General features: G+C 43.9%; 4 protein-coding genes and 1 long non-coding RNA gene across 5 annotated transcripts in view; 3 read left to right on the forward strand and 2 right to left on the reverse strand.

Annotated features, from left to right (window-relative positions):
* Positions 1–5,527: 5,527 nt before the first annotated feature.
* ATP5PB (ATP synthase peripheral stalk-membrane subunit b) lies at positions 5,528–19,289 on the reverse strand. The gene is made up of 7 exons (XM_036103676.2): positions 19,140–19,289; positions 18,823–18,859; positions 14,908–15,053; positions 12,995–13,158; positions 12,466–12,591; positions 6,907–7,086; positions 5,528–5,868 (listed from the first exon to the last, which is right to left on the reverse strand). The coding sequence occupies exons 1-7, from the start codon at positions 19,177–19,179 to the stop codon at positions 5,791–5,793; spliced, it is 771 nt and encodes a 256-aa protein (XP_035959569.1). The 5' UTR covers positions 19,180–19,289; the 3' UTR covers positions 5,528–5,790.
* A 69-nt stretch (positions 19,290–19,358) lies between these two features.
* On the forward strand, positions 19,359–27,784 carry WDR77 (WD repeat domain 77). Its single transcript, XM_036103672.2, has 10 exons — positions 19,359–19,656; positions 19,909–20,094; positions 21,105–21,246; positions 21,791–21,840; positions 23,978–24,048; positions 24,181–24,235; positions 24,712–24,783; positions 25,338–25,446; positions 25,984–26,052; positions 26,658–27,784. The coding sequence occupies exons 1-10, from the start codon at positions 19,542–19,544 to the stop codon at positions 26,815–26,817; spliced, it is 1,029 nt and encodes a 342-aa protein (XP_035959565.1). The 5' UTR covers positions 19,359–19,541; the 3' UTR covers positions 26,818–27,784.
* A 5,021-nt stretch (positions 27,785–32,805) lies between these two features.
* Positions 32,806–45,433, forward strand: OVGP1 (oviductal glycoprotein 1). The gene is given in 12 exon segments (XM_078071709.1): positions 32,806–32,830; positions 33,428–33,457; positions 33,870–34,074; positions 35,069–35,125; positions 35,343–35,508; positions 36,018–36,142; positions 37,595–37,703; positions 37,799–37,984; positions 39,544–39,660; positions 43,609–43,744; positions 44,704–45,219; positions 45,222–45,433. Coding segments are annotated over 12 exon segments (1,872 nt in total). The 3' UTR covers positions 45,422–45,433.
* A 4,410-nt stretch (positions 45,434–49,843) lies between these two features.
* LOC118543001 (pepsin B-like) lies at positions 49,844–57,035 on the forward strand. The gene is made up of 9 exons (XM_036103671.2): positions 49,844–49,899; positions 50,428–50,584; positions 51,750–51,867; positions 52,367–52,485; positions 53,165–53,364; positions 54,746–54,868; positions 55,575–55,722; positions 56,558–56,656; positions 56,883–57,035. Exons 1-9 carry the CDS (start codon positions 49,844–49,846, stop codon positions 57,033–57,035), a joined length of 1,173 nt encoding a protein of 390 aa, XP_035959564.1.
* A 2,628-nt stretch (positions 57,036–59,663) lies between these two features.
* LOC144381887 (uncharacterized) overlaps positions 59,664–70,396 on the reverse strand; it is a 46,126-nt gene continuing 35,393 nt past the window's right edge. Inside the window, exon 2 of the long non-coding RNA XR_013447989.1 lies at positions 59,664–60,757. This is a non-coding gene — a long non-coding RNA (uncharacterized LOC144381887). The remainder of the gene's footprint in view (positions 60,758–70,396) is intronic.

A 70,396-nucleotide genomic window follows, 5' to 3' on the forward strand; every position in this document is an offset into this window, starting at 1 on the left:
CTCTGCCTCATTTTCTTTGGGAATTCCAACTACATATTAGACTTTATTGTATCTTCTGTCTCCTACTCTCCCTTTGGTATTTTTCATCTTTGTCTCTCTCTTCTTCCTTCTAGATATTCTAAGTTATTTCCAGTTCATAATTGCTCCATTCACCTTTGTCTAATCTGCTATTGACAAGTGGCCAACTGAGCTAATTTTTCTATATATTTTTTCAGTTCTAGAATTTGTATTTTTCAAATTTTCTTTTAAATGTTATTTCTGTTTTTTTGTCAACATTTTCAAACTTGACTTTTATCTGCTTTAATACAGTAAGCATAATTAGTTTATGGCTTATTTAGTTCTTGCTTACAGATCCTTATCTCCTAATCATCTGATTATCTTTTACTGTAAAACTGGGTTTGAAAATCGTTTGTAGAAGAAAAGACTAGGATCATGTTTTGTTCCTCTAAACCAGGTTTCTTGTATTGCTTTTGCCAGGGACCTGGGGGCACCAGCAATCTGGGATCACCTTAATCCAAGTTCAGGGCTGAGTGTTCATGGAGTCATCCGCTCACAGCAGGGCGCTGGCCATGGAAGGGCTGGTTTTTTTGGTCTTCACCAAAAGCTGAGTCTGTGTGTGTTGGTGGTAGGCAATGGTGATGTTTACTTGGGTCTCCCTCCTCAATGGGTCCTGAACTCCATCTTTCACTCCTCTAGTCCTGTGAAGTCACCAAAATAGCTTAGTCTCTTAGCTATCTCTTTCAGGCTGGCAAATGCTCCCAGGGCATAAGTGGGCCCAAGTCCTAAACTCACCTCTCTGAATTTCCACTGTCTCTCAGTTCTTGGCCTGATGATTTCTCATTACCTCTTCGTGCTTTAGTATTCTTAAGATATGTTTTATATCTCACCCAAATGTTAACAATTTCTTCAGTCGGACAGTTGGTCTGAATTACCTAGTCTATCATTACTGGAAGCAGATGTTACAAGATTTTGCATTTCAATTGCATTTTAACCCCAATAACAAAGTTCCAGGAATCTACATCTTAATTTTATTTCTTAACAACAAACAAAATTTAAGCAAGGTACATTTTGTAATACTAATAAAGAATAGAGAGTTTTAGAATAAATGTTATATAAAAGAGGTACCAGACCTTAACAGAGAACATAAAAAAATTTTAATGGAAAACACTTAACACCTAATACATGGAGAAACATAATCCTTAATTACTTCCTTTAGTGTCATTTATCTTGTTCCTCTATCTCCTGCAGTTCCTGGAAACTGGAATTTACATCTTAAGCCTTGATAGATTCAAATTAATTATTTTTGGCTAGATTACATCATAGGTTATACTGTCTACTTTATATTTAATCACATCAGGAAACATTTCTGGTTATCTCACCATGAAGGATGTTAAGAACAGCCACTGACTTAGGGTGACTGACTTGACTGGAATGGTCTTCAGATTATTAATTATCATCATTATAAATTTTTTTATGCTCACTATAAAACTTTTGTAACAAGACTCTAACATTTCCCTTTTTTCATTGACATTATAATGTTTCTTTTGCTAATACAAAAATACTTCAATTAGACTTTTTCATATCATGTACTTAAAAAATAATCATGATACTCTAATCTGCAGACTGCACAGCCAATCACCACACAGCCTGTTGGTAGGTCCCAAACCACATCTACCACATAGAAATACATTTCTGATAATTTAAAGGTAGAGATTTGGAGCTGGGGTCTGGAGTTTTGCCTCTAGGACCCCTGCTCGGCTTATCACCTCTTCTGGCTGTTGGCTGGCTTCACTTTGGGTTGACACCATACTCCTTGGGCACAGGTAAACAAATTCCTCCAGCACATCCATGGCCCCTTGCCCAACAGAAGCAGCATGTGCTCTACAACCAGCCACTATTGCTTATGTCCGGGTGGCAGAGCACTCTCTCTTGGCAATGTTTCAGTGTTGCTGAGTGCAGGACATCAGTCATCCGGTTCTCTGGTTCTGGGGACTGTGGGGCCTGTTCTCAGAATCTGCTCAGACCAAGTGGCCTGATGAGGAGCCCCAGATGAAGCTGTTCTCAGCCTGAAATCATTGGCCCGAGGATCAGCCTGGCTGCCCCACATATTAAGGAGTAGTATCTCCTGGCATATTTGCCATCTGTGGCAACCTGTCTGGGAAGCTCTGAATTTGTGCAAAGTCTGCAAACTGGAAAAGTTTAGACGTGTGAGGAACAGCAAAGAACAGGTGGCCAAAGCAGAATGAACAGGGAGAGTGGTAGATGAGGTCAGAGAAATTGCTAGGGACCAGATCATATAGTACACCTTGTGAATAATGGTAAGGATTAGTCTATTCTAAATGGGGCATTACAAAGTTTTATGCAGGGGAGTGATAGGATTCGACTTACATTTTATAATAAAAGGGGTGCAAGTGTGACAACAGAGAATGTAGTAGCCCAAGTGAAACATGGCAGCTTGGATTAGGCAGTAGTAGGAGGGGACAGATTTATAATCAGTTTTGAGAATAGAGGTAAACAAGACTTGCTGATGGATTAGACAGAAAAGTGAAAGGGTGGGGTGCCTGGGTGACTCCATCAAGTGTCTGCCTTCAGCTCAGGTCATGGTCCCAGGGTCCTGGGATCTAGGAGCCCCACATCATCATCAGGCCCCCTGCTCAGTGGGGAGTCAGCTTAGTCTGCCTCCCCACCCCCCTTGTGCTTGCTCTCTCTCATAAAGTCTTTAAAAAAAAAAAAAAAGTGAAAGGGACTAAGGCTGACTCCTAGTTTTTTGGGCTGACCAACTTGGGTGAATGGTGGTACCATTATCTGAGATGGAGAAGACTTAGTGAAGAGCAGGCTAGGGGTGGAAACTAAGAGATCTATTTTTAACTTACATTTGAAATGTCTTTAAGGTATCTAATATGTGTGTAGACAATACAAGTGAGGGTAAGTAGTGTTCTGGAAATTATTTTGTGTAGGTCTATTTCCTCACTGCCTTTCAATCCCTTACCACCACTGTAATCTATCTTTTGTCCCTGCTATTCAAACAAAACTACTCTAAGAAGGGCCAGAGACTTCCAAGCTATTAACTCTAATGGGCACTTTGAGTCCTCTTAATCTCTCTGAAAAAGTGGCTCTTCTGACATGGAACTCTCCAAAGTCTTGATTTTTGACACTGCTCTCTCCCAATTTTCCTCCAGTAACTGGCTATTCCTTCTTTTGCGGAATTCTCTATCATTTCTGAAACACTGATATTCTTTCATGGCTCCAAGACTCACTCTCTTTCTTGAAATCACAGTGAATAATAGTACCTCCCATTCTCTTCCCTTTCAAGCAAGAAAGCTGTGACTCACATTGATTGTTCCCTTCTTCTATATTCTGCACACTCAAGTCCCACTAATGTTGCCTTTAGTGTTTCTCAATTCCCTCCTTTCCAACCTCACTGACAAGGCCTTTGGTTAAGGTCTTCAACGTCTTTTGGCTAGAATGAACCTGAAGCTGAGCTAGCTTTGCCTCTCTCCAAACTGTCCTCTACTGTCGATAGTGCCTTTTCTGAAACAAAAATTAGTTGTCATTCCTCTGCTTAAAACCTTTCACTGGCTCCCCTGTCCTCAGAACAAAATCCAATTGCTAAGCACAGTATTTAAGGACCCTAATATAACTCCTATTTGTATTTCACTCGAGTAACTTCTTGAATTTTAAAAATGTTACTCTCCTACATTAGCTTCTCTACAATCACAAATGCTGCTCCTTCTTTCTGGACCCAACTCCTCATTCTTTTGGCTAACTTCCTCTTTCAAATGCCAGCTCAGCCTTTCTTTTCTGACCTGTCACCTTCCTGCTCTCTCCGTTTTACTGGATATTCATTGACTTCTTGGGACTAGATTTTTGCTTTAAGTATTATTCATTCAGGTTAACATTTATTAATAGGCTAGTTATTGTGGTAGTTCATAATGTGTCAAGTGGGTTAGGCTGAACTACTTTCCAGAATTCTCTTCCCTGAATGTTTTGGTTAAGAGTGAGCATTCAATTCTTGAGCAATTTTAGAGGGCAGATGTGAAGCAACAACTATTTAGTAGCTCATACATGTTGTTGCTCATCTGTGGCTCACCAGTTGGAAGGTGGGCCTGCAACTTCCCAACCTTTCCCTGGATCACCCTTCAAGCTTTTCTAACCTTTGGACAAGGTATGTGCGAAAAAGGACCCAGGCTTTTCCAGGAGTCATACTATCAAAGTCCAAGGTAATAAAAATGGCAAGGGTTTCAATCTGTGCTTGCGATTTCTACTTGTTCCTGTGTCTCCCACTTTACAGCCATCTTCCCTTCTTTATTGCCTGCTCTTGGACTTCAAGCTCCTACATCAGAAACAAATGTAACAGCCTCAGAAAGCCATGCTTAACCAGCTCCCACGACAGTGTCAAGTCAAATCCCGTATAAACCTCTACCCTAGTAGTTCTGCTTCTCTAACTGAATGCTGACTGATAGTTCTATATAAGAATGAGGCTAGTGACACTACTGGAAATGGTACTTGTCATTATACTCCCAAAGCACCCGTGCTAAAGTCTCTATTGTTCATATATTCTTACTGCCTTTCTAGATTTTTAACTTTCTGAGAGGGAATTTTATCTGTCTGACCAGTACAGGATGGTGCTTAGCACAAACTAGGTATTTATAAATCCTTTGTTAAACAAATAATTTGGAACACCTCTGCTGACCTAGCAAAATCTCTTCAAGTAACAATAAAGATGTCAATCTGATTTCCATAGCAGATGAATACATTAGCCACCAATAAATACTGACCTGACATCGGCTGTTACATAAATTAAAATCCTAGTAAGTCAGTGAAAACAGCAATTATTCAAATGGTACATATTTTCAAATATTTCCTATTATGTAAGTTGTCCTTTGTGTACAAGTACATCCTTATAGAAGTATGGGAGAATTAAATGCAGATAAACCTATGGAAAGGCAGAATTTTCTGACTTACCTGCTGGCCTCTTGAGGGTAATTTTATGACACACTGGGCCCATAATATTTTCTATAGACATGCTACTAAAATAATAAAGCCAATAATGTGATTTGATATACATTTCCTTTAGTTATTTTAAGAATAAAAAGCTTTAAATTTCCTATAACTTGTCAGTTAGCCAGAAATAGCTTACCACTAAATTATCAGCTCAATGACATGTTTAATTTTTACCCATATGATAAATGTTAAAATATTTCAGAATATTATGCAACCTGAAAATCCTAGCTTCAACTTATCACTTATAAAGTGCAAGAGGGTGGGAGGAGCAAGATGGTGGAGGAGTAGGAGACTTAAATTTTGTCTGGTCCCAGGAATTCAGCTAGACAGTTATCAAACCATTCTGAACACCTACGAACTCAACAGGAGATCAAAGACAAGACTAGCGCAATTCTACAAACAGAAAAGTGACCCCTTTCTGGAAGGATATATAGAACAATACTGAATAAAATCAATGAAATAAAAAAAATAAATAAAGTGTAAGATGGTAGAATTAATTACAAATCTATACTATAACTTGGTAATCATTAGTCAGCCAACAAATTTTATTAACAGCAAACTGCTCATTCAAAAGTGATCGTGGAACTCAAAATACAGAGCAAGAAGGATGAAAAACATCTCGTTGGCCAATAGATTGTTTTAATTCTCTGACTATATGAAACAAACTTTTCATTTTTAGGAAAGGTTAAGTGTAACTTCAGTAGACAGCAATACAGAAAGATTTTGTTACATGGACTAGTTTCTTTAGTCAATTGCTCCTAGCTGTCTCCACCGGGATAGATGCATTTACAGAACTGGCTGTGCTTGAGCCTTCTTTGCAAGCAGCTTTAGATCTGCAATGCACTTGGCAATTGTCTCCTTTTCCTGTGATAAGGAAAGAGAAATCTGGTTAGACCTCTCCAAATCACAGAAGCAGGTATAAATACTGTAATTTTAAAGGACAGCTCCTACAAGATCTTGAAGTTCCTACAGAATCTCAAGATGACAACAGACTACTAGGAATTTTTTATGTACCACTGGGGAGATGCAATTTATTCTAAGCAAATCCAGGGAATTAGTTAAAATCTCCCGGTTCACAGCTTTTATGAGTGAAATCTATATAGAATTTGAAGCCAGACACTCCTGTAACCATGTGCCACTAATGTTAGCTTGTACAGCTAACAGCTGCTTGAAAAAGAGCAACCTAACAAACATTAATAACATAGAAATGTTAAGAATAAAAATAATTTTCTTTTTTTAGTGTTTTCTCCATTTCTAAATTATGTAAAAGACAATTTAGTGGAAAAAAAAAATCATTAAATGTTGGTAGACCCTGTTCTTCTAGTCCTTGATGGTTATACAGAAAATGATCAGAAATGCCTACATATCCTAAATATTTGGGAAAGAAAAAATCAAGTCATAATTAAAAAAATATAAACTTTAAAAAGGAAAACAAATTTAGGTCAGTAATAAAACACATTTCTTTTCTGTTCAAGACCAATCATGTAAGCGGCCAGGACGAGGAAATGGGAGTAGAGATCATGGAATTAGGGAATGGAAGGGACTCAGAAAGAGCTTTATCCAGTCTGTCGTACAGAGAAATGAAATATGTTCGTTAGCGTTTCCCACATGATGGAACTTGAATACAAGTGTGCCACAATCAGTGTTCTCAACTATCTGCCGCTGTTTCACAGCGAGAGACCCTTTGGTGACCAAATTCTGAGGGGGAGAAAAGCCACCAAGGTAGCCGTGCAGCGTCTTCCAGGTTACCACTACCCAGAACAATGAACCAGGACGACCCCAGCGTCTCTAGGCTCCTTGCCAGCTATTCCTATCCTAACAGACTCCTTGCCAGCTATTCCTATCCTAACAGAGCACCAGCAGAGGCCCATACAACTCCAGAAGCTTCAGAACACCACGCACCTGCTGTGCAGAGATGCTCTGCACCACATGCTTCTCCACCCAGTTTATCATGTGCTCTTGTTCCTTTCGGCGCATCATGTTCTGCACAGAGATGTGATAGTCCAGGCGATTCTTCACCTCCTTGTATACTCTGTGCAGCCGTTCCCGGTAAGTAAGTTCCAGTGCCATAGCAATGTTATTCTGAAGCAAGATTAAGAATTGATGAAAAATTTGGCATCATTGAAGGATCACTTCCACTTTGCGGATTCTGTTGGTTAGAATACCCCAACACCACTTTCTTGTATTTTATGCAAAATTATTTAATACGAATAGGTAAGAGATGTATGTGGCAAATAAATTCTAATAGCATATGGTAAAAATATACTTAAAAGTACATATAGTGAGTTTCTTCCAGTCCGCCCACAGGCCACCATCTTCCTGAATTTCTTGTATTCCATCCCTCCCAGAAATATTCAATAAACAAAATACAGGTATAGGCAGGCATGCACATATATACACGCACACACATCACTTTTACTAATTATAACATCTAGACCCACAATTTTAAGTTACATTGAATTCTACTATACTGGGGTCCCATAATCCAGAGTTTAACTAAGCTCTATTAATACATTAGATCGCTTCCAATTTTACCAGAAATAATGCTGCATCTGTTGTATATGTCTTTGCACTTATGTGTAAATATTTGCTGTAAATGGGGCACCTGGGTGGCTCAGTCATCAGGCGTCTGCCTTCAGCTCAGGTCATGATCCCAGGGTCCTGGGATGGAGCCCCACATCTGGCTCCCTGCTCAGCGGGGAGTCTACTTCTCCCTCTGCCCCTCCCCCTGCTCGTGCTCACTTCCTCGCTTGCTCTCTCTCTCTAATAAAATCTTTAAATAAGTAAATAAAAAATAAAGTTAACAAAAAAAAAAAAACTTGCTGTAATAACATGTTGAGTACCTACTATATTCTAAAAACTGTGTGTCAATTCAGTTAAGTCTTGTAATCATACCATGGGATAGTTACTATTATTATATCCACTTTACAGCAAGGAAACTGAAGCAGAAGGAACTTGTCCAAGGGTACAGAGCTAATAAATTGTGAAGCCAAGATCCAAATACAAGGAGCCAAGCTATAAAGCCCATGCTGTTAAACTGTGATTAATACTGTCACATTCCACATAAAGTTGTACTATTTCATTCTCCTACCAGCAACACAAATGCCTATCACTTCAAACCCTGACCAATGATATTTATAAAACCTTTTACTCTCTATTCTCATAAGCAGAAAAAAACCCAGGAATTTCAACGTCATTATTAAACATTTACGTATGAACATTTACATATTTAGAAACCATTTACATTTATTTATGAATGGTCTGTGTCCTATGCCTAGTTTTCTACTGGGATGTTGGTCTTTCCTAAGGTAACTAACTATCCTTTTGTGTTACATGGAACGCACATCTTCTTCCCAGTTTGTCGTTTAACTTTATGCTCATTTTTACACGTAAAACTTTCATGAGATCAATTTAACAACTTTTCCTCTTATAGTTTCTGGATTTTTTAAATTTTTATTTTTTTTCTCTTCCAAGTTTTTATTTAAATTCCAGTTAGTTAACATACAGCGTAATATTAGTTTCAGGTGTAGAATATAGTGATTCAACGCTTCCATACAACATCCAGTGCTCATCATAGCAAGTGCATTCCTTAATTCCCATCACCTATTTCACCCATCCCCCACCCACCTCCCCTCTGGTAACCATCAGTTTGTCACCTACAGTTAAGAGTCTGTTTCCTGGTTTGCCTCTCTTTTTTCCCCCCATGTTCATTTTTTTGTTTCGTAAATTCCATGAGTGAAATCTTTCTCTGACTTATTTCACTTAGCATAATACTCTCTAGCTCCATCCATGTTATTGCAAATGGCAAGGTTTCATTCTTTCTGATGGCTCAGCAGTACTCTCTTGTGTGTGTGTGTGTGTGTGTGTGTGTGTGTGTGTGTGTGTGTGTGTATGAACACATCTTCTTGATCCATGGAATTTTTAAAAATTGAGGTGTAATTTAAAATTCTTATAAATTGAAGTATAATCTCAGGTGCTTAACACAGATTCGATATTTCATATACATTGTGAAACCACCAAAGTCTAGTTAACGTCTTGTCACCATACATAAGTTTCTAGATTTTGTTATCTTTATTAGAAAGGCCTTGTCAACTCCAAGGGTATTTTTTTGTGTTCTTTTTTTCTACTTTATGGCTTCTTTTCTTACGAAGATCTTTAATTTGTTTGAAATTTATTTTAGCAGAAAGTCAAAGGTAAGAAACCAACCCTATTTCTACACAAGTGCCCACTTACCTCCCTTTTACAATGGAACTGCCATGTCTACGCTGCCTTAGCGTTTAGCTGGATCTCTAGATCTGTGCTGTGCCACCCTGACTTTCTATTCATGCACTGCACCATACTATTTACAACTCCTTATATCTTATAATGGGTTTTCATATTTGGCAGGACTGTTCCTCATTACTTCTCTTTTTCAAAATATTCCTGGTTATTCTTCCTTCCTTTCTTCTTCCTTTTTTTAACTAATAATCAATTTGTCCAAGTCCCAACATCCCCTCCCTCCAAGCTATAAGTATTTCCTTCTAGGAATGTGTTAAATGTAGAGATTAAAGGAGGGAGAATTGATGTCTTTATAACACTGAGTCTTCCAATCTAAGAACAAGGTTCTTAGCACCTTACACCTCACAAGCATTGTATGTTTTCTGAAATAAAAACTTTGCACATTTCTAGTGAAATTTACTTGAGGCATCTTTTCCTAGACAGTTTATCTTCTTCTGGTGTATTTTCTAACTGACTGTTATTTGTATATGGAAGGGTACTGATTTCACTTATAGATATTAATGGTATACCCAGACACCTGACTGAAATTAAAATTATTTTAATAATTATATTGATACTCGTAGATTTTCTAGTTATATAATCAGGTAACCTATAACTGCCTTTTCTTTCCTAAATTATATACCTCTTATTCGTTTTTCTTCTCGAATCCAGCTACTATCTCAAGAATAATATCGAATTAATAACAGTGACAGGAATGTTATCTTCTAGTCTGTAATGAGAATCTTTATAGGTCTGCCTGTTAAATAGAGGTATTAATTTCAAGTAGACCTTTAATACCTCTAAGTACATTTCTTTAGTCCATTCACCCTCCTGGTCTTCTTTCTCCTAAATCTCTAGTATCTCCTTGACTACTTTCACTCTCAGCAATGACCTTCATCCTAGTTCACTGAGAAAAGGGGAACAGTAAGAGAACTTCCACACACTTCTACCACCACATAAACCAGTCTATCTGAATCCATACTCGTGTACTTTGCCTTCCCTTCTGTAACTGTGGCTGAGCTGTCGACGCCAGCCCCTCCACCTACACGTTATATTCCAAGCCCTCTGGCCTACTGAAGGGCATCACTCCAGCACCTCTCTCCCTTTTTTTTTTTGCATCAATTTTCCTCTCTCTCTCCTTTTATCAGACACTAACATGTGTAACTATACTTTCCATCCTTTAAAAAAATCTCGATTCCTATATCCTCCCCTCCTAGCAATTAATTCCTTTGCCTACCATTAGAGTAAAATGCCTTGACAATTTTGACAGTTGTCTATACTCTGACTCCAATTTCTTCCCTTCCACCTTTTCTTCAACGAACTCCCATTACTTCCCTAAAATAGCCCTTACCAAGGTTACCAATAACCTCCATGTTGCTAAATCCATGGCAAATTCTTAGGCCCTTTATTTCTTGACCATAACTAGGATGACTACACACTGGAACTGTCCTTGTTTTCACCGGTTTTTCTCCACCATGTTCTAGTCTTATAACTTTAAGTACCACCTGTCAGCTTATGACTCCCAAATCTCCAGCCTCGAATTCTGGAATTCTCCCCATAAATTCCAGACTCATATATCCAATAGTCTAAACCTAACAACTCTACTTGGCTAACTTGTAGGCATTTCAAACCAATGCTAAAAGACCAAAGGCTATTTGCAATCAGAGTGACCCTTCAAAAGGCAAGTGAGATCGTATTACTCCTCTGCTTAAAGCTTCAGTGATTTTCTTATTCAGAGGATGGATCAGAGTCCACAGAGAAGCCTACAAGACTTGACCCAATCTAGCCCCTGACCACTCTCTACTTGGATTTTTCTCCTCACCCATTCTGCTTCAACTGGTCTCCTTACTATTCCTTGACTATACCAAGTAAGCTTCCAGGTTTAGGGCCCTTAAGATTTTTCTTCCCTCTGCTAAAATACTATTTCCCCACAAGTCCACATACCTTGCACCAACACTTCAGGAGTCTGTTCAAGTAACACATTAGAGGCCTTTCAGACTGCCTAATAAAAGTTAACTCCCTTCTTCTAAAATCTCTTTTCCTTTCCTAGTTTGTTGTTCTACATAGCACTTATTACCACTGACATTCCTATCTGCTCAATTATTTTTTTTCTGTGCTTCTCTCAACCCCTGGCTAGAAGACAGACTTTCTTTTATTCCCAAACACCTGCCTTGACCAGAGTCTCCACACAGGAAAAGCTCAATCAATAGTCATTAAATATTTCATAAACAAGTAAAAACATAAAGACTACCATCTGATTCTTATTAAAGAGCTACATCTTCAAAAGTCAGATTTTGTGTGTACATATCATGTATGAGATAGGAAGCATTCTCTGGTTGAAATCTAAATATGTATGGAAAGAGGTTTTAAAGTTTCCTGAGGTTTTCAAACATTTATGTGCTTAAGAATCTTTAGGGATCAGTTTTTAAAAATATGGATTCTTAGATAGCTCCTAACAGAGGTTCTGACTGCACAAGTCTTGGACTGGGTCCATAAACCTGCACCAAAGAGGACTGATACACGTGGTACTAAGACCACACTAAGAAATACTGGCCTAGATCTTTACCATTTCAGATACTTTACCTCAGCATCTCATTTTTCATTTCATATGTGCTTCTGTAACATAAAATTTCAATATAAGGGCATCTCACTGTAAATACCAGGCATGAAGCAGGGGCTCAAAGTAAACAACAATGTGAATCTTAAAACAAAAAATACTTGAGCATATTCCTAAAAATGTTTCAGAAATGAAGTATTTTAGAATCTAATGATGCCCTGACCATGGTAAAAAGCTTTACAGCTATCTGAATTTGCTTTGTGAATAGCAATACAAGGTCTCAGATTTCCTCAGAGCAAGTATGTCAAGTTAAGATTTCCTCATAGCAAGCATACATGAACCACACAGCATGTATTTCACCTATGGCCTTAGATAGCGAGTACCATTTTTTAGTCAGCTGTAATTTAATGACTACTTTCCTTCTGTGTGGATCCAACATATGTTCTTTTATTAACTTTTACTCTAATTTTAGAATAACTATTTATCCACTTGATAGATATTAAATATATAAATAGCTGTAATTGCCAAGCCCCACCCGAATCTCTTTTCTAAATAAAATATGCTCAACATATTCAACCATTCCTCATAAAATTCTAAATGCACACAAATGAGTAACTTTATTTTCCTTAGAAGGTTCTGAAACCTACCCGCTGGACATCAAAAAGGTAATGACGCTTGTGAACCAGGGCCTGCTGTGACTTCTCCATATCAATTGCATCCTGGATTTGTTTGATGGAAGCCTGCTTCACCTCTTCTAGTTGGGCAATTTTTTGCTGCAATTTTGATTTTACAACAAAGATCAGCAAAAGCATAAAGGATAACAAAAACAGCTTCATTCTATGATTCCTCAGTTACAGTCCTCATTTGTGAAAACACCCCTCAAGCAGCATATACACATACAGGGAGAAATGCACAAATCCTTAAAAATAATTGCTCATAATAGCTATGCAATATCTTGTCCAATGAACATAACTATGGAAAAACTGGACAAAGTTTTGTAGATTTAAAAAAATTTATCTCTAATTAGTGACCAACATTAACACTTATAATTCTAATCATTGTAATTAGATTCATTTCTATATGCTTGTCCCCTAACATTAACATCAGAAACATCACTTGATGGTACTGATGCTTTTAACATAGTCTAAAATGACAAATCAGGTTTACAGTTCTTACCTCATTGAGTTTATCAGCAAATTCTCCAATAGAGGCACCATATTTTTTAACTACATAGATAAGCAACCCTATTGTTGATATGGCAGAGAAGGTCTCTGCAGTAATCACATATATTTCTTTGGACAGAAAATATAGGATAAGTCCGGTTCCAAGCACATAGGGTCCTAAAAGAAGGAAAAGTTATTTTATGATGGATACACTATATCTGAAAGGAAAGACAGAAAGTTCTACATTTGATTAGTTGAAGGTGTTATATAATGATTTAAAGTAGCTGGATTTATAAATAATCCCGCACTGAGCAGCAGTATGGTAGCGCTGAAAAAGAAACAAGCATCTGGACTCCAGGAAATCTGACTCTGCAACACAGAAGAAACTGAGCAATATAAATTATCTCTGAGTTTAGTTTCCTCGTTTGTAAAATGGGAACAGTACTTTCTTCACAGGGTAGAGGAAACTGAGAAATTATGTAGAGTGCCTAGCACAACTGCTTAAGTAATTTGTGCAGCAAAATATACTATTTATTGAATGGGAATACTGGTCAGGATAAAATTTATCCACTCCTGCCTATTTTTATTGAATAGGAACCTGACACTGGAAATAAGCAAGCAAGCAATCAAACAAAAAAACCCTAATAGAAAGTAATATGTATGTAAAAGGATTTCAGTATCAGGATTCTCAATTCCTATAGTACCTATAGTACTATAGTTATAATGCTTCAAATATAGCTATCTTTTTCTTTAATACCAGGCTGTGGGTTCTGAAAGGACACAAAACCATGATGTACATTTCTTTAGGATTTTCTGTTGTGCTTCAGAAGATATTGGCAAGGACAAAGCTGCCCCCTTAAAGGGCAGCATTTTACAGTGTTTCTGAGCAACACAAGTACCAAAGGATGTTACGGCGTTATTACAAGAATAAAAAGGTTAACAGTCTCAAATGTATTTTATCCAGTTTCCCATAAAAAGTTTCAGCAGCTCTTTTTAAAATTTGCCTCCAATATATAAACTTTAAATTTGAATGTAAATTAAAAATTTCAACTGTGAACTGGCAAAAAAGCCTATCGTAGGTACATTTTTATCTCCCATGGGGAATCTGTGGACCCTAATGTTTCTTGCAATTTCCATTACAGAAATGCTATTTTCGGCCACTCCCTGGAGGGTTAAAAAAACCCACAAAAATCTTGGTTTCCAGTGTTCCCTAGTCACAGCAGTAGCTGGAGCAAGAAAGGCCCCTGGATGCTGTCAAAGAATACTGAATTGGAGAACCTGGGTTTAAGTCCAACCCAGTCACTAAAGAGAGAATAAATCTCTGCAAATTCTTTATTTTCTAGTTATTCTTGGTAATAAAAATCTCTTACAGGACCGCTGTGAGGTTTAATATTATTTAATTAATATAAGTGAAAGCAGACTGCATTATAAAAATTTAAGATTTCAGAATAGTGTATGCCTTCTTAAAAGAAAAAACTGATAAACATGGCCCAATTTCTGTTTTTATGTATATATACAATAACCTCTATTGTCTTAGCTAGCTTTATTTTAATCCAAAGCTCTTTCCATTACCTGACAATGTATCCTACAATTACTCATTTCTTTACTGTCTATCCTATGACAGAATGTGTGTTCCGTGATGGCAGCCACCTCAGCTTGCCACTGTATGCCCAGAAGAGTACCTGGCACAGAGCTGGCATTCAGTGGATGTGGTGTATCAACAAATGGAGACAATACTATAAAGTTAAAATCCCAACCACGTTTACTTCAAAGACAAGTCACAACTGTTCCACTGAATTACTTCCACAATTTACTTTATTGACTTCATTTTGTGTATATGTGGAAGAGGTAAGAGACCACTAAAATCCTAGGTAAACGTAAACTATACCATCTAAACATACTATCAAACACTGGGCAAATGCTTACCTGTTACGCCAGTTTTGGGATAAAGGAACTGGAAGAATTCTTCGGGAATCAGCCCCAAACGAACTTTTCCTCCATGTTCAGGAAGAGGTGGTACAGGGGCAAGACTTGGCCGCCCTGTGTGGAAGATCCTTGTTGCCTGCAATACCCTACGGGCAGCAATGACACAAAATTAAAGGCTATTCTGCAGGTCTTAAAGGTCATCTATCTAGCACTTTGTATGTTTACTATTAGAATTACAACATATAAGAACGTAGACTTTAAAGCCAAATTATCTGGGTTTAAATCCTAGACCAACCACTTGACTTTGAGCAAGTAGATTAAGCTTTTGTAACTGCAAATTTCTCTAGGTAAAATGAGAATAAAGAATATGATTTTATAGGGCTGCTGTGAGGATTTTTGCTTCGAATGGTGCTAAGCATACAGTAAAGGTCCATGTAAGCAATTAGCTATTAAATCTCCACTGTGTTGTGAGCACCTTGATGGCCAGAACTTTGACTTTTTTGATTATTCTGTGATGGGGTGCTAACCAACCACTGTGTGAAACAGGCCTTTTCAGTGTTGGATAGCTCTAATTATGTTCATCTTTAAACTGAACTGCTGTGTACATACTTGAAACCGATCTATCCATTAGTTCTAATTTTATTTTTCTATGTAACATACATTATGCCCATGTATCTGGGTTAAACATCTCAGTTCCCTCACAATCCTGACTGTCCACAGGGAGCCCTCTGGTTCTGTTTACTACAGTGAGGTATACACGACCGAAGATAATACTCTAAATACAGCTTCACCAATTCATTCATCCTACAAATATTGAGAACTTGCTAATGCCATTACTGAGCTTGAATTATTGTACCATGGATTTGTAAACTATTCTCATATTCCAACAGCCCAAGACTGCATTTTTAGCAGTCACAGCATAGTATCTCATTAAAATTCTGATGAAACAAAATCCTCTAGTCTTTTTTATGTATGCTGTCAAGCTCAGTCTCCTTCAAATTCTCAGTATGTTTTTGTCCCACACATCCCCATTCTACCTCTATCCCTTTACAATGTAAAAGTTTATATTATTTCATTGATTTTGGTTTCACACTTTTATCTTTTGAAGATTATTTCTGCCTCCCAATGTATTACCTAGCCTACCGACTTTTTTGAGAATCATGCTCAAGATTCTTTCATTTAAATCAGGATTTCTCAACCTCATCAGTATAGACATTTTTTTGTTGCTATGGAAGGCTGTTCTGTGCACTGTAGAGTGATTAGCAGCATCCCCACGGCCTTTATGCCATTAAATGCCAGTCAGCATCCCCCCCTCCCACCCAGTGGTGAAAACCAAAAATGTCTTCAGACATTGCCACATGTCCCCTGGAGGGCAATACTGCTCCAGGATGAGAACCCCTGGTTTATTTATTCTTTTTATTTTTATAAAGATTTTTATTTATTGGACACAGAGAGAGAGAACACAAGCAGGGGGAGTGGCAGGCAGAGGGAGGGGGAGCAGGGGCAGGGAGCCTGATGCGGGGCTCGATCCCAGGACCCTGGGATCATGACCTGAGCCGAAGGCAAACGCTTAACCGACTGAGCCACCCAGGCGCCCCTTTGTTTTTATTTTTTAGGTAGGTTCCGTGCCCAGTGTGGAGCCCAACATGGGGCTTGAACTCAAGACCCTAAGATCAAGACCTGAGCTGAGATCAAGAGTTGGACGCTCAACCAACGGAGCCACCCAGGCACTCCAAGAACCACTGATTTAAATCACAGAACTAGAGAACTTGCTTTAGGCCAACTCAAATCCTCTCCTGAGCTGGCTGTCTTAGTTCAAGCCCTCTTCATCTCTGGCCTAAACTACTTAATCCAAAACCTGGTCTCTCTGCTTCTCAACAAATACCCCTTTAAACCTAGACCCTCTACACTTGTACCAATGTTTTTAAAATGCAAATTTGACTTTAAAGCTCTTCAACAGGCTCTCCTGCCTACCCAAAACTCCTTAACATAGTATACATGATTCGGAACCTATCAGATCTTCTATCCTCTTCCTCCATTCTCCCATCCTCTAGCCATATGGAACTACTTACAGCTCTCAAAAACAAACAAAAAAAACAAACAACATGCCTCATGCTGCTCCTTCTGCCTGGAATGGCTTTCACTAAATGGCTGCCAACCCCAACAGCCTTCAGAACATCTCGAGCATATCCTTTTTATTAAAGGCCTCCCCAATCTTACATTCATTCACCCTTATGTCAGGTGCTGGGAGCATAGCAACAGACAAGGTCCCAGCCTTCACATTCCAGTGGGGTTGTAGAAAGTGTGAGTGTGTATGTCCATACACAATTCCAGGCTGCTGAAAGTCTATGAAGAAAAATGGGGTAAGGTAAGGAGCTAGGGAGCAATGGAATGGGAAAAAGCTTTTTTGATAGGAGGTCAGACGACATTTGAGTCAGTGACCTGGGGAAAAGAGAGGAGAGCAAGTACAAAGATCCTGAGGCAACAATAAGCTTTTCATAGCAACAACAAGGAAGCCAGCATGGCTAGAGTGAGCTTAAAGAAAATATAAGGAGATAAATTAAGAGGTAGGAGGAGACCAATTCATGTTGGGCCTTCTGGGTTATGGTAACTTTGGATTTTATTTCAGTGGCATGAGGAGCTCTGGAGGGTTTTGCTGGGGTGGGGGATGGGGGGCCTCAAGTAATCCCTAAGTCTACTAGGAGAATGGGCTATAACGGGACAAGAATAGAGATGCAAGGAGACTAGTTAAGAGACTACTGAAATAGACCAGGTGAAAGTTGATGGTGGTTCACACTTCAGTAGCAGTGGTAGTGGAAGAATGGTTAGAAGTCCAGATATAATTTGGCGGAAGAGCCTTGCTCTTCTCCATATATTAGATATGGAAGGTGAAACAGAAATCAAGTATGTTCCTTACATCTTACATATGTAATTATTTATTTATGACTTCTATTAAAATGGTTTACCTGATTGTATGGAATCTTTTTTCTCTGGTAAGTTGGAAGCGATTGCAGCCTCACTTTATTGCACACAAAAATTAATTACAGGTGCATTAAAAGCCATTTTTTCAAGGCAAAAATAGTTGTCAAATTTTGGCAAGATTTAGGGCTAAATCTGGATGCAAAGAGAAATTCCAAAGAAAACTAACATGATTTATGAAACATTAAAAACAGATGTCAACACTTATCACATACTATGTATTATATATGGAATGCTGTTTTTAGAGTTTTACAGGAATTAAGTCTTAGTTCTCCTAACCATAATATACTACTACCTCCATTTTGTAGAGGAGGAAACTGAGGTCACACAGCTTGTAGTGGAGGACCCAGGTATAACCCTAGCTTTAGAGTCTTTGCTCTAAAGTACTATTCTATAGCTGCCTCCTCTCAGAGACTGAGCTCCACGAAAACAGGTTAGCCTTACTTATTTTTCTATCTTTTGTCATATAAGTGGCAAGATAAATATTTACTGAGTCAATGAATGATTTCTCTGACTCTTATGATCTGGCAGTAAAAGTCGGAATCTGGGAGACAGACTAAAAATAACATGCTTCATTATTTTATTTAATAAAACTTGCTTTTGGGTATGCAATCTAGAAACTCCCGATTCCCGCTGTGGCAGCTGGCAGCTAAGTCCAGATGAAGGTCACAAGGGAAAGGGGCGGGGCTTAGAAGACACCAAAACCAGCTTCTAGTTTAGTTAGAACACATCACTTACCCTCTTAGTCTTTGCCATGAGATGATAACACAATGTTCCAGACAGTTACAGGAGCACCAGTGTTTGAATGAAGCTTTAAGCCTTTCAAAATTACCTAAAGAAAGGTAATTTCGGGCCTAAAGCTAAGAGGGGGTTACAGAGAAGTGAAATGAGGTGATAAAACAAGGACGAAGGAAGTATTACACCCCTCTTACTTACCCTGGACCAAGGAGGGCTGCGTTCTTCAGACAGGGGGCTGCACACAAACAAGGCGCAGGTCAGCAAGGTCAAGGTGAAATCTGGACTGTCCTTTCCTCGGTCCCCGCGGCGCCCGCCCACTAAGGCCATGCACCCCTCTTTGCAGTCTCCCAAGACCCCCACGCGCGCCCCTAGTGAGCGGCGCAACTCATTCCGCACTCGGGGCCAAGTCTTGCTGCGCCTTCCTACACCCCGTTTCCTCCCACCTCCTCCAGTAACCCTAGACGCACTCCTTTGCAATCACCCTGATAGCCCGGACTAGGGTGTAGATAGGTTACCCGCTGCGGCGGCCGCAGAAAAAACCACCCGGGACAGCATGGTCAACCAGGGTCCGCACAGTAAGCTCTGCGTCCCAGTGACCCCGGCAAGAGGCTCTGTCAGGGGCGGGAGCAAGATGGTCGCTCACAACTCTCGCGAGAAGAGAACATTGCGCCCTCTGTCCACTGACTTTGCCTCGAATTCTTTTTCTCGCGATAAGAGGCACTGAACTCGGAGAACTTTTTGCCAGAGGGCCGCAGCCGACCCCGGAACGGAACCGTGGAAGCAATTCTCGCGAGATGTAGAGTGGCCGTAGCCTGTGGAGAGGGGCGGAGGCCCAGAGGGGCACCACGTGGGGCTGCCGGAGCTGAATCTCGGGCGGCCGTCCAGTTTGGGTCTAGGTTGGAGTTGGAACCGTGGAGATGCGGAAGGAAACCCCGCCCCCCCTAGTGCCCCCGGCGGTCCGCGAGTGGAACCTTCCCCCTAATGCGCCCGCTTGTATGGAACGTCAGTTGGAGGCTGCGCGGTATCGGTCCGGTGAGCCGAGATCCCGGGCCTGGGCGCTCCCTCACCCTGGCTCGGGATGCCCTTTCCCAGGACTGGCCTTTCCAGCCCGCGCCCGCCCCGCATGCCTTCCTGACCCCTGCCTCGCGTCGCTTAGTTCAGTCCCCACCTTTGCCCCGGGTTCCTGAGCTCAGATCCAGACTCGGCCCGCGTGCTGTTCAGTGCGGTCACCATGGAGACGAGCCCTTTCACTCCTCCCGCGCTGACGGCTTGTACTTCCTTTAGATGGGGCTCTCCTGCTCGGGGCCTCCAGCCTGAGTGGCCGCTGCTGGGCTGGCTCCCTCTGGCTGTTCAAGGACCCTTGTGCAGCCCCCAACGAAGGCTTCTGCTCCGCTGGAGTCCAGACGGAGGCCGGAGTGGCTGACCTCACCTGGGTTGGGGACAGAGGTATCCTAGTGGCTTCCGATTCAGGTGAGTCACTTTCTCCACAATCCCACAGGTGGAATGGAGCATGGGATACAGATCGGACCGTGTTCAATCTTTATTGTCCCATACTCAGTGCTTGGGGAGCTTGAGGGTGTTGGCCCGATGGAGAGCTCTTGTGTAGCGGGAAAATACCTTTCCGAGATTCTAAATTGCCTGGTGGGAATTTCTAACAAAATTAAGAAGTGGATTAGAACCATTTTTCTTCCCTATAACCCTCCCAGTATCCCCCCTCAACCCAGACCAAGGATAATCTTGATCTTAAAGATGATGCCTAAGTCATTCTGTGCTTCTTTCCATTTCCTCCCGTTTTCTTCTTTTTAAATGTCTTCATTCTGCTTTGTTTGTTTTGAAAGTCAGGTTCAGCAATGGAGTCTTTGGAGTTAAAAAAATCAGTATTTGGATATTGGCAGGCATTGCATGGAAGGATAAAAGTGGGACATTAAAGATTGAGCCTCTCTGACAGTTGAGCTTCAGCACAACATATTCAAGACAACTTTTGGGGGTTCTCTGTACTTAACCTGTCACTGTGCAAGACATTCAGTAATTCACAACATTTGTGAAGAAGCTATAAGGCATTTATTCAAATTGTTCAACAAATACTAATGTCCAAGCAATTGCGAAGATTTAACCACACTGGACTGTGTACTACACAGATTGTTGAGACTTTAATCCTTGTCTCTTGGGACTTATTTTCCAGTGTTTTCTCATAGAAGCCAGATAATGGGTTTTGCCAGCCATTCCATCTTTCTCTGTCTTTCTAGAAGCTTTCCCTGGCCTAAATTGTCTGGACTGTTATTAAGAAAACAGTCATGCCAGCATAAAGCCAGATGGCTTGGAAATTAGCTAAATCCTTTAGTGATAATGGGTTTTGCTTTTATAGGAATAGCTTACTTTGTTAGTTTAGTGACCATGGACTCACTTGAATCCTAGAAGTGAATTACTGTCTTGGTGTAATCCACACTCATTTCCCTCTACCTTCTCCCCACTCCCAACAGGTGCTGTTGAATTATGGGAGCTGGATGAGAACGAGACACTCATTGTCAGCAAGTTCTGCAAGTATGAGCATGATGACATTGTGTCTACAGTCAGTGTCCTGAGCTCTGGCACGCAAGCTGTCAGCGGTAGCAAAGACTTCTGGTGGGTCCTTGTGCTCATTGCTCCTGCATTTTATTTTATTTTAATTTTTTTTTAATTTAAAAAATTTTTTTTTATTTTTTAAAGATTTTATATATTTGAAAGAGAGAAAGAGCGCGCGCGAGAGAGCACAAGCAGGGTTAAGGGTAGAAGGAGAAACAGACTCCCCACTGAGCAGGGAGCCTGATACGGGACTCCATCCCAGGACTCCAGGATCATGACCTGAGCCGAAGGCAGACGCTTAACTGACTGAGCCACCCAGGCGCCCCAGTCCTGCATTTGAGACCTCTTTTGGGTGTCTTTACTATCCTATTAGCCTCATCGAGTAATGTTTTGGGCGTGTTGTAAGAACGCAGTGATTAATTATGACATGTCCATAACATTTCTGTAGAGATATTACAATCCATTGTGAGTAGGCCCTAGCAGAAGCCCAGTAGGCAATGCCATAGAGCAGTGAAATCAGTTAAAGGAAGTTCTTGCTGGAACACATGTTTTTATGTAGATACTGTAGGTCAGAATTAAGGATCTGTTTTCTTTTGCTTCTTAGCATCAAGGTTTGGGACCTTGCCCAGCAGATGGTACTGAGTTCATACCGGGGTGAGTGCACATTCTTTTTAGTCCTGGCCTTAGCTGTGTTGTTTTTATTCTCCCCTTGGGCTCTTTGAACTTTGGATATCAGGGGCAGCAGTTCCTTGCCCTTCTGCCTGATAGTTTTCTTCCAAAACTATAGTCAGGCCCCAATATCTATCTGTTGCCTTTTCTTAATTTCCCTATTTCCAGTATTGGCCTCACCATCTTCTTGGCCACATGAGACTCCAGCTCTCAGTCCTTTTCCACCCCTCCTGCTTCCTCACTATCAGTGGGTCCCAGAGTTCTTTGGAGTCTTTTACCACTTGGTCAGGGATTTCCCTTTCCATTTCTGATGCTCCCTTTTGCTTTCAGGTTTTACTTCACACAGATGGTGGCACTCACCTCATCTGTCCATCTGCAGTCCCTCATCTTCCGTGGTTTGTGTGGCTTGTGGGTTAATATCCCATTTTCTTGTCATGGCATTCAAGCCCTTCTTTCACTCCCCCTTCAAACATACTGCTCTAATTAAAACCAGTCATAGTAGATCCTTGACATTCTCCAAGAATAACCCTGAGACTTGTGAATCTTGAACTTTTGAATATTCACCTCCATAAAATTTCTGTTTTTCTGGTGAGAGCCATCACTTTCTATTAATGTTATTTTTTTTTTTTTTAACTCATTTTTATTAATAGCAGTAGCAGCTGACTTTATTCTGGGAGCCATTCTTCATGAAGATAATACCTGGAGCATTTATTGTGTGGCTAAGAGATGTAGATGTTGGATGATCACCTGGTTCACTCAATGGCTAAGTGCCATCCCCTGCCAATTCTTTTTTTTTTTTCTTTTTTTTTTTAAAGATTTTTTTTATTTATTTGAGACAGAGAGAATGAGAGAGAGAGAGAGAGCACATGAGAGGGGGGAGGGTCAGAGGGAGAAGCAGGCTCCCTGCCGAGCAGGGAGCCCGATGCGGGACTCGATCCAGGGACTCCAGGATCATGACCTGAGCCGAAGGCAGTCGCTTAACCAACTGAGCCACCCAGGCGCCCCATCCCCTGCCAATTCTAACTGCAAAGTGTATGATTCACATATGTGCCAAAGCAAAAATCACAAACTCCTCAAGATCTCGGACCTTCAGTGTTCAAGACTTGTAAATGGTCCAACAATGTTAAAATGCCAATGTGGAGTCTACTACACATGCCTTTTGTTTCTTAGGCCTATGAAGGGTGTACCTGGTCTGCCCTAACTCTTTCAGCATTTCCTCCGTTCATCTTTTTTCATTAGTTCTTTGTATTCTGTCTTATTCCCCCCACTGAATTGCAGATCCCTTGAGGGCAGAGGAACCACTTTATCTTTTGTATTTTCCCTTGGTACTTGTCTCTGAGCTTTGCTTTCAAGTGCACAATCATCCTTTTCATTGTGTTGGCTTTCCATGGATTCTAGGGCTAGGAAAGAACTATAAAAGGTGGTTTGATTACATCCTCCTGTCTGGGGCAGAGCCATATTTGGACTATCTCAGGTAGTCTGGGTAAATGTCTTTAGAATATGTGGTTTCCACAGCCTGTAATTAACATAGACCAGTGATCTTTAAAGTTTTTAGCATGTAGGCCTCCTGAAAAATTTTCAAAAAACTACCTTCTCACACATTTTTAAATTGGCATCTAACTTAAGTTTAAATAGTTGCAAAGGAGGTACTTTCTGGCCATATCATTATTGTGCACTGGATTTGCAGAGTAAGCCCCTTTAATCTCTGGCAGCTTCTCAGTTCAGTTTCAGGAAAGAGGACTTTGGAAAAGTTTATTTCCCGAAATGTATCAGTGTGCAGACCTCCCTTGAAAGTGTATGTATGTTATCTGGAGGTGTGTGTGTACTGTCGTATGAAAATTCCTGTTCTGGGATGTAAATCCCTTCACTCTTCTTGCTCAGCCCCTAATTTTGCTTTCCTTGTCTTTACTAATTCATTTTCTTCCCCAAGCCTTTCCAGGTTTTAGAACTCCATCAACATTTTCTCTTAGGTTTTGTCTAATCCAAAATCTCTCACAAAGTTTGTTAAATTGCATCATGAGATAAGGCCCGTTTCTCACACCTCCCTTGGTAGTATCTGGGCTGCGTGGTGGTAATGCCCCCGGCTTCTTCTCTGTCATACTTCCTTTTCTCTCCTTCACAGCTCACTCCGGGCAGGTCACCTGTGTCACAGCCTCCCCGCACAAGGGTTCCGTGTTCCTTTCATGCAGTGAGGTGAGATCCAGCCTTTCCTTCCCTCCCCACTTCCTAACCACATTCCAACCCTCTGGCCACAAGTCTAGTGTGGAGACTTGGCCAGCAGCCGCTTTTTGGACTGTGAAGCTCTTTTTCTGTTCCTTCTTCTAGGACAACAGAATTTTACTCTGGGATACCCGCTGTCCCAAGCCAGCATCACAGATGGGTGAGTCTGAGAGCCAGTGGTGGGAGGGTGGTACTAGGAACCCACCCGGAAGAGGCTTCCTTGGCCAGAGACAGAGGCAAAGTCATCAGATGCTCAGTCAATGTGACATAAGGGACATAATCACTTTTTTCCCCACTGAGGCTCTGTTGATTCCATTTTGTGCCGTGGGTACCAAGAGGAAGGATTGGTTCGTGGGTGGCTGATTTACTTTACATTTCTGGGAAGGATGGACAAAGGGGCCAGAATTGTTGCCTTCATGCTTTATGCCTGAAATCTGCCTATGACTCGTGTCCAGAAAGGGCAGGAGGCCGAAGGATAAATAAGGGTATGAGGGTCAAGGGCAAGGGCACAACTGCCTTAGCAGGGTTTGGGAAGGCGAATAAAGGTGCTTCTGGGACTTGAAGTGACTTTGTTTGAGAAGCTTCTTCACAGAGCTGGGCTCTGAGTCTCGTTTCGGATCCCTCTTCTCTCTGCAGGCTGCACTGCCTCAGGCTACCTTCCTACCTCCCTGGCTTGGCATCCTCAGCAGAGTGAAGTCTTTGTCTTTGGTAAGGCAACCTGTCCCACAGCATTTTGACTCTGGGAAGGGGGAGGATGAGAGCACGCTGACCCTGTAATGCACAAGGCTCAAGCTACTCAGTCTCAGTGGCAGGCTTGGGCATTATGTGAATTATGCCAGTGGGAAGGTGGGATGATCCAAAAGTGGTTTTAGTTTGGCTTTGGAAAACATGATGACTTTTTAGATTTGATTCCTGATTGTGTGCTCCAGCTCCTATATTCTGGGCATGGGCAGAAGTCAGTGTACCACAAAACAAGTGGATTGCTATATAGGGAATTCTGTTGTCGAGTAGGGATAGCTCCTGTGCTCTCATAGCCATGAGGCTGTACATGTGGTGACATAGTTTGTGGTTAAAATAATAACTGCCTTGTTCATTAATTTTCACAACCATCAGTGACTAATTACCCTATTTGACAAAAGAAGAAACTGATGCTCAGAGTGGTTAGCTCGTAAAAGGTTGAGGAGCTAGCATTCAAATCCAGGTCTGGCTGACTCCAGGGCCCATGTTCTTATCCACTGTGATGGGCTTCCTCTTTTCTCTAGGGGACGAGAGTGGGACCGTCTCCCTTGTGGACACCAAGAGTGCAAGGTGTGCCCTCAGCTCAGCTGTGCACTCCCAGTGTGTCACTGGGCTGGTGTTCTCCCCACACAGGTACTGTCCTTTATCCCCAGGGGCCTGATGGGTATGAATGGGACAGTGCTGGGACATGCTTATGTTTGCAGAGCATTAGCTGCTTAGGTCATTCCTTAAAGCAGACAGTGGTCTAGCTGAAGTTTCAGAACTCTAATGATCTCTGAAGACCATAGTCCTTTTTTGGGTAGTATGGTTTTCTGTCTGCACAGGGCTAAAATAAGGTCCTGCTCCTGCTCAACACCCAGAATGATTAATATTGTGGGCTTCTGAGACTGTGTAGTTGGGAAAGCTTCTGGGTTCTTGCTAAAGCTGCAGGGAGGAACCAGATGGAGTAGTCGGTTGCCAGGATGATTGTCCACCCTGGCTTACTCCATTTCCTTCCTCTTTCCCTGGAACTTGTAATGTGGACTTGAGTGGTAGCCAGACCTTAACCTGAAGTGGGGACCAGGCCACCTCCTCTGGGTCACTTTAGGGTGGGGGGCGGGGGCTAGACCAGGCAGGATTCATCTTGGGACCATGGCTTTACCTGTCCCAACCCTCCCCTTGCTCTCCTAGCACCCCGTTCCTGGCCTCTGTCAGTGAGGACTGCTCACTTGCTGTGCTGGACTCAGGCCTTTCTGAGGTGTAAGTGTGAAATGGGGTCCTCTGATGAGGAATTGGGGAGAAGAGCTGCGGGTGGCTGGGTCCTTTCTGTCTTCATCAAAGTGCACGGTCTCACTCAACGGGACTGGGCAATGGGAGCAGGCTGACACTGACTCTCCCTATTCCTGGGGGTGACTCACAGCCAACTCTGTCCCTGGTAAAGGGGGGGTGTGGTAGTAGGTGGGATTTCCAAGTCTGGTGTTGCAGCTGTCTCCAGAAAGGGACAGTCTACCCCTTTCACATAAAGAACACATACGTGAAATGCGACCTGCTTGGGGTGAAAGGCAGCAAACACAGTACTGGAATTAATACTTCCTTCTCGCTGAGAGAGCCATGATTTGCTCTCTGATCCTGGCCCGTATTACGACCCTTGCTCTAGCCACCATTACTTTATGAAATGGGGGCACTGGATTGAGTGATTGATGAAGTTCTCTGTGGATAACTACACTGCTACCGTGGTGACAAGGCCACACATACGGTGAAGTTTGTGTCACACATCCACAAAGGTGCCCTGGTTGTGTTGGATTCTCTCTCTTCTCCAAGTCTTGTCTCTCACCATGCCCTAACTTACCTTTTTTCTTTTCTAGGTTTAGAAGCCGAGCCCACAGAGACTTTGTGAGAGATGCTACTTGGTCCCCGCTCAATCACTCTCTCCTTACCACAGTGGGCTGGGACCATCAGGTCATCCACCACATCCTGCCTACAGAGCCTCTCCCAGCCCTTGGACCTAAGAGTGTGGCCGAGTAGAGTGGATTTAAGACAAAAAGCAAATCCCCCATGAGTATCCACTCCCTCTGCCCCTGCCCTCTCTGTCTGTGAGACCACACAGGAGCCTTATACAGTATGTTGGTACACCAGATCTGGGCAGTTAATAGGCATTGTCTCAGCCTGAGGGAGGCTGGATTTTGGGATCCTGTAGTCATAGGGAAGAAAAACTTTCTTAAAATTGGATATGTATGTGTGTCTTAGTGTGTGTGTAGATACATAGTTTTTGGTGGTGGGAGGGCATTAAAAAAATTCATCTTATATCTTTCTTTCCCAAGCCCTCCCCCCACCAAAAAAAAAAAAAAGTTTACAAAAGGGTTTTATGCTTCCTATGTAGCTGTGCCATGACTGGATGAGGTGTGGGATGTGGGCATCCCTGGATTCCTGGAAGCAGCTTATATACTACTCATGGAGATAGGAGCAACTTTATTTTTTATAGAACTTAATCTGCCTTTCTTATGGCAATGCTTCCATTCACAAAAATCCCACCCAGCTCACCTCGAGGAAAAGCCAGGACACTCCTCGTGGTTTTGCAAATCTCTTTGCCATTAAACTGAGTCAAAAATCCATTTTCTGGCTGAATAAAATTTTGGCTGGTGCCTGTATAACGCTCCCCCCCACCGCTCACCCCATGGAATTGTATACATGAAAGATGAGTGTTTTCCTGTTACAGATCCCGTGGAAAAAGGTTGGGGGATGGTGGAGAGCGTAAAGGCATTTCAGTTAAGTTAAAAACTGACACAGACTCACAGAGAAATGTCTGCCGTGTTTCTCACCGGAAAACAGCTTGGGGCCTGACCTCTCCTGGCTTCTGGACCCCTTTCTCTGGATATAGGAAGTCTGAATGCTGTTTTTGTGGACTCTGAAGATTTTAAAGTACAGCATCAGAGAATCAGAAATACTAGTTGGTGAAATAAAAAGCTTAGGCTTTGTTGGCCTGTCTTTTGAAGCATGTGTTCTGTGCACTTAGACATATCTCACTTATGTGAGTCATCAGGGTATCAGTTATAGCCGTATTTTTGTGTATGTGCTTCCCTAACCCCTTAGAGTAGCTAGCTGGGACTTAAATATTGGGTTACTTGGGTTGGTGGACTGGTTACTGCCAGAAGTCACGGTCAGTTACTGGTTATGAAACTAAATACAATATATTATGTGCTTTGGTGCTTTGCAAGTTTAGCTCAGCTAAAATCACATGAAACTGGGGCAGTTTGAAGGAATATGGACAAAATATTTGTAAGAAAAGCTTCCATGCTTCACCCTTGCCAAACATGAGCCCTGTCATCACAATAACCACGAGTAAAAACATTGGAATTTGTAGTCATGTGATTACTGGGTTTGGGGTAAGGTGGGAAGAAAGCCTTCACTCTTCCGGACCATAACTTCTTGGAAGGTAATAGGGTGGGTGGGTGGATGGAAACGCTTAAGTTCTTCCCAGAGCTAAACTTCACAAAGTTGTGATGGCTTAGAGAAAGGAGGGGTGAGGTGGGTCAGAACTAAATTTGCCTAGCCCTTTTCCTCCTGAACTCAGGAATAGTAGAGAGGAAAGCAGTGGAGATGAGAACCCAAGGAAATGTCTGTTTCAAGGTGGTTAAAATCACAGCAAAGAAGGAAAACCTAGTTTTTGAAAAAGCACATTATCTTACTGTAAAAGAAAGTTGGTTTGGATTCAGGTCTGTGCTGATGAGAGTAATCACATCTATTAATGATTGCCACCAAGACATTTGCAAATCTGATCAAAATCACCATCCCAGGTTGGAATGGCTGTCCCAGTTTGGGTTGAATGTGTATGTTACAGTGAGCAAAAAAGGTGGTTTAGAATAGAAAGTGACTCCTCAATGAGAAATGTGATAGCCCATGTGGTTCAGTAAGTCCCAGACGTGAGGAGAGTTTCAGTAGCCTGAGCATGGACTTAACTGGTGATGGTTGGGAACAGGCTCATTTTACTTGTTAAAGCTACAGGCATTTATATTGCATTTAATTTCACTGGTTCAGATGTCTAATGCTGGAGTAGATCCATTTCCCCATCTTCATTATTCTTATTCTGAAGCCCATCCTCCTGACCCACTGTAGTCCACTGCTGATCTGCGGTCACCACGGTTACATAAGGCTCGCTTTTTGGGTAGGGTCCCGAGCCATATGCTGAAGGAGCTCTGTAGGGTTTAATTTGGCACCAGACATTGCTGATTCCCAAGGTGCCTCCTGCCCCACAGGACGGCAGGAGGCCAGTTCTTTAATAGCTATATAGGCATGACTTGCTGATTCACCATCACATTACAGCAGCAAAATCATCCAAAGAGCACTATATTAATTTATTAAAATATTCTTTTTTGAATTGCCTCAATTTTTAAACAATATGAAATTAGGGATGTGGGGAAATATATACTTTTAATATACATTAATGTTTTTAAAATCCTCATGCACAGCCAAAAATCATCAAATATTGGGAAACACTGCTCTATCCCCCCCCTTTTTTTTTTTTTAATATTTTAAGTAAACACACCACACGTGGGGCTTAAATTCACAACCCTGGGGTCAGGAGTTGCACACTCTACCAACTAAGCCAGCCAGGCAACCCCATCCCATTCATTTTAAAGATGTAAAATGGTAAAGATCTTTCAAGTTTGCACCAATATAGTCAACACTCTTTGGGCTCTTAGATTCAACCAGTTGATTTTGTTCAAGTCATACTTACCAATTTATCCACACGAGTATCAGAAAAGACTTGGCTGAATGCTTCGTTAAAACCAAGGTATTTCAGCTCCGTGATCTTGCCTGCATCTAGTTGAGTATTGTTAAGATATGGGAGGGGGTGCACTGCTGTAGGCCTTTCTTCAGTAAGCCAACTAAAAGACGTTTGTAAATGTCTTCTTCCTCGTGAGAACAGGCTAAGCACTAGGGAGGAGTATTTTCAAGTATCCGGGTGGGTGTGTAAAATATATAACAATGGTTGTATTTTTTGAGAGCAAGAACTCAAGGATTGAGAGCAGACAGAGTGACATGGCACCGTGACTGAACATAACCCTCATTCAGCATTTCCTATTCATCATCTGCTATGCACATGGAGTCATAGTTGCCATCCTTGCCATGGTCATCGCTGAATGAAGCAGAGGGCACTCCTGGGCATCCATTGTTACCTTGTGGTGTTCTTTTCATCCTCAGTCATCCTAAGGCATGGAATGGTTAGGTCTGAGATCCAGCCTTACCGCTGCAGCAGAATAGGATCCCAGAGGACTGACCCACGTGCAGATGAAGATGGTTCAGATTGGCAGGCAGATTTAGCTCTGTCCTGGAGACAGCATTAAGAACTAGTGCTTTTGGCAGGAGTTGGGATGGAAGGGCACAAACCTAGTGGGAAATCTCAGTGATATGAAATCTGGGGGACAGGAAGAAGGGGCATGAGGGGAGGCTTAGAAGTAGAGAAAGGCAGGCATTCACTTCAAGGGGGGTCTTAAAAGATAGCCAGCAAGGGCCCCACGTGCCTGGCAAGACCGAGTCAGAACCCAAGCCCTGGGAAACCACTGTAGTGTCTATAGTTTACAGAACAGGAAGAGAAAGGAATGCAGAGACCTCTTAACAAGAATTAGGTGACTCAGGCTAGGAATTGGGAAGTAAGAGCATGGTCATTAGTGTTAGAAACCACACCAGGGGTAACGTAACCAGTGGTACAAGTTGTTGCCTGGCCTGATCCAGTGTTTCTATCAGGAGGCTTAACTATCTCCTGATTCAGGTTACTCTCAGCCCAAGGAATGGAGTGTGGCATTGAGCATGCAGGTGGGACTCAGGTGGCCCCAGTGATGGTGCAGGGTAAGAAGTGGATCTCAAGTCTGTTTAGCAACAAAACTCATGTTTTCCCCATTGCCCCTATCCAAAAGAGATGAGACACATACTTCAAGAGGGAGACCTACACTAGCTCTTGAGGGTGTGATCAGTCTGTTCACTAGACTAGAAGCTCTGTGAGAGCAGAAACTCTTGCTCACCATTGTATCCAGAGTGCCTAGCAGGGCCTGGCACATGCTCGATGAATATTTGTTGAATACTTAAAGGAAGACAAACATGGATGAACAAATGGAGACACAGTCTCTTTTAGGTGGGGTATTCCATCAGGCTTGCCTAGAGTTTTACAGAAATATCCTTTGCCTAAACATTCTATACCATTTAATGTTTTTGTTCCATGATATCTAAGCAATCTTCTGATTAAAAAAGTGATTGTCTGGTTTCTTCCTACTGGAAGGGGAATGCAAATTCAACCACCAGTCCTTGTATTTCCCTGTGTCATTTATTATGTTGACATCTGGTTAGTACCTCAGTGACACGTGGACTAGGTGAACTACCAGTCTCTGAGAAGATGGGCATCCGATTTCTGGTCCTCCATGATTGAGATTCAGACCCTGAAATATGGGACCTACTCATGATCTGAGATCCTCTGTAGCAGGAAGAGAAAACGGATCATAAAAGTATCTGGCTACAGCTCTGTTTTGTTTATCCTTCATATTGTTGTATTTTATTTTATTTTATTTTAAAGATTTTATTTATTTGACAGAGAGATAGGGAGAGCAGGAACACAAGCAGGGGGAGTGGGAGAGGGAGAAGCAGGCCTCCCGTGGAGCAGGGAGCGCAATGCGGGGCTCGATCCCAGGACCCTGGGATCATGACCTGAGCCGAAGGCAGACGCTTAACGACTGAGCCACCCAGGCGCCCCATGTTGTTGTATTTTAAAAACACTGGCTTTCAGGTATCCAGAATTACATTCCTTATGTTCCTTAGGTTCATAACACATTCTCAGCACTGGCTCATATACTGGCTCAAACATTGTTCACCCACACAAAGATTCAGATTTTTGTCTTCTCTTAAGAAATGGAGAGATCGGGACACCTGGGTGGCTCAGTCGGTTAAGCATCTGCCTTCGGCTCAGGTCATGATCCCAGGGTTCTGGGATCGAGTACTGCATCAGGCTCCCTGCTCAGTGGGGATCCTGTTTCTCCCTCTGCCTGCCGCTCCCCCTGCTTGTGCTCTCTCTCTCTCTCTCTCTCTGTCTCTCTGACAAAGAAAGGAAGGAAGGAAGAAAGAAGGAAATTGAGGGATCTTTCAACATGGATCTGTTTCACTACATGGTAACCATTAGTGGCTACTCGGAGTGCTGTCCCTGTTCATACCAATCTCTATTGTCTCCTGACCAAGAGGCTTCATGTTAGTTCGTGTGTATCACTGGGCTTGAACTGCTGTGGTTCTAATAAAGTGGAGAGTAAGCTATTATATTGTGTCCACTTCACCCATTTATGTTACCTACCTGGCAAGTGTCAGCATGTGAGTTTGAGAACCCCACTCTGTGGCATCCTTAGTAACAGCTACCATTCACTGAGCCCTTATTACATGCAAAGTCCTGAACTAACAGTTTTTCATACATTATCTTTTTAATTCCTATAAAACCTTATGAGGTGAGTATGAGCTGTTACCATCATTTTACAAGTGCGGAAGCTGAAGCTCAAAGATCTAAGTAATGCCCACGATTATAAAACTTCTAACCGATGACACTGAGATTCAAACCTTGGCCTGCCTAGGTCCAAAGCTGGGACTTCTAAACTTTGTATTACACTGCTTCCCTAACCAATAACCTGGTAACAGTAGAATTACTGCCTCCATACAGTGTTTACTGCTCATACTCAGTCCATGGAGGGCAAATCCCAGGAACAGGGCTGAGTACTGCCCTGCCCTCACTATGGCCCTTGGCAGACACCCACTGTGTGCCAGGGTCAGACTGAGCTATTGCTTTATTGGCTCTGAGAGCTACAGCTTGGCTGGAGAGGGAGGATGGGAGGTGCTGGGGTCACTGTGACTCGGGCAGCAGCCCATTCATCACTGGCCCTGGTTTTGTGTGTGTGTGGCCAGGCTATGCCAGCACTGTCCCAGGGCTGTCCCAGAGCTCCTATAAAGGGGCTCGAGCCCTAGCCTCGCCGCTCTCAGACCTCTGAGATGGGCAGGTTGTTGCTGTGGATTGGTGAGTGTGGCAGGTCCCGGCCCCCATGACGTCACTCAGTCCAGGAGATACCAGGCTTCCTACGTTTGTCACCTCTCGAGTGCCTGAGAAGCAGCCAGGGATTTGGGGGCTGGATTAGATGGAGGTGGGACAGGACATAGTGAAGGGCCGGAGGGGCCCCGGCAGGAGAGATCTGAGCAGTGGTCCTCCACTCCAGCTACCCATTAAATATCTTTATGCCCAGTTCCACCTTGGACCAGTGATATTAGAATCTCTAGGGGAGGAGAACATCACTGCTTTTTATACTTGGAGCCAGGGTGAGAACCACTGGCCTAGAGCTTTGGCTGGGACTTCTAAGTCATCCTTGTCCCTGTGCTAAGCATGGGTGTATCCACGTGGTGTTTGTTGGGGTAAATAGGAGCTTCGATAGATCTGGCAACACTGGCTCAACTTAGAGAAGAGGAAGCCAGTGAACGCAGCGTGTCTCCATGTGCGTGTCTGCGTCTGACTATGGGGCCCAGTTGGTGGGTGCACTGGAGAACTGGAGGCGGGGCTGGGGCATGTTGTTCTGGGTGAGCATGGGAATCTGAGTGTGATTCCATCCTTTGTTTCCTGCAGGGCTGGTTCTTGTGCTGAAACAGCGCGATGGTAAGGAAATCCTGTCTTCCTCTCCAGATCCAGGGAGCTTCTCTGGCTGAGAGGTGCTCCGTGTGGTGTGTCCCCTGGAGCCCTTCCCTGCCCGGGCTCCTGTGTCCACCATCATTGATCCGCTGCAGTTCAGCGGAGGATTTTCCGTCCCGCCACTTGTGTCGCTTTGTGTGCCAGGATCCAGGCTTGAGGATCCATTCTGAACAGGATTCCATAAGGCATTCTTTTCCCCCTGGGGCCTCAGCAGTAGGGGTGGCAGGGGGACCAGACCTCAGGGTCGCTTTGGGCTCTGTTTGCATGGGGAATGTTCTGGTGGCCCGGCCTCTTGGACTGTGTTCATGGTGCTCTGTGGAAGCCGAGCTCCATCCCCTCCTTTGGTCTCTGCCAGCTAATGTGTGTCCTCCCTTGCCAGGCGCTGCCCACAAACTGGTGTGTTATTTTACCAGCTGGGCACAGGGTCGCCCCAGCCCTGCCTCCATCTTGCCCCGGGACCTGGACCCCTTTCTCTGCACCCACCTGATATTTGCCTTTGCCTCAATGAACAACAATCAGATTGTTGCTAAGGATCCCCAGGATGAGAAAATTATCTACCCAGAGTTCAACAAGCTCAAGCAGAGGTGTGTTCATATTGCATGTGGGGATCATTTTTTTTTTTTCAGGTTTTACAGACAGAAGAAAAGTAATCCCCTTTCTCTTGTTACTCATCAACTTTCTTCTGATTCTTCTGGTCCTAGCCGCCTCTCAAGTGGGACCCGGGAGCATCCCTGCCTGAGAACTCCCTGTTGAATAACACCCCGAGCTAATTCTTGCCTCCTTGCCCTTGTGAGGCCTTTGTTGCCTCTGCCTGGTAACCCCCAACTCATCCTTCAAGCCAGTGGGGCGGAGTTTACGTACTAATGCTGTTAGAATGCTTCAAGGAGAGCCTGCACATCACAAATGCTGGTATCTTTATTACCATTTGTCACCTGCAACCCCCAGCCAATGAGCCCCGTAAGGGAAGGAGCAGGGTCTCCAATATGTTTGTATACCAGCAGCTGGGTGAGTGCCTTGCACAGAGCTAGTGCTCACTAAGTGCTTGCTTAAGTGTTCCTATCCCCACAACTCCTGGGTTCTCTCCCTGTCCAAGGGGAGGTCTGTCTCTGTGTGAATGGTTATAGATGGCCAAGGTAAAAATCCTTGTCACTAGATCACAAGCTCCCTGAGAGCAGGGAGCTTGTCTCTTTCACTCGCTGTTGTATCTCGATCAAGCACCTAAAGCAATCAACCGCACATAGTAATTGCTCAATAAATACTTGTCGATTAAGAAAACAGTGAAAAGAAACATTTTAGACTACTTCTTTCTTTTCCTTTATGTGGGAGCATCATGGGGATGTGGGGGAGTTTTGTGGACTTTGGACAGCCTGGGGGGGTCCTGGGTTGTGAAGACCCATGGGTTGATTGTTCTCCCCTCTTTTCCTTTCTTTTCTTCCCTGTGCTTTGCTCTGCTCTTCTCTCTCCCTCCCTCCACCTGCCTTCCCCTTTCACTTCCTCCCTCCCCCTCTACTTTCCACTGTTCCCCAGGGACCCACTGGAGTGGGGCCCCAGCTTACCTCCCTCTATCCCACATCACAGGAACAGGGAGCTGAGAACACTGCTGTCCATTGGTGGGTGGAACTTTGGCACATCCAGGTGAGACTCTGCAGCCCCTCCCTGCTGCTTGAATTCCCCATCACCGCCGGGTGTTTAGCTCCCAGTGCTGGGAGGGGCTTCTAAGAAGGGTTGACCTAACTTCCTTTCCCCCAGCCATACCTGTGTGCCCTCCACAGGGCATGAACCAAGGGGCTTTGTGGAGGTTGTGGTTCTGCAGAAAGCCCTCCTTCCTCGCCTCGCCCTGGGTCTCCTGCAGGTTCACCACTATGCTGTCCACATTATCCAACCGGGAAAGGTTTATTGGTTCGGTTGTATCCCTCCTGAGGAGACATAAGTTTGATGGTCTGGACCTCTTCTTCTTGTACCCTGGACTGAGAGGCAGCCCCAAGAGTGACCGGTGGACTTTTCTCCTCTTAATTGAAGTAAGGCCAAGTCTGGCAGCTCCAGGATCCAGCAGTGATTCTACTTTTATCATATCTGGGCTCATGGCATAGGAGGAGCAGAAGGCCAGGGACGGGGACGGGGGCAGGGGAGTGGTAGCAGAATGTTCTTTTACTACCATCATCTTAGAAGGGTCAGGCCAAAGAGCAGGAGTCTTGTGGCTCTTTTTCTTGGTCACATCCAGGTCCTGTTCCAGTCCTGCAGCCCAAGTGATGCTTCCTCTGTGCAGCGGCCTGGCCCCCCTCAGGCAGGCAGTCTGCAGCTTGTGCTCCTGACCCTGCCTGGCACCCCTCTACCCCTCTGTTAAGTCACTTACCACGGTGGCTCAAGGCCACCTCTCTCACGAGCCTGGGGGCAGGGCCTGTGTCTGTCTCACCTCTGTGTCCCCAGAGCCTGGCTCAGGGGGCTCTGTAAATAAAGCTTTCCTGGCTGATCCTTCCTTTCCCTGACTGTTTGGTCTGGGTCTCTGTGTCTGCCTCTTTCTTGGTAGGAGCTCCTGTTTGCCTTCCAGCAGGAGGCCACGCTCACCATGCGTCCGCGGTTGCTGCTTTCTGCGGCTGTCTCTGGGGATCCGCACATCATCCAAACAGCTTATGATGTGCGCCTTCTGGGAAGGTGAGACAGTGCTGCCTGGTGGGGCAGGACGTTGGAGGGAAGGAGGCCGGTCATGCTCAGAACGGCAGCACCGCTCAAGCCCCGCCCTTGAGTTCTCCACGTACAGGTGCTAGTTGGGGGGCGGGCCGCTGAGGGGCATGGGTGGGGACAAAGGTTAGCTCCACATAGCCTGGGCTTTCTTTAGGAGTTCAGAAGTGGTGTCCCCACAATCACGTCGTCTTGGGTAGGGCGTTCTGCAAAGCCCTTTGTGGGGCTCACGGGAAAGCGTCCCACGGGCCTGGCCTCTGCCGTGCCAGGGGACAGCGGTAGACATACCCTGTGCGGTCCATGGCTGGCATCAGAGGCAGATGATTAATCAACCCCTGCCACAAATACAAAAATAGGCACGCGCAGCCAGGCCTAGCTTTCCGAGCACGGGTGTCTGTGCAGAAGTTACAAAGCCGAACAAAGAATAGCTCGTAACTCACTCTTTCTGGACATGCCAGCTCTGGGCTAATTTTCTCCAACCTCAAGAATGGAGTGTTTACAGATGAGGAGCTGAGGCCGACGCGGAACGGAAGAGAGGATGGGGTGTTTCTGCATGTGATCACACCAGGGGGCCGGGGTTCAGTGTCGGGGCGAAAGGGGAGAGGCCCCGTGGGGCATAGAGTTTGCCAGCTTTGGTCTTAATAGCAGGCAGGACTGAGGGAGTCCCACCGTCCGCCGGCTGGGTGACCTTAGGCAGGTTAGTGAGCCTGTCAGAGCCTCAATGTCTTCCGCTCTAAAATGGAGACTGCTGTGGCACTGAGGCCATTGGCCACGTTAAAATTAAATGATGGAATCCTTGTACACCTTTACGCCTGTGACCCGGTAAGTGCTTACTGACACTGGTTCATTCTGAAAGTGCTCTGGAAGACGTGGTTTCACTGGTGCCTTGAATGGTGGAAGGACAGAAGCTCTTTAGGTGCTGTGAGTACTGCCTTCCTCATGACAATTTACGCAACCTGTTAGCACTTGCGTCAGGCATGAATGTGTTTCTTTTTTTAAATTTTTTAGAAAGTTGTATGTATTTATTTGAGAGAGAGAGAGAGCGCGAGCGTGAGCACGAGCAGGGGGAAGGGGCAGAGGGAGAAAGCAGACTCCCCGATGTGGGGCTCGATCCCAGGACCCCAAGATCATGACCTGAGCCGAAGACAGATGCTTAACCGGCTGAGCCACCCAGGCGCCCTACGAATGTGTTTTCTTGTCTGACTCCTGCCTACCTCCATGGAAGCTCTCAGGATGGCATGGGACCTGAGGCACGGCTGTCCCTGACTAGGAGTTTGCTGCGGTGGCACATCTCAAGTCGATGACGCAGACGGGCAGGCAGCTGGGATGGCCAGGGCACAGCTAGTTAGCCAGTTAGTCCTCTGGTGATCTGACTTGAAAATCTAGTTAGCCGAATCTGCATATGTCCTCCTCTCGCCCTCACAGACTCCTGGATTTCATCAACGTCTTGTCTTATGACTTTCATGGAAGCTGGGAAAAGTTCACAGGGCACAATAGCCCCCTGTTCTCTCTGTCTGGAGACCCCAGCTCTTCGGTAAGGAATGATCTCAAGGGGCCCAGACACCTGCCCTGAGCCCAGGCCATTGGCCCTCAGTAACACGGAGGGGTTTGTGTTCTTCCTACCTGCAGGCATATGCCATGAATTACTGGCGTAAGCTGGGGGCACCCCCAGAGAAGCTCCTCATGGGATTCCCCACCTACGGACGTACCTTTCGCCTTCTCAAAGCCTCTAAGAATGGACTGCAGGCCAAAGCTGTGGGACCTGCGTCTCCGGGAAAGTACACCAAGCAAGCTGGCTTCTTGGCTTATTATGAGGTGACAGGAATAGGGAAGTCTGTCTATTAGTTAGGGCTTCTCCATCCTTTAACAGAGCAAGAGCAAAGACAACCAGGCAGAGGCAAGGGTGAGGGCTGGAGACAGGACAATGAAGTGGTTCACTAGCTCAAGAGAAATCCACTCTCTGAGATATTTCCTTTTTCTTCAGGAGAAGGTATTTGAGTCCCTCGTAAGGGATGAGGGGCTGGGTAGAGTCTAAGTGGAGGGGGGACCCCTCCAAAGAATCTTAACTGTTATACAAGTCAATCCTGACTTACTACTATCTGGACTAAATAAAAATAATTAATACCTGAAATATATATAATTTCAAACATTTGCAAAAATGAAAGAACAGTGTAACCTCCTCTCCCCCTCCCCTACTACCACCTGCCCCTCACCAGCCTCAATCACTAACCACTCCTGGCCAATCTTGTTTCATCTTTGCTCCCCGACTCCCCTCTCTCCCACTACTACTTTATTTTGAAGCAATTCCAAGACATTCCCTCCTACGGATTCTTTCTTCTTCCCCCAGTTCCATTCCCTTATTCTCCATCTCATCAAAGCTCGCTACTGAATGGAGAAAAGAGACATGGACTCAAGAGGATATAAAACACAAGAGAGGACAATAAGAGGCATGGGGGTGTGGCTTAGGGATCTGGAAAGGTCTCAGGGAGCAGAGCTTTGGAGCACGGGAAGAATCCTGATGGGCAGGAATGACAAGAGGGAAGGGTCTCGACGGCAAAGGACAGCAGGTACTGAGGCACATGGTGTGTGTGGGTGCTGTAGGTAGGAGTGGAGGCGCAGGGTCTCCCCAGTCTCTGCTCTCTGCTGGCTGGCTGGAGATGTTGTCCTGCTAAGCCAGTGACGGCATAGTGGAAATTATGTTCTTGAAAGACATTATAGGCCAAAGAGATGTTGATAGAACCTTTAAAGAAGCAAAAAGAGGAAGAAAGGAAAGAAAAAAAGCCTCAGACATGAGCTTTTGCTACTGGCTGGAATGCTTCGACTTCTATGTGGCGTGTGGTTTCTAGCACGAGGCTGGGCACCTAGTAGACACTCAGCTGCTCGACTGATTGTAACAACCCAGTTCTCCCTACCTTTGAGAACTTTAAATTTATTAGAGGTTCACAAGCTAGTTTGGTAACTACCAAGACTGGGCCCTTCATGCTGATTGCTAATGAAGAGAGGAGAGGTTTGTTTATGGTAACTCTCTGGAAAAGATACATGTTTGGTCAAGGTCAGATAGGTTACCGTTAGTAGTTTGGCATTGTCATTATTTAGCAAAGCCTGGTTTGGTTTCTAAGGATGTCAGCCACTCCTTGGTTCTCTCTCTCTTTCTATCACGGACATTAGAGAAAGGAACATGTTCTAGTAGGAATTTGTTCAGGAAAGAGAGAAGGTCTTCTGTGAGTGGCTTCCCACTCCCTCTTTGGTCTGTCTCTTCTCACTCCCTGGTAAGGGATCCTTTGGATTCTTCACCACTGGGAAAAGAGCAGTGTGCCTGCTGGTGTTTCTCTCCATGGCACTTCCCAGAACTAACCTGGTGATCCTCCTGGCAGATTTGCTCCTTTCTCCAGAGAGCAACAAAGCGCTGGATTGATTTTCAGCATGTTCCATATGCCTACAAGGGGAAGGAGTGGGTTGGCTATGATGATGCCACCAGCTTCAATTACAAGGTAAGACCTTGGTCCTTTCTTGCTCCAGCATATAGTTTCCTTCTGGCTCCCCTGAGGCTCTTATCTGTACAGTGTGTGTGTGTGTGTGTGTGTGTGTGTGTGTGTGTGTACGTGTGCATGCATGTGTGTGCGTGTCCTGGGTGGAGGATAAAAAGGTGAGGTTGACTAGATCAGGTGAGTCTCAGGCATACCTGACCTACCTGGGGTTTCCTAATCCCATCTATCCAACACTCTCCTTTTGAAGAGAAGGAATCTCGGTTTTGAGGGGAGAAATGACTTCTCTCAGTTTACACAGATTTTTGTTAAACGCTCCATGAATATCACTGATAATGTGTCGGGATAGGAGAGTCAGGGAGGGCTTCCTGAGGGAGGTGAGCAGCAGGAGGAAGTAATGACATGGGGAGAGGTTCAGTGGGGACTGAAAGCTCATTCAAAGTACGTACAAAGAATTTGGGTGGGGCAGAGAATTTTTGTAAAGTGTAAGAGAAGGCAATAAAGTGCCAGGCAGTTTATAGAGGGACTTGAATGCTGGTGAAGGTGTTTGGCCCTCTTCTTGCAGGCATTTTAACACAAAATCAGGTTTCTTTCTTTCTTTTTTTTTTTCTAATTTTATTTTATTATGTTATGTTAGTCACCATACAATACATCATTAGTTTTTGATATGGTGATCCACGATTCATTGTTTTCGTATAACACCCAGTGCTCCATGCAGTACGTGCCCTCTTTAATACCCATCACCAGGCTAACTCATCCCCCCACCCCCCTCCCCTCTAGAACCCTCGGTTTGTTTCTCAGAGTCCATAGTCTCTCATGGTTCGTCTCCCCCTCCGAGTAACCCCCTTCATTTTTCCCTTCCTTCTCCTAATGTCCTCCATGCTATTCCTTATGTTCCACAAATAAGTGATGATAATTGACTTTCTCTGCTTGACTTATTTACTTAGCATAATCTCCTCCAGTCCCATCCATGTTGATGTAAAAGTTGGGTATTCATCCTTTCTGATGGCTGAGTAATATTCCATTGTGTATATATACCACATCTTCTTTATCCATTCATCTGTTGAAGGGCATCTTGGCTCTTTCCACAGTTTGGATATTGCAGACTTTGCTGCTGTATTCAGAACATTCCACCCTAAAACAACAGAATACTCATTCTTCTCGAGTGCACATGGAACTTTCTCCAGAATAGACCACATACTGGGTCACAAATCAGGTCTCAACCGATACCAAAAGATTGAGATTATTCCCTGCATATTCTCAGACCATAATGCTTTAAAACTGGAACTCAATCACAAGAAAAAATTTGTCAGAAATTCAAACACTTGGAAGCAAAATCAGGTTTCTGACCAGGCATATGACCTGCAAGTTTGAAACCTTTAGAACCTAACTCTGATCACCCCCTCGCCCTGTGCAAGCAATGTTGAATGAAGGTGAGCGGAGCCGGTTTCTATAGTGAATTCCAACAGAAATGACATGCTTTGGTGATTTCCAAACCTGCCTCTGCTTTGGAATCCCCTGAGACTTGATAAACGTAGGTCTTGGCTCCACCCCCGAATATTCAGCAGGTCTTAGAAAGAATCTGGAAACTGTTCTTAGTATGTCCCCATGTGATCCTGCTGTAACCAGTTTGGCATTTTGGAAGCTCTGAGGAACACAGAGGTGTGCAGGGAAGATAATGAGGGTCTGGACCAGGTGGTTGGAAGAAGAGGTAATTTTTGAATGAGTAATTGTCAGGACTTGGCAACTTCCTGGATATCGGGGCTTATTAGAAGTCACATCTCCTCTATTATAGGTGATGGAGAAGCACAGGTGTTGGCTGTTCTTTGGGGGAAGTTTGGGGTAGAAAGCACCAGAGGGCAGAATCCAGTGTGTACCTCCTCCGTGCATGTCACTGAGTGAAGCCCGCTGTGGGGAGAGAGGTAAAGAGCATGGCTTTCAGCCTCCAGGATCTTCCTCTGGTTTGGGACCAGAAGACACAAACAGAAAAATTCAATGACTCAATGGAATTACCCAGTTGGATGGAATTAAAAATATGACCCACAGGACACGAGAGGGCATTGACCACGTGTTGGAGGAGGCCTGAGGCCAGCCAGGAATGGTGTCCTCGCTTTAAGGGGCCGTCACTGTGCCTTGCAGAGCTACAGGGAGACAGAGCCCTGTGTGAGGGTGATCAAAGGATTTCATCACAGAATCCCAGAGCTGAAAGAAACCTCAGAGATCGTCATTAGGAGATAATTATCTATGGATTTCTCAGTGTTCCTGCACTGTCTGGGCATTCTGAGCAAAGGAAGCAGACCAGCTCTAATAAAAATAGGAACCTGCCTTTCCCCCTCCCCCAGGCCTTTGCTGACGTTCAGAGATGTAGAGGTCCCCTCCCCAGAGAGGACTTGTCTACATTCCAGTGAAGCTCTCAATCTCTCCGGAGGGGACAAGGGTCTGATTTGCCTTCCTGCACATGCAGGTGGCTATCTGGCCTTAGCCGTGTCATTCTTTGGGCAACTGGGGCATGGGGACCAAAGTCAAGGTGCTATTTTGACTGTTCTGTTGCTGTGAGTAATAATGGTCCGTTCTCCGATTCAGAGATTGTGCATGTGCGTGCACGTGTACACATAAAACTGGCAGGCTAACCTGTTTGTTTGTAAGCAGGATAAAAACTTGGAATCTTCACAGTTTCAGCTGAACTCTAATTGGGTCCCTATTTTACATTTGGGGAAAGCAAATCCCAGAAAGGAGCCAACTGACTTGGCCAAGTCATGCAGCTATGTGGATGTGATGGAGTCTGTCTTTTCCATCACCCGTGACAGAGAACACTAGCAAAGTAGTAATAGGACCTGGATTTGAGTCTAAACCCTGCCACATCATTATATCTGAGGTTTTAGAAATCATGGAAAAAAGCCTTTATTTTCTTATCTGTGAATGTAGTTTATCTCTTCTTTATAGCATCCCTGTGAGATAAGTTATATGGAAGTGATTTTAAAGTAATATAGCAATATCTATGATTTAGAATGATGATAACGGTGATTAGCATTGGGATCTTGCTGAAACAGTTTTTAATATTTATGAACATTTACTAGGTGCAAGTTATCTCTCCAAATATTTTACATGTAGGAACTCTTTTTTTTTTTAAAAAAATCCAGTTTTAAAATTGTGGCAAAATATACATAACATAAAATTTGCCATTTAACACATTTTTAGGCATCCAGTTCAGTAGCGCATTCATATCATTGTGTAACTATGCCACCTTGCATCTCCAGAACTTTCTCATCTTCCCAGACTGCCCCCTCCCCCTCTTCCCCAGCCCGTGGTAATCACCACTCTGCTTTCCATTTATACAAACGTGACTACTCCAAGTACTCCCTGTGAGTGGAATCATACAGTAGTTGTCCTTTCGTGACTGGCTTCTTTCACTCAGTGTAATGTCTTCGAGCTCCATCCGTGCTGTAGCATGTACATGTAGGAATTCTTTGGACCCTAAAAATGTTGGAAATGTTACTATTCCTTTTTTACAAATGAGGCAACTAAGACACATAAGGTTTTGTTGTTATAGTTGTTTTTAAAGATTTTATTTATTTATTTGAGAGAGAGAGAGCAGGAGAGAGAGAGAGAGAGAGAGAGCTCGCACAAGCAGGGGGGAGGGGCAGAGGGAGAGAGAGAAGCAGGCTCCTCGCCAAGCAGGGAGCCCGATGCGGGGCTCAATCCCGGGACCCTGGGATCATGACCTGAGCCGAAGGCAGATGCTTAACCGACTGACCCACCCAGGCACCCAAAGACACATGAGGTTTGTGTGACCTTTTCAAGAACCCTCAACTAGGAAGTGGTTAGAGGCTGGATTCAAACACAGGCTTTCCTGCTCCTGTAGTGTTTCCTGAGGGTCTGTCTTTGGTGTTTTGCCATTGTACCCAGTCTGGGGGATGCCCAGCATAGCAGGTTGACTGACTACTACTTTTTCAGGCAATGTTCATAAAGAGAGAGCATTTTGGGGGAGCCATGGTGTGGACGTTGGATCTGGATGACGCCAAGGGCGCTTTCTGTGGCACTGGCCCTTTCCCCCTTGTCAAGAAGTTGAATAGTCTCCTGGTGCAGACTGGTGAGTAGCTATGGCCTGGAACTGGGGTTGGAAGTTGTATAACCAGGCTCTGGCTGGGTCCCTTCTGTTAGATGCGAAGGCTTTGGTGAGGCATGACATCGAGGGAAGAGAATAAGCTTTGATGTCAGGCCAGTCCATTTTCTTGGTTTAGAGGCATGCTCCATGTGACCCCTCTGAGCTTTGGTTTCCCTATCTGTGAAACAGGAATGATCCTTATACTTATGACATTATTACAAGAACTAAATGAGATAAGGAGTGAAAACTACCGGCTCATAGTTAGTGTTCAATATATGCCAGTTTATTTCTCTGTTGCTTCCTCCTGTTTTCATGGGACAAGGGCCAGAAAAGGAAGTCAGATTTCTTTTGACATCTCTTTGATGTTTAGGAGATGGAACCTAGCATGCTAGAACTGAAACATTCTTTGAGATGGTTTATAACCATCATTTTACAGACCAAGAAACTGAGGCTCAGAAAGCTAACACTGCTAGTCAGGGGCAGAGATGGGACTCCAATCCAGTTCTTTACAAAATGCTGTCTAGAGTGGCCTCCTTGCCCCTTGGTGTTGTTCCTGGTGCCTCCTACAATGGGGGACACAGGAGGTTTCTGTTATTAGGCCTTGGGGACAGCAAGGTCTTGCTGAATGTGCAATCAGTGAGGTCAAAGTGAGGCCTTAAGCATAGAAAACTGGCAGGCTTCCCGGGGTCATTCACCAGAAATGTAGTAAATGTGCTGAGTGCCCATAGGTGTCTGGGGTCCCGTTAATGTGATGAAGTGAAGGAGCAGGGCTTCCATGCGGTGGGGTTTTATCTATGCCCTCAAGTGGGTGTATTATGAAATCCTTCAACTCTGGATTTTGGGAGTAGGTACTTCAGCCCTGGAGTGGTTGTAGTCCTGCCAGTAATTAATAGGATGGGAAGGAAGCTGTAGGAGTCTCATCCTGTTCCAATGATTTTCTCTAGAGGTCAGCTCAACTCCTTCACCAAAATTTTGGCTCTCAACTGCTATGAATTCTGAAAGACCAACTATAACCAAAGCGTTGACCACTGACATGAGGATTTCATTCCCAGGAGGAAAGTCTCCAACCATTAATTCCCGTAGTAAGTCTCAAAATATGACTACAAGGCCCAGAGGTGGGATTGTGACCCCTATGAGGGAAACTAAGTCCTTTGGAAAGCCCACTGTAGCTCTGGAAGGGAGGACTGAGACTCTTGGAGAGACCATGACCCATGGAGAGACGACTATGATTCCTAATGATCGTTGGACCTCTAAAGGGAAGATCATGCCCCTTGGAAAGAGGGCTGTAGCCCCTGAAATGATGACTATCCCCTCTGGAAAGATGACAGTCACTCCTGATGGGCAGACCAAGACTCTTAGAGAAGAGAATTTGACTTCTGAGGTGGACACTGATCCCCTGTTGGATTATATTGTTCTTCAGATGGAAGCCAAAAGCAGGAGGCCATCCTCAGGGCCTGTCATCTAGCCCCAGGACACATTCCTCCTGCTTTTGACAACCCCTGTGTTCCCATTAATGGAAATGATTCCTCTGTCAACTCGATGACCCTTCCAACAAGTGCTCTTTCTCTAAAAAAAGAAAACCCAGAAAATTCTGCTGTGGGTCAAGGAGCCCAAGCTCTGTTGAAGGCAGAAGCTGGGGAAAGCCCTCATCTTTTCTTATAGGCCCCTGACAGGAGCTGCTTTTACCTAGACATTTATAAACCATTCATGGGTACAAGCAGGCCCCAAAGCCAGTGAAATCATCTCTTTTCTGTTGAATAAACTGGAAACACAAGAATTCATCTGAGTTCTCTGGAGTTCTTTTCTTGAAATGACCTGTGCAATGCAATGTCAGCATCTGCCTTTCAAGTTCACTTTCCCCTACTGCTTTTTTTGGAAGGAGGGAGTTTGTGTCTAGCCTGTGTCGACGTTTTCCAATGTGGATAATGTGTTTCCCTCTCTGCCTTGCACAACTACTCCCCTCACGGGTGGTCTGAGACAGAATCTCTTCCAGCACAGTTTCCCATTCTCCTTTTATTTCACTCCAGTGTAACATTTGCTCCCATGAATATATCAGAACTCCTCTTGCCAAGGTCACTGGTGATGCCCATGCTGTTCACTGCAGTGGCCAAGTGTCAGTTCCGACCTTCCTTGAGACAGCAGCAGCACTGACACACTTGGTCACTTTGTCCTCCTTGACACACTTTCTTCACGGTGCTTCCAGCTTTTGTTTTTACCTGACTGATCATTCCTTCACAGTGTTCTATGCTGATTTCTCCTTTCATTCGTGATCGCTTAATGTCGGGGAGCTCCAAGTCTCTTCTCTGGGTCTCTTTTCTTCTATATTTATGTTTACACTCTTGCTGTTGTCATCTAAACACATCACTTAAACAGCAGCTCCAATATTGTCAAGAGAACAAAAGCACAAAAGAATATCTGTAGTATGCTATCTTTTGTGTAAGAAAAAAGGGGACAGAAAATACACGTGTCTGCTCATTTGTGCACAAGTACTACAGAGAGGATAAATATGGAAATAATGAGATTGGTACCTGTAGGAGTTGAGTGGAGAGGGGGTGGAAAAAATGGGAGACTGGGGACAGGGTACCAGGGAAGGAGGGATTGATACTTACCTGAGTACTCATATGTGTGTAATTCTGACTTTTAGAACCATGAAAATGCTTCACATGACCCACAAAATAAATAAAATCAACTCAAAATTGAAATACAAAGAGTAACAAATGTATTTAACTGTATTAAAAATACAAAAACAACATAATCACATTGAAGGAATTAGGGAAGGAAAGAACAAACCTTAGCAGCTTTGGAAAATAGCATTTTGCCTCTATATTGAAAGGCTAAAGACAAAAGGAACTATGGACAAATACAGTACTCTAGCAAATTTGCTGTTTATAGTTATATAGGTTAGCAATTCTGAAACTGCTTTATGTGTATTCCAGAATTAAACACAGAAGGAAACATACTGTGGATAAGAAGAGCCGTGTTTCTCACAGTCAGAGAAATAGTTATAGATAGGGAAAAAGGAAAGGCAGGAATGAACCCTGGGGTGTTGGATTCAGAAGTAACAGCAGGAAATCATGGTTTTAAAAATATATATGGATTGGTTGATATAGAAATGGATATAGAAATATGTGTATCCATAAATATATTTCCTGCTTTCACCACTGGAAAGGGCTAGAGCAATGACATCCTAATAGACCCAGTACCTTGAAGAAAATGTCCCTGAGCACCCCTTGAATAACTGGGGATGGAAGCCTCTGTATCTTGCTACCTTCTCCCCTCTCCTAGTGGATAATTCTGAGTGATGATTCTGAGTGGAAGGCACTGTGCTGAGCACAGTGGGTGATATTTCAGGACCCAGATGTCTATAAGACTTTAAACGCTAGTGGGAGAGAAAAGACAAGTAGTCAAATGATTTATTTCTGATAAAAACAAGTGGTTGTTTATTTCTGACAAAAACGAGTGCTTCACAGACATGTCATCTCATGCTGAGGAAGCAGACTCAGAGAGCTTAGGTACTAATGTCTTGCTGCAAAGACAACTTGGTAAGCGCAGTAAGAGAGCCTGCCGTGTTAAGGGATTGACAAGAGGTCAGAGGCACAGATGTGTGATGGACAAGTCCTTGGAATAGATGACAGGTTGGAGGGGGGTGGACAAGGAGGCAGGACACAGCCTCAAGGACATGATTGATGAGCAGACACCAGTTGTTTCCACACAGGAAAGTGAGCTGTGGACACGATGTTAGGAGCTTTTGTCACTTTCTCATTGACTTTTCTTGAGTCCCATAAAAGGTTCCAAAACCCTGTTTCTGTGAAGTTAGGAATGTTGCCACCAGGAGGCAGCAGCATACAGGGTTACATTTTCTAGCAGACAACTAGAAGAGTGGAAGAAAAGCCATTAGAATCCCTTTCTACAGAAAATCAAATCACATATAAATCTCTGTCATTATCGTTAAAGCTGATACTTTTGTGCACACTGAGGCAGAGAGAGCGTGAACACCCCAGGCTTAGAGGAGGAGGCTGTGCTGAGACACAGGTTGAGTTCAGGCAAACAGGACTTGAAGTCCCAGCTCTGCCTTTGATTAACTATGTGATCACGGGGAAGTTAAATCAGCTTCTAAGGTTGTTACGATGGTTAAATGAAATATGTGCCTGGTCCAAGGTCGATAAGTGAGAGTTGTAGTTAGATCTTCTATAGATCTTCCAGTTTCCCTCTAACAATTTCTTTCTTAAAGAAATGTTTCTAAAGAAACATTAAATCATGCATATGAAATTGGAAACTCTTTGGGTTTGTGCATAGCTCAAAGGCTTCAAGGTATATTCATGACAAAGTTCCAGTAACTTCTCTCATGCCCGCTACAACTTTACCTAGGGAATCATTTTGTAAGCTGGCCTCTTTCATCACGTGCTTCTAGAAGGTTCCAATCTAGAAACTAGTAAAGGGTCTATAGAAGGCATTAAGTGTGTCATTTCCTTGATTAAAACAAATTAATGGCTCCTTACTGCTTAAGGAATAAAGTCCATGGTACTTAGCATGGCTTATGAGGTCCACCTCACCATCCAGTCACGCCAGTGTAGACACTTAATACTGTGCTCCAGGAGCTTGATCCAGATGCTCCACAGTGTGCTCCATTAGTATGAGGCTTAATAATAAATAGTTTGATGGAATAGAAGTTAAAATACTGTGGATACTGAATCCATGCTGTTTTAATATAGTTTTGTAGAATCAAGAGTATTGCTGTTTTAGCATTACAGTCCTTTCCATTGCAACAGAATCCTAAGGAGAAAATAATTTCCAGAGCCAATTGGCATGATAAGGACTGTGCAGACCCAGTGCAGGTCCTTTGGGTGGGTCTTGGCTTGTGAGGAGCCATGTTGAGAAGTGCTCTTGTGGCCACACTGGTCACAGTGTTCTCTGACTTCATGACACAAACTGCACTTCTGGGTGCCATTGCTCAGGCTTTGCTTCTGCCTCCAGTGGCTTTTCCCACTTTCCTTACTTTCTCATCTACCAACCAGGAAGATCCTAACTCAAATTACCTCTTCTCTGAAGGCCTTTCCATCCCCCCAGGAGCTATCACTTCTTGCTTCTGCTTGCTTTATTAATACTGTTCTTTTTTTAAAAAGATTTTATTTATTTATTTGAGAGAGAGAGCAGAGCGAGAGAGAGAGAGAGAGAGAGCACACGATCCGGGTTGGGTGGGGCAGGGGGAGAGAGAGAGAAGCAGACTCCCTGCTGAGCAGGGAGCCTGACTCAGGGCTCAATTCCAGGACCGTGGGGTAAAAATCTGAGCCAAAGGCAGATGCTTAACCAACTGAGCCACCCAGACGACCCAATACTGTTCTTAATCATTCTTATTCATTCAACACACATTTGGACGCAAGAGTGATCACATCATCTCATAATTAGATTATATGTCAGTCATTAGGCAGGATGCTGACTGTGCATACAAGGACCATTTCTGAATTTTCTTTGTACTCCCAGAGCTTAGTGCAGAAGTGAGCACAGAGTAGACATTCCATAAATGTTGGCTAATTGTGAACTAAGAAATTGAAAATAAAGATCAGAGTGTCATGGACTATGAGAATCACATCAGAAGACTATAGATGGGTCTGGTGAGAGGAACAGGAAGGAAAAGGGGAAGAAGAAGTGGAGAGTCTACTGTAAATCTCCAAAAAGCACATGGACTTTGGAGCCAAAGGACAAATTGTTCCATTGTTCTGGCAGAAGTTGCCAGCACCCATTTCCCAGTAGATGTGGGCACCAGGATCCTTTGTCCCCAGTGAATTTCACATTTGTTATCACATCCTAATCTTTGGATTCCATCAGCAAAGCCACTAATCACTTTTTAAATTGACTGCAGAGTGGATATTAAAGGCCATAATTCTTGCCAGGAGGAAAAACAAACAGAATCCATGGATATGTAGGGGCACAAGTTGGTTCAAGGCTAAGAAGCCCACGTGCCTACAGGTGAAAAGTTCAGGGAGATCGGGGTATAAAAGAGAGACCCAATCTCGCTCTGTGTGTCCCAACCCTTGGGTGTGCCACTGTGTCCTGGTATGTCTGTGGGCCACTAAAATCAGCGCCATGAAGATCCTGGTCTTGGTCTTGATTTGTCTACACCTCTCAGAGGGTGTGGAAAGGTGTGTATGGGGATTCAGTCTCACTGTGAATTTCAGCCCTAAGGGAGCATCACAAGCTAGGGTAGAGCAAAGGCCTTCCCCTGCAGATCTCATGGAAAGGCAGGCAGATTGTGTCTTGGTACATGAACCCAAAAACCACAGGGACCCTAGACTTGAAATGGATGATGATGATGATGATGATGCTGTGTGTATGTGTGTGTGTGTTAGTAAAGGTGGGTTGGTGTTTTGTTAGCCAAGAAGGAAGGATGTACAGTATCTATAAAGCTTAGAGGAGGGACTGGGAAGGAACAGGTATTTATTCTGTGGAAAGAGTGTATGTAAGCAGGAAACCCCAAATATATGTTATAGTGGATTTTCAGGCTGGAAATGCTGAAGTGACTGCAGAACTTGCTAAAATCCAGAAGGATTTCTTATAAGAGGCTCTTCCTGAGTAGAAGTAGGTTTAAAAACGCCAGACCAGATCATTGAAGTGATTTCTTTAATGGGGAAGGTGAAGCTCACTCCTTTTGTTTGCCCTAATCTCTGCAGAATCATTCTGAAGAAAGGCAAGTCCATCCGCCAGGTGATGGAAGAGCGGGGTGTACTAGAGACATTCCTGAAGAACCACCCAAAGGTTGATCCAGCCGCCAAGTATCTTTACAATAATGATGCTGTTGCTTATGAACCCTTCACCAACTACCTGGATGTAAGTGAAAGGGGAGGTGGTATCCATAACCCTTGGCTAATAACCATTCTTGGATACTTACTTAGACCTCTCATCAGCTCTGATTTTGGACTTTTTACTAAACCTAAGTCTCACCTTCCTATGGAAAGTCTCTGGATAAGTGATGAGTTGGTACCACTTAACACTATTGTATTCCCTTTCCTTCCTTCTTCTCATTACTGGCTCATTCTCTGAAGCTCCATTTATGTGGTTAAGAGATCCACAGTGACCATATTCAAGTCAGTTGAGAGAGCCAAAGGAAGTCCCAGTGATGGGCTGCAGGGGAAAGAAGGAAAGCACATGCCAAGCTGCCAGGCAAAATCTCCAGTGGCTCCAGATGACAAAGATCTCCCCGTTTGGAAACATACACTGGTACTCAGAGCAAGTATTTGAGTGTTCTTGAGGCTGCAGTGTCTGCTCAGGGCATCTCAACACACTGGTGTCCTATGGACTGTCCTTAGTGAGATGTTACATGAGTGTCAGATCTAGAAGCCACCCTAGGGATGTCCTATTTCGACTTCCACTTTCTATAGATGGTGGAAGGAGAGGCAGGTAAGTGACATGACTGGCCCGAATTCAGTTAGAACTTAAACTGTGTCTCAGTGAAGTTCTCTTCTTGCTTTCCATGCTACTTCTCATTACTAAACCAAAGTCTCACCTTCCTATGGACTTCCTAGCACCTTAGCTACTGTGTGACCAGAGGGAGGGGAATGGTGGGGAAATATCTAACACTGGAAGAAAAAGAAGGATGTGTGTGTGTGTGTGTTTATGTGTGTGTGTGTGTTTGTGTGTGTGTGTGATGTGGGGAGGGGTTTGGGCACTGGGAATGGAGAAAAGGTGATTGCTTTTCCAAGTTTGCATGTTCTGGCATAGAATGGTAAATCCATGGTGTTATCACCCGATACAAAGTGGAAAATGCTTTGGAAGAAGAGACTGGCTTGCCAGACCAATTCTCACCTAGTCAAAGTCTTGCAATTAGGGACAAAAATGGGCAATATCGAGGGGATCTGGCTCTAGATGTGAAGGAGAACTTCTGGAAAGAGAAAAATATAATTTGTCCAAATGTGGTTTCTAGTGAGTCACTGTCTTCCCCATCCTTAGGACAAGGCTTGGCTACTAAATGAGAGTGACAAACTTTTCTTTGCAGTCCTACTACTTTGGAGAGATCAGCATTGGGACACCGCCACAAAATTTCCTGGTCCTCTTTGACACAGGCTCCTCCAGCCTGTGGGTGCCCTCTACCTACTGCCAAAGCCAGGCCTGCTGTGAGTATACCACCATCACCACCCACCCATGGATAGTAGCAGAGGGCAGGGCAGAGTCAGGATTGAGCACAATCTCAGCATCCAAGTCCAGAGTTCTTGGTGCATACCCATGATCTCATCCTCCTTAAATTCAGACCATCTGGAAATCTTGCCCTTGGTCTACATTTCACAAGTGCTACAGTTCTGGAGAGAGACAGCAGAAATAGACCAAGGCTTCTGCTCTTTTCTACATTGTTCCCTTTCCTCAGCTTTCTCCTGTGGGCCCCAATTCCTGTCACTCTGAGTTGAGCCATTCCTCAGGAAATGGAAGGAAGGGGCAACATCTGTTTCCCAAGGGGACAGACTTTTCTGGGGCTACAGATTGTCTTCAGCACAAAGGATCTGAGGCTGAGGCCCAATCCCAGGCTTGGCCTGACAGTCTCAGGCCATCAAGGATAAGTGTCCTCCAAGTATTTTGGAAAATGTGTTGACATTAACTTTCCATTCTATCCTTGCACAGTCAATCACAACAGGTTCAACCCCAGCAGTTCCTCTACCTACAGAAACAATGGGCAAACCTATACACTGTATTATGGAAGTGGCAGCCTGACTGTGCTCCTGGGATATGACACTGTTAATGTAAGTGCTGTTCTCATCCTTCTGTGGATCTGCTCTTTGGCTCCCCTTTTTTAGAGCCTAAAGCTGTCAGAGAGACCCATGATTACTAGGTAGGCACGAATGCCCAGAAGCTGATGGTTGGAAAAGACACCGAAGGCCATCTAATTAAACCTTTCTCCCAAGACAGGACTTGCTCCCACAGCAGTCCTGACTGCAGGGAGCTCTTTACATTGTGCCTCCCTGTGACTTTGCTCCCTGGTCTTACTGCCCTCTGCGGCCACATGGAGCACATCTGCTTCCTCCTGCACATGACTTTACTCTAGGTATTTGAAGACCTTCCTTTCACTATTTTCTTTCCTTTTACATCAAACACCCACAATTCCTATGTCATTTGTGCACATGGATTGTTCAATATAAAACCAGCCACTGTCCTTTCACTGTCCATGGAAGTGGAAACTCTTAACTCCAGAACACAACAGCCTCTGCTTCCCCAACACCTACACTCTTCTTTCCAAGACATACGTGGTTGGGTGATGCTGTTGTCCCTTCATCTTCCATACCCCACCCATGATTGAGCTAAGCATGAAAGAAGCCAACTTCCTCTCCCCAAAAAAGGGTCTAGATTCCATTCTCTGGGCACCTAGGTCTGGGAAGGCTTTATCCACCTGAACTGTTGATCTTTTTTCTCTGCTTGTCCCAGGTTCAGAACATCGTCATCAATAACCAGCTATTTGGTCTGAGTGAGAATGAGCCCAGCAACCCCTTCTATTATGCAAACTTTGATGGTATTCTGGGAATGGCCTACCCCAACCTGGCAGTGGGGAATGCCCAAACAGTCATGCAGAGCATGGTGCAGCAAGGCCAGCTCACCCAGCCCATTTTCAGTTTCTACTTCTCTCGGTGAGCACCCTTGCCCTGGGTAGGTCTCAGCAAATGAGGCTGTGGGAGCTTTCAGCTAGCCAACATCAGACAAGGCCAAGTTTTTAACATATCTTGACACAATGAGTATAACCGGCTATATGCATTTCATGCATTTCTGAAAATTCATAATTACATTTTTGTGGGAACTTTATTTTAATGTACTAGAGGAGTTTTTTTTTTTTAAGATTTTATTTATTTATTTGAGAGAGAGAGAGAGAGAGACACAGAGAGGGTATGAGCAGGGAGGAGGGGCAGAGGGAGAGGGAGAAACAGACTCCCCACTGAGCAGGGAAGCCCGATGTGGGGCTGGATTCCTGAACCCTGGGATCATGACTTGAACCAAAGATAGACACCCAACCCACTGAGCCACCCAGGAGCCCCTGTACTAGAAGAATTTTTAATTTAGGCCAAAGCCATAAGATGACTCTTTCCTTAAAAATGAACTACAGTCCCTCAAGATTTAGTTAGTAAATGTGGACATTGTTGTATTAGATTTGCATAGCTGTAGGGCTTTAGAACAAGCCACATGATTACTTACTAATATAGTAAAATCAGATTTATAATAAAGAGAATTCTAATAAATGATATTTGTAATAACATATTTGGCTCTACAAAGAGTTCTTATAGTTATTACTTCACATGACATCTCAAAAATCTTGTCATTAGCCCCATTTTTCCACTGAGGCAATGCAGGCTCAGACAGGTGGTCAATATTGAGCAAGCTCTGGTAGGTGTGAAGCCATGACTCAAACACAAATATCTTGGTCACAAATCCAGTACTTTTCTTACTCTACTGGCTTTGAGCTTTCATGGCAAACTTTACTTACAGATTCTTTTTCCTAATTACATGATCCTCAGGGAACCTGAGGCCAAATGTCTTTCTTCAATGACTGGCAGGCCCAGAGTAGGGAACAGAGGAGGCCTGGATCCCCTTAACACTGTCTAGTTACCAACTTGAACATGACAGGAGCATCCCCTTCACTGCACATAGGAGATCTCTCTCTGTCAGGTCCCAATTCCAAACACTCTGGGAGGTGTTTCTTCTTGTTCTCACTTTGCCCCAGAAGGGTTTCCCTGGGATGTTTTGTTTTGATTTCAGGGGCCTGGTTTCCAATCCTGTCTCCTCTTTTATGGGCATAATTTATATTTCCAGTTCTCTGATACTCTGGGTGTTCCTCTGAGGAGGCTTCTCTCCCTTGTGCCTTGAGCCTGGTGGAGTCTGAAGAGCAGGTCAGAGGACAAGACCCCTCGTCCTGTGGTTCCTCTGTGTCTGAAAGAGAGAGGGATGGTGAGAGGGGAGGAAGGAGCTGCCTGATCATGTGTATTGTGGGAACTCATGCTCTTCTCCTTTTCTCCATAGCCAACCAACCTATCAGTATGGTGGGGAGCTCATCCTGGGAGGTGTGGACTCCCAATTTTATTTTGGTGAGATCGTCTGGACTCCTGTCACCCGGGAAATGTACTGGCAGATTGCCATCGATGAGTAAGTACAGGGGAAATTTCCTATGGATTATGGACACCCCTAGGATGTTCTCCAGTGTGACAATATTTCCTGTTCTTGCACTGGCACACACTTCTGAAAGAATCAGCAAACCCTCAGGCTGATTGTTCCTGGAGCTCAGTAGACTCTGGCATCTAGCTCTTGACTAAACTTTTTGACTTGGTCACTGAAACTTGTCATGTCAGCAGGTTGGTCATTCCTAGGCTTCTGTGAATCCATGTCTTTGTTCCTGGGAGCTTCATTATCCCAAGTAGCACAGTCCTTACCAAGTCCTTCATCAGTAAAAGTAACAGCTATCATTGATGTTTCTGATGTGCCAGAGACTGTGCTAAATATTTTGTATATATTATTGCATGCATATTCCACTACAACACTATGAGGTGGTCAGTAGTTTATTTCATTGTGTAGATAAAGGAATCAGCCTCAGAGGTTCAGTAACTTATCCAAAGTCACACATGTCACAAATTTCAAAATTTGAGCCCAAGCATATCTGTTCCCAGAGCTTAGTACCATGAATCGGTTACTTCTACACTCCAACCCTTCAGGAAATTTCCATCACCTCCATTTAAAGATACACTTCTTTGGCCTTTACTCAAGACCATACAACAGCTGGGCACTACCTATCAGTGGACGTGGCACATGTTTGTGGCAAAGGCACCTGATTCTCTTCTACTGCTGTTTCCCTCAGGTTTCTTGTTGGTACCCAGGCCACTGGCTTGTGCTCCCAAGGCTGCCAGGCCATTGTGGATACAGGGACCTATGTGCTAGCTGTTCCCCAGCAGTTCATGAGCTCCTTCCTGCAGGCAACCAGAGCCCAGGAGGCTCAGAATGGTGATGTGAGTAACCAGAAGCCAAGGGTTTCTCTGTACATCCACATAGTCTCAGCATAGGAGGAAGGCTTGTGGGGAGGGGAACCTGAGCTCCTGGAAGATCAGATCAGGTAGGGACACAGCATGGCCTTTCAGGCAAGGACGCATAAGAGGAGGGAATAACACCAACTCCGAGTATGGGCTGAATGATTGTCAGGAGGGGTGGCTGTTCCATTGCAGGCCCTTGGAACACATCTCACCTTGGTGTGGCACTGTCATTTGACTCTATGAACAGAGCCAGGCATATTGCATTTTCCATTCCACTTGGGTTTCTTTCTTCCCTAGGAATACTCCTTTGGCTTTTACTCTGAGCAGCCTCCTGTGCCCACCCCTGTTCCCCTATACCCACTTCTGTAGTTTGCTCCTCCTGCATGCAAGAGTCTAGTTTAGTCAGACTAAATCTTGGTCCCTCAGGGTGTGTGTGTGTGTGTGTGTTTGTGATGAGTACGTGGATAGGTGCACACTTATGTGAGAACATGCTTCACACAGGATGTGCCCATGCTTCTTCTCTGTAAGTGGTACTTTCTGGCAGTAGAAATCTGTGTTCTGGAATGAGCCTAACTCCTTGTGGCCATATCAATACAATCAAAATCTCAGAGCTGAGATGTGTCCAAGGAGGCCCAGGAAAGCAAAAGCATCTGGTCGGTGTTGTACCTGGGAATCAGGCTTTGCCTTCCATGCTCTCAACCAACCTCTGCTGGAAGGTCAGGAAGAGAGTCTCATGGGGAATGGGGGACTCGGGCCCCTTGTCTGGGCCCCCAGTCCCCTGGCACTCTACAGCTCTGCTTCTCTTCTCTCTCAGTATGTGGTCAACTGCAACTCCATACAGAGCATGCCCACCATGACCTTTGTCATCAGTGGGACCCCATTACCTCTGCCTCCCTCTGCCTATGTCTTCAACGTAAGTATGCACTCCAGGCTCCAGGAAAATGGGATTGGATGGGCACAAGCAGCTGTTCTGTGTCCCAGCTCACATCTGAGCACCTATGGGGAGTCACTAGTGGCAGGGTTGAGGGTGAACAAGAAGCCAGAGACCCCAGAGGTGTCAAGGAATATAGGGTGGGAAGTTCTGGTAGGGAAAGGCCTCTCCATGCACTTGGTTATATCCTGATGTTCTTTGTCTGCAGAATGATGGCTACTGCACGCTTGGGATTGAGGCCACTTACTTGCCCTCCCCCACTGGGCAGCCCCTGTGGATTCTGGGAGATGTTTTCCTCAAGGAATATTACACTGTCTACGACATTGGGAATAGCAGGATGGGTTTTGCCCTCTCTAAGTAGACTAGCAAGAGGCAGCTGTCTCCACCCTCCCAGCAGAACTCTGGGATTGCCCTACTGTTTCTCTGGGCTGACAGCAGCATTTTAGACTAGTCTGGTCCCTCTGTGCACTAGAATCTTACTTCCTGCAACTAATAAATCAAGAATCTCCAAACGTCCTTGCTGTTCCCTCTAAATGTCTTCTTTGTGTTCTGCTTGTAGTAGTTTATTCTAGATTGAAAGTTAGCAACAGGGGCGCCTGGGTGGCTCAGTTGGTTGAGCAACTGCCTTCAGCTCAGGTCATGATCCTGGAATCCCGGGATCGAGTCCCGCATCAGGCTCCCTGCTCAGCAGGGAGTCTGCTTCTCCCTCTGACCCTCATGATCTCTCTCTCATCTCATTCTCTCTCTCAAATAAATAAATAAAATCTTAATAAAAAAAAGAAAGTTAGCAACAGTTCTTTGGGGGAATCTGTGAATTGCCCAATGGGCAAGAACACAGAGCAGAGGTCTCTGAGTGAGGACCCACACATAGATTTTAAGGACACAGTAGTACCTACATAAAGTACTCTAGTGGAGGTGACAAGACCTCCCAGCACTCTCCCTTCCAACACATTCTTCTCTCCATTCTTGAATGTTAGAGAAGAAAAAGAAACATTGGAGAACATTTCAAACTGGTGCTCTGAGGCCAACTCAGATTACAAAATGGTGTTTCTTCTTGAGGAAAGCAGCACAGTTTTAATTAATTTTTCTGGTATTTTCACAGACCCCTTTCTTCCCTACTCACTATGGGTGCTCTCAGGCTGTTCACATATGTACTTTACCTGCCTAACCTGAAAGATTTTGAGTTTAGAACCCCAATCTCATTTTACAGTGGAAGAAAGTGGGGTGTGGACAGGTAATCATACAGTTAGTGTTAAAATCAGATCCAGATCAATGTATTAAATATTTTTATTGTGTTACTATATGATAAAGTCTGCTATGTGCAAGCCATGGAGGCATGCAATTACAAATGAGACATGGCATTGGCTCACTAGGAATTTTCTATCAAGTACAGCATATTGCTCTTGAGCATGTTTCCTGTCTGAAGTAAGCCCAGTAGCTGAACTTGCATTCCACAGTAGGTTATGAACAATCATCTGCAGTGGGTTCTTCTAATGCAGTAATGCTGCCTTTAGGGAGGTAAAAACTGGTATTGCTCTGGGACCCAAAGTTCTTTCAAGAAATGTAATTAGAAGGACGTACCTGGAAAGAAAGATGCAAAGAATTCTCAATCTAGATGTTTGTGGGTGGTAGTGGTAGATGGAGGTGTACATTTTTCTACATCATTGCATCATTCCCCTTCACCAACACACGATGGAGTTGATCTTATGGAATTGGGTAATGTCTGCACTCTGACAATTCCTTTTTCTTTCTGTTGTGCTTCTCTTATGGGAGATACAGCCTTCTTTTGTCAAAGGGAAGGGAGCTCAGCTCAGCCCCAATTCACCTGCATCCTCATCCCTGCTCCATCAGCCACTGTTCCTGCCTCAGTATCACCTCTATTCATGCTCTGGTGGATGGCCTCAACTATATAGAGCAAAGATCTTGAGATGGAGATATAATTGCTAGAAAGTTCTCAGCACTGAAATACAACAAATACAAGTTATCATGAGTAACCTGAAATTCATCAGCAGGGACAAACTGCAGACACTGGAACAACATATGGTATTCGTAAAGCCAGATCTAGCAATTCTGTCTGCTCCTGGATTCTAGATAATAGCACCCAACAGAAGCTGTCCACAGCTTATGGTCTGTTCCACCTTGTCTATCATGGTAGGACAGGGACAAAATTTATTAATATGGGAGTGTTCCCTACCTTCCAATATGCCACTCTGTCCCCACCCCACTAATAAAGATCTTGTCTGTCTGATTCTTGTATCTTATGTGACAGAGACTGAAGGACTAGGACAGAAAAAGAGAGAGAGATGAAGAGAGGAAGAGAGATGCTAGTGGGTCAAAAAAGGTAAAAGGAATGAGGAGTAAATGAGATTTTTAAAAAGCTGGAAGGTAACAGGGAAGAGAGAAGGGATAGAAACTATGGATGGGAGAGGTGAAAATAAAGACTTGGAATTTGAAATTTCTTGGGGGAGATGCTCCACAGCAACATAGGATTGATGAAGGGAAACATAGGATGAAGATTTTGAGAAATGTTGCCTTTGCTTACAAATTAGAGACTTTTTAATGTTCTGTAAGAGATACAAAAATTGGAATTCCTCTTTAATTGTTTTTAGCTGCTGTAATGCGCTTTTTAAATGTGAATTCACGAAGAAAGTGGCCACATGGACCTCAGTCTATATTTGGGTTATACTTGTAAAACACATTCTAGAGTTTTCTTTCCATTAACTGCTTATGCCATCACCACTGATGAAATATCATTAATTTATTCATAAGGTATTTATTGAAATCTCTTTGTGTAAGTAAAATCTTCCCTGATCCCTGACATCTTCCTGCGTGTCCTCTGCCTACCCCCCCATGAGAGGTTATTGCTCCTCCTTCCCTCCCCCCATAGCACTTTGTACCTCTGACAGTTCACTACACATTGCACTGTATTGTACCCATTGCACGTCTGCCTCCACAACTCAGTTATGATCAAGAGAAAAGAGACCGTTCATTTTTCTCTTTAAGTCCCCAGATCTGACATGTTTTGCGATAACAAGTGCTTAGCAATGCCTGCTATACAACCACATTCATAATACAAGTGACATAAAGACTGTTACAGCGAATGGTGCCTGAGAGTGGCAGGAAAGAGGAAGTATCACAAAGGAAACCATGTTAGATTTCGCCTTCAAGTATGTGTAGGAACTCACTGGGTAGAGAAAGTTAGAAAAGGGATCTCATGCAGAAACTGGCATAAGGACAGCACAGAGGCAGGAGAGAGTTTGTGTAATTGTAGAGCATCAGGAAATCCCGACTGGCTGGACACAAGGTACTGGAGAGGATAGTAGGAAATGAGGCAGCCAAGGTGGGTTGCGGTCAGAGGGGCAGGGCCTTGTTAAATCTCTGGACTTGATTCTGCTGTCAAACGGACCCATATGGGTTTCAGTGGAGGAGAGACCTATGATCAGATATTTGAGGAAGAGGGCTCTGCTGGCAGGGCTCCTCTGCTGTTCCCTAGTCCTCACCTGAGGTCCCCCAGGGTCTAGCTTCCATAGAGACTCAACTTCAGATAGAGGCATATCCTTTGTTCCTGGTAGAGCTTCTGCTCTAGAACTCTGGCCATTTTCCTAGGCTCACCATCGTGGCCAGAAGAGCTAAACAGAAATGGAAGACCCCTTTGTATCTGACACCTAAATCCAGAATTTAGAGCCAACCAATAGTAGTGAGCTCTTGGCTTCCCCCTTTCTTAGTTCCACTTTGACCCAGCTCTTACTATGCAAATGTCACCAGAAATCTCAAAATCTCCTCTTTGTACCATCATGGTAGAGGTTTTGATTAAGGCCTGCTTCCATGTGCCATTCACCATCAAACACATGTGCAGAAGAATATTACCTTGTTGAGAAGATTTGATGTGTAATGAGTTCTCTGAACTTGGCCACAGCAGGTAGAGGCTCTGACAGGAAAATAGGCTGGGCGGTTGGTGGAGGGTGGGGCTCAGGAATGGACAAATGTAGACCTGGAAGCAGGCTTTAGGCTGGATTTCTGGTACTCTGCCTTCTGCAGCTGTTCCACTTTCACAGAGATAATGAGGCCCTTCTAGGCTCAGACCTTATGTAGAAATCCCAGACCCCAGGCCTTTGGGCTGGACTGCAGCCGAGATGAGGTGGTGCTGCTTTGAGCTGGTAGGTCACACAGACCCCAGACCTTTCATGTCTCCAGCAAGGAGCAGGGAGCAGGGATCCAGCCCCCAGCTTCAACAAGCCAAGCCTCAGTTTGGATTTTTCCATGCCATTTCTCTCTTGTCTGGCATGTTCCCCCCGCCCCCAAACCCACCAGACCTCTGGTTTTTCAGGCTGTTGCTTTCTCTCCCTTTTCCATGAGCTTAGGGCCCAGAATGTAAAAGTGAGGTTCTCTGTGGGATGCTAGAAAGTGCTAAAGGAACCAAGTACAACATCTCCAAGGCCTAGAGTGTGTTTTCCAGCAAGTCAGGCATTCCGGATACGTCTACAGCATGGCATTGCTTCTGTAGCTTCCACTCTGAGTCCCACTGCTTCTCTCTGCCATATTTTAACTAAAAGAAACATTTCCACAACCCCCTCTTTCCTTTATCTCTCCCCTTTCTCATCATCCGTATCTTGCCCAGTGCCAGCTCCTCTAAAGGAAGAGCCAATGCTGCTCTCTGTGCTCAGACCCACCACCTGCCATCACATCATCCAGAATAGGCTTGGAAGGCTGTGCTTCACTAGCAGTCTGAGGATGCTGAACCACAGGTGTGAGCGGCTGCCCTACAGGCTCTGAAGCATTCTGGGCCTCAGCGAGTGATGGCTGTTGCCCTCAATGAGCATGCAGTGGAATTAAGACAAGAGTAGATGATCTGGAGCTTGGCTTAAGGTAACTGACAAGAGGTAAGTATACAGTCATTTGGAGCCTTGGTCCCTACTCCATGTGGATGGGTCAATGGTTTAATGGAGAGATGTTTATTCAGTTCTGAGTGTATGTCCCTTCAGTTACCTCGCCACACCCTTGCAACAAAATTTTGAAATAGGTTTTACTCCCTCCATTTTTGTCAGTAAGCAAATGGAGGTAGAAGAAGTGTGACAAGGTATCCAGCACCCTGCGGCTGGAAGTGGAAGAGCCAGGCTTCAGGTGTAACAGTATCTGCTCCAAGCCCATGCTCTTTCCAGTTCACCACTTACTCGGTGGGGGAGAATCTAGCACCAGGATCCCCTCCTCACCTGGTGTGGTTTAGGTGCAAGCTGTGGAGAGGAAAATCTTTTGCGGGGATCACTGTGAGCTGATTGTTCATGATAGTTACCAAAGCAGAGCCACGGGTCTGTAGCTTCCTTGGGAAGCCCCCAGCTAAGTCATGGGATCGTTTTACAGGTCTGGCTGTGCTGCTGCAGCTGCAGCTGGAATGTGTCATGAGTGTCTTTCTTTCTGATAAAGGTGTTTTCACCATCAGCTGACTTCGATATTTGAAAATCTGAGGACTTGGAGTTTCCATATCCTATAGAACATTCAAAATTATTACCAAAAATTAAAAAAGAAAGAAAGAAAGAAAGAAAATGAGAGAAAGAGAGAGAGAAAGGGAGAGCTTCTTCTACCTCATCTCCCCAGCTCCCATATCCTCATTCCTTTGAATAAGAATGAGGGCTGCTGAGGATCAGGAGGACTCTTATCAGGGTGTAGGATTAAGGTAGCAGTAGAATGGGCTAGTTTAGAAAGGATCCATCATTAACTCTTCAGAAATTAGAAACCTTCAGGGAGTCTGATGGCCATATTTATCCTCGATTTGCTCTCATTCCATTCCCAGGTCCTTGAGAAGGGGGCTTGGCTTATAGCCTTACCTCACCAAGCTGGCTCACCTCATTCCTTCCTCACATCCCCAGTCCTAAATCCAGAGGGAGAATTGGCATCCTCACAGTGTTTCTGGGGCTCCTCCCCCAGGAGTCCATGGAAGAGACCCAGGGCATAGAGACACCAGGTTTCAAGACTTCCAACTTCTAGCCCCTGGTCTTCCCATCCAGGTATAGCCACGAAGCTTGTGTATGACTTTATCAGTTGGCCCCAGTACCACCCAGATCCTGCCAAATACATGCCAGAGAACGTGAAACTGTGCCTGTGTACAGACTTTATCTATGTCGTCACTGTTTGGTCAATCAGAAGATCATGCCCTGTAGTGGGATGGTGTTTCCTGTACCCTGGTTCTAGGACCTCAAACAGCAGTCAGTACTTTGTTCTGGAATATCTGGGAGAGTCACAGGACAGACACTCTGGGTAGACTTGAAATCCAAAGGTAGTATCGGGGACCATCTCCCCTCTCAGGGCTAAAGTACACAATATGGAAAGGGTGACTCTGGAGGAGAGGAAAGAAAATGTCAAGCCACCTTGACAAAAATAAAAACGAGTTCCTTCTCTTCAGCAGTAGTTTTATCTGCTAAAAAATTGGCTTTGTTGCTCTAATCCTCTATTTCTCTTTCCCTACTCTTAAAACTGGAAGCAGCCCCTGTCATGCTCTGGTCTGTGTCCTTCTGAAGTTCCTTAGCCAACGGCAGTGAGCAAGAGAAAGTCCGGAATTACCAGAGGGACTTAAAAGAAAAGTAGCTTTGGAAACTGACTGAAATTCACCTCAGTTAGGGAACTTTCTAGAAGAATTATCTTCCTCCTGAGACCAGAATGGGAGAAGTCAACCCTATTTGGAAGATCCCCTGTCTTCCCTTTTCAAATAGGTGGTGCAATTGACAATTTGGGGGGCTGGTGGGGGAGGTGACAACATCCAGAATCCCATGGGTGTCTTTGGGTAAATGTTCACCATTCCCTCCATGAGAGTGTCTCCAGTCAGAGAGTAAAGTTCTCTACAAGATTCCATGCACATGTTGTTGTATAAGAGGAAGGCTCTCTTCCACGCAGTCTGGCCTATGTTCCTCTGCTCCAGAAAGGATGAGGGGGGGCTTGTTGACCAGGTTCTCTAATCTGAATGGTTGGCATAAAATTGATCCTTGGAGAGGCAGGAAGAGTATCCCAAGAGACAGTTCCTGGGGACATGGTTCTGTCCTTTTGGTGCCAGAACCATGAGTCTGAGAGAAGGCCACTTTGACTCTGGTGGCAGTTTCCTCATGCTTGGTTAAAATGTACTTCACTCTGTCATTTCTTCGTGCTTCCTCATTAGGAATGAAAACTTTGTTATGTTTCTGGGGATTAGCATGTGGAACTTTCCCACCCAGAAATAAAAACCTCTTCTTTCTATGGGGAGTTGGCCTAGGGGTTGATCTGGGAAGATGAGGCTGAAGCCAGTTTGAAGGTGAAGAAAAAGGTGATTGAAGGTGGCATGAAATATCCCAGAGGTGTATCTGCAGGAGATTTTCCAAGACAGGGAAAGAGCTAGAATTGGGAAATGAGACATTTATTTATCTTAAAATAGGAGCCGAATGGAGCCCACAGTTTTCATTCCTAGGGTCATAGGACCATAGGTTGAGGAAAGGCAGAGAGCTAGAAGTAGAGAATCAATATGAAGGGTTGCTCTATGGAAGGAATCTGTGACCTACACATGACCTACACATAGTATATGCTCAATGTTTATTTTCAATGCTTCAATTTATTTCAGTAAGTATTTCTTGAGCATGTATCATGTGCTAAGTACAATGGCAGGCACTGAGCATATGGATTTGAGATATACAAGGATGAAGGAGCTATAAAAGTGGAGCTCTTAAGACTATCATGTCTCCTATTTTAACTAAAGCAAAGAAGATGGATGGGGGATGTTTGTGAAGGATATTAGATATCATTGAGATACCTCAAGGATATTAAATATTTATTGAGTAGCATAAAACACCTTTCAAGACACTGTAAGAAAAAAAAAGATGAATAAGAGAGTCTCAGGAAGCTTCCTGTCTAGTGGAGAGACAAACATTTACACACCCAACTGAATACTGCAATGGGTAAGTGCCATGATAGAGCATGATATGATAAGACATGGTGAGAAAGTAATGGTAAATTCTGCCATTTTCTGGAAGGACATTGTAAGAGAAGGGACTGCATGAGCAAAGGCATAGAAGTGTGAGAGTATAGAGTGTTTGGTGGAACTCTGAACAATCAAGTAGCAGAGAAACCAGATCCTAAAAATAGGAAAAGAGAAAGAGGGAGAGAAGAATTAATGAACATTTTGTGAGTGGAGGAGATGTCATTTTTCTTTCCTTGTTGATGAATTATCATGCCCTTCTTGAAGGGATTTGGGAGTTGAGGAGAAGGCATGGAATGTGACTGATGAGTGGTTGCAAGAAGATCCTAAAATAACTAAAGGATGGTTCATCTGCCAGCACTAAGCACCAGTCCAGTTTTGTTGCTCTCTGGGCTCTACAAGAGGGTTTTTATGATATTAGACTACGGAGAGTAGATGCTAGAGATGAAGGTAGTTTTAAGAACAAGGCTTTATGGACTGCCAATGGTTCCTCTGATATTTCTTGGAGCTTGGAGAAAGAAGGAAGGGGAAAAGTGATGGCATCTGAGTGCCAGCAAGGACTATGCCTTTCTCCAGGGTCACCAGGAACGGGCAACCATGAGATTCTCATTGACTCAGTGATCCAGTATCTCCAGCTATATGGGTTTGATGGCATTGACCTTGATTTTGGGTACCCACAGTCCTGGGCAACACACCAGAGGACTAACAATGCTTTACCATCCTCATCAAGGCAAAGGCCTATAGGTGTATTTATATAGCCTAGGACCTCTGGGAGTTCTCCACCCTTGACCACCTCCAAGTCTAAAGAAAAGGGAAAAATAAGATACAGGAATCAATAACTGTTGAAACTCTACAATGTGCCAGACACTGTAGTAGGCACTATGTACTGGGACTTTATTTAATATTCATAACATTCAATGGAAGTGTGTATTTTATATCAAACCAGAGAGAAGTAATCATAATTAGAAAGTAGTAGAGATCTCTGAGATTCCTTTCCCTATAAGATACTGCTTCAGTGGGGAAGCAGGAGAAAATATAACAGACAATTTAGGTTTCAAGCATTAGCTCACTCGCTCATTCACTTACACGCCCATATACTTGGTACACACACACATTCCAGTACATGCAAGGAGACTTTTTCCTCCACCAAATATTGGTATATTTTTAAATTAAAATCTGGCCATTTATTAGCACTGTCTTTTTCCTACAGTTATCACTAACCATAATCACCAATACTGTCCTCTCTTGAAACAGGAAATACAGTGGCTTTTGAAGCTGAGGCCCGAGTCATAGGCCATCCAGTCTGCTGATCTTGACAGCCATACCTGCAGGCAAAGGGACCACTGATGTGGGTTTCAGAATTGCCAAGATAAGAGTATGTCAGGCAGAATACCCCAAGGCCTGAAGAGCATGTCTTATTCCAAGGAGGGACTTAAACCTATGGACCTTTGGAGCCGCAATCAGACTAAAGTTAACATAATATGCACACGTTTGCTTGGCATTTGCGGGGTTCCCTTTCCTCTCTTCCTCCTCAGCACTCTTGACCAGCAGCTGCTCTTTGCTGACCACTCTTGTCTCCTGCTTGGTACCTAGAAAGTGTTCTATGTTGCCTGAGGCTCTCCAGTGGCTGCATGAATGCATGGAGGCTTAGCTACTGTGCTGATCCACTAGGGAGAGGAAGGACTGTCACCTCCACTGAAGGCATGCCACTAGTGAGAGCAGAGGAGGAGAGGTAGGAAAAGTTCTTTGTGTGCAACCAAGCCTGTTGTTGATTCCTGCCTAAACATGATGGGGCAAGCTGGGTGTGTTGATATTATCCAGGTTGTATATTCCCAGGATTGTTCTTCTGAGAAATTTTTATAGGGTACATGCTCACACTAGGACATGGAGAAGTGAAGAGAGTCTGGCTCTTCAGGGTATTCTCCTCTGAACTCCTGCAATAGCTAGTACATCGGCCTGCTGAGCTCTCTGCTGCATAAGAAAACAGAGGGGACTCTGAGGTCCCACAGCATCGTTACCCAGAGCTCAAGAGAGCTTGCTGGATGGGCACAGTGCTCTTTGGAGATTTCTGAGAATAGTGAAGTCATTATTTCATTCTTTTGCCAGAAGAAATTCAGTTAATTGTCTGAGAACTGAGTTAATAGATAATCAAAACGCTTTGTTTAAAAAAAATGTGGTAGGGGAATCATGTATAAATACTTCTGATAGACTTTTGTGGAGGTTGGGACACTGTCACAGGAGGCAACAGCTCTCAACACCAGGGTTCTGCTGACTGTGGAGAGGTCGTCTACCTCAACGCTGTAAAACAGCCACCTTAGGTTAGAACTGGGTGGGACGAAGATAGAGGGAGGGATGGCCAGGGAGGAAGATAGAGGGGGGGAATGGCCTTGGAGCCTTAAGCTGAATGTTCCCCCCAGAAATTGGCCATGAAATATTGGTGAGACAATGGAGTTCCTGCTGAGAAGCTCATTATGGGGTTCTCCACGTATGGATGGACCTTGTGCCCACTTCTTTGCATATGTCACGTCAGAATTAGAGTCTGTCAGGCCCTACACCCAGAGGGCTAGCTTCTGGGCCTGCTGTGAGGTAACTCCCCTCTCCAGAAAGGCTGCAGAAGAGACTCTGGCCAGCTGGCCAGTGGGATTAGACAACCTCTAGGTTCCTTCCAGTTGTAAAAGAACTCTTGCTCTATAATTACTTATGTCTCCCATACACCCCAGATAGAGATGAAAAGCATTCCCGAGAGAGAGATAAATCATCTTGGCAAATGACAGGGTCTTGCTAGTATGACCTGATGTCAATTTTACTTATATTAGAGGTAAACTCCTTTTAAGAATAAGAGTTCAAATGTCGAGTTGAAATACAAAATTTTCTAATTGTTGCCTTTAAATTTTAAAATGACAAAGCTTTGGGGGAAATAGTGACTCTTTTGTGAGTTCTTGTAGTACTCAAGCTACTTAATAACTATGTCTAAATAACTTATGAGCACTTACATGTGTCAGGCAGGGTGCTGGGCACTGGGAGGATAGTTAAATAAGACTGTTCCTGCTCTCATGGAGCCCACAGCCCAAGGGGAGGAGAAAAACACAAAGAACTAGTTGTAGAAGCATGATTTATACAATAGGATTGTTAGCATGTGAGCATTTAAGAATGATTTTCCTTTCCTGTTGACATCCCATAGTCTTAGCCCAGCTTCCTGATTTTGTTAACTTGTGTCCCTCTGATCAGATCTGCCTGTTCTTTCCTGAAGCCACCACCACGAAGACTGAAGATTTGAGGCCCTTGCCTACGAAGGATATGAGTGGGTTGGTTTGACTATACTGAAAGCTCGGAGCACAGGGTAAGTTTCAGCCCATGGACCTTAAGATTATGTCACATTATCTCTGCCTTTGAAAATTTCACTTTTTAAATGGAAAGAGCCCTGGAGGAGAGGCCAGGAAATAGCAGTTACACTCAGAGCTTTATTACAGACTCACTGTGCAATTTTAAGCCAAGAACTCCACTTTTTAACCCTGTTTCCTATTTTGTATAGTAAAGCAGCTGGAATGGTTAATTTCTGAGCCACTTTTCCCATGTTCTTGTGAAATATAAATCACAGGAACATGAGAAAGGGAAAGGTAGCTCAGAAATCTGTTTTACATATGTCAGTGATTCATCATATCATGATTATATATATATATATATACACACACACACATACGTACCTTCTTAGACATGTACACAAACACACACACACATTGATACCTAAAAGACCTTTAACATAAGCTCACACAATTTTGGTTCTTCATAGTCAAATCCAGGGCTTGCAAGAGAGAAAAATCAAATTGGAAAATGTCTTCTTCCTTCACCAACCCTGACCAGCCCTTCTATCTCTTCTTGCATGTTCAACCCTGGGCTTTCACCTCTGTCCTTTGATACATTTAGATAAGGGGAAGCAAAGGTAACAAAGCGAGACTGGCCTGGGGCAGAAGGAGGGAGGTTCTGTGTGTTTATACCCCTTTTGTTCATAAGGGAGGAGATGAAATTAAAGCTGCCCAAGAAGAACATTACTCCTTGTATTGCTTGCTGATCAGGGTAACAGAAATCCCAACCTTTTGCCATTGGAGGGTCATAGAGGGCCCAATAGTGTTGCTGGTATAGACTTTTCAGGAGGAGAGGGTAGGGCTGACCACAGTCAGTGTTAATACACCAGTCACTTCAGTGTGTAAGGAGTGGGTAGCTTCACTCACTCAAAGCCTCACTCACCTTGGCGATTCTTCGCTGGTGACCAAAAGGGGACCAGATGGTGCCTGTAGGCACACTTGCCAGTGAAATCCCAGCCTCAGGCTAAGTCCACATGCTTATGGGAGATGGCTGGCACCCCACAGGAGAGTTCGCTTTTGGGACGATGATAAATGTTCATTTCTATTCCATAGGAAGAAAGGGGTACCTGCATGTTATTGATTACTTACTATGTGCTAGCTGTTTTACATAAGATACTCCATTTGATTCTTATGATAAGCCTAGAGGCTGATTAAATGAAGAATGCATGTGGAATATATGTTCAACAAATGGCAGTTGCTGTTATTATGAAATATGTATTATAATTTCCATTTTCTAATGAGGAAATTGATGCTAAGAGAGGTTACGTTACCTTCTGAGAACACATACTTAGTAAGTGGTGTACCAGGATTTGGTTTACAGGTCTCAATAATTCCAAAGTTTATGCTCTTTCCACCATACTTTACGGACACTCCGTTTCTTTTTTTTTTTTTTAAAGATTTTATTTATTTATGAGAGAGAGAGAGCACAAGCAGGGAGGAAGGCCAGAGGGAGAGGGAGAAGCAGACTCCCTGTTGAGCAGGGAGCCTGATGTAGGGCTCAATCCCAGGGTCCTGGGACCATGACCTGAGCTGAAGGCAGATGCTTAACCGATTAAGCCACTCAGGTACCCAGACATTCAGTTTTTAGGAACACTTGTCATTCCGGGAGCCCCTTATACAGGTTGGGCTTGGTTTCCTCTTTTGGAAAACAATGTGGCTGTATATAACGGAATTATATAAATATGTATGTATGCCCTTTAGCCTCCAATTCCAGTTCCTGGGTATTTATTGGAATGACAATATAATCAAAGTATTTATATGTAAAGGTGTTTCTCAGAGTCTTGCTTATAACTGCCAAATATTAAAACAATGAGGAAATAGTGTATTAAATTATAATCTATAACACAAAAAGATAGTTTCAATCATTAAAAATAGGTATAAAAATTAAGCATTAATATGAGAAATGTTTATTTCTGATTCAAAATGAAAATGAAAAAAAAAAACAGGGTATAGATGGTTTTTGTGCTGGGATGATAGCCTTGTAAACAATGATGGTAAGTGTGCAAAGACTGGGATTAACATGCCAAAATGAGTTGTTTTATGGTGGTATGATTATGTTTTTCTTTGTGTTTTCTTTTTAGAAACTTTCTGATTATGTTGCATCATGCTCCCAATAATTTTATGGGGTTTTAAAAAACTTAATGCCAGACTGATAGATTAAACTCTTACACCACAGGTGATGTCACTGAAAGACAATGGGTTTGGTGGTACCAGGGTTGGGCTCTTGACTTGGATGACTTCCTGGGAAACTTCTGCAGTAAGGGGTCATATCCTCTGACCTCTAAACTCAAGCTTCTGCTGGGGCTGCAGACACCAGGTAACCAGAGAAACATTTGCACACCTTGAACTATACTTCATATAGTTCAAGAAACTATAGTGTTGAATCATTGATGACCAAAGAAGCAGCAGCCCAAGGCATGGTATCTG

Source organism: Halichoerus grypus, chromosome 5, assembly GCF_964656455.1.
Source record: "Halichoerus grypus chromosome 5, mHalGry1.hap1.1, whole genome shotgun sequence".
In the NCBI taxonomy this organism is placed as follows: Eukaryota; Metazoa; Chordata; class Mammalia; order Carnivora; family Phocidae; genus Halichoerus; species Halichoerus grypus.

Excerpts from the sequence above, each read along its gene's own strand:
- WDR77 (XM_036103672.2), top strand. The coding sequence starts at position 19,542 with ATGCGGAAGGAAACCCCGCCCCCCCTAGTGCCCCCGGCGGTCCGCGAG. Across the intron at positions 19,657-19,908 it reads GGCTGCGCGGTATCGGTCCG|ATGGGGCTCTCCTGCTCGGG; the intron begins GTGAGCCGAGAT and ends TACTTCCTTTAG. Across the intron at positions 21,841-23,977 it reads GGTACTGAGTTCATACCGGG|CTCACTCCGGGCAGGTCACC; the intron begins GTGAGTGCACAT and ends TCTCCTTCACAG.
- ATP5PB (XM_036103676.2), bottom strand. The coding sequence starts at position 19,179 with ATGCTGTCCCGGGTGGTTTTTTCTGCGGCCGCCGCAGCGG. Across the intron at positions 18,860-19,139 it reads TTCTGCGGCCGCCGCAGCGG|CCCCCTGTCTGAAGAACGCA; the intron begins GTAACCTATCTA and ends GTTTGTGTGCAG. Across the intron at positions 15,054-18,822 it reads GCAGCCCTCCTTGGTCCAGG|GGTATTGCAGGCAACAAGGA; the intron begins GTAAGTAAGAGG and ends TGCTGCCCGTAG.
- LOC118543001 (XM_036103671.2), top strand. The coding sequence starts at position 49,844 with ATGAAGATCCTGGTCTTGGTCTTGATTTGTCTACACCTCTCAGAGGGT. Across the intron at positions 49,900-50,427 it reads CTCTCAGAGGGTGTGGAAAG|AATCATTCTGAAGAAAGGCA; the intron begins GTGTGTATGGGG and ends TAATCTCTGCAG. Across the intron at positions 50,585-51,749 it reads CCTTCACCAACTACCTGGAT|TCCTACTACTTTGGAGAGAT; the intron begins GTAAGTGAAAGG and ends TTTTCTTTGCAG.